Raw genomic sequence first — 72089 nt, 5'->3', positions numbered from 1 at the left:
CACTGGACAATAGGAACCGCCCCAGACCATCGTCGGAAATTGTCATGGCAGTAGGTGGCTGCTACCGTGGCGGACACTGCCATAGGAGAACATTGCTGGGGGAGGAGGTCCTACCTGTGCATGAACAGCTCTATGGTGCACCAGAGGAGCAGGTAAGTGTCCCATGTGCACACTGTTCTCTGTATCTCAACTTATATCATCTTTAGCCATCCTAGACTTGAGACCAGTTTGTATGAGTGTGTCTACAAAGCCCTGTAGGTGTTGTCAGTGTACATCTATGGTTGAGTCAAAGGGCATGTATCTATGTCAGGTGACAATTTTGTGGTCTTAAGACTATATGGTGAGTGTTCATTGAGTGTTCCCTCTAAAAAAAATTATCTGATGAACATAGCTAGCTGAGGTGTTGTGACAGCCATCCCCAGTATAACCTTGCCACAAGATGTTTGTAATGTGTAGTCACATGTGGTTGCATGACAGTTGGAGGATTGAATGTATGTGTTGGTGGGCCACCTTTTGTGCTCTTTCTTTGCCTGTACAGAGATCGCTGGCCATATCTGGCTGTGTTGGACTGTTGTTCAGAAGTCAGGAAATGATTCACTATGCTCCTCAAGTTTGCACATAGCACCCAATGTTTATTGGCTGTGGGCTACATGATGTACTGTGATGCAGGTTCATTTTTGGGACATGGTGTATTGTGTACATTTGTCTTCTCAGCCTGCAGAGAAGGGGGCATGTGTGTTGTCACTCACTCCAGAACTGTACATCTGGGCTGGTATCAATTCCCTTTTCAACTACCAGTGTGACACAGTGCCCACTCCTTGTATCCCTGGACAGCATGTGATGGTGCCAAAACATGCCTCACTGCCAATCTGCAGCTTCTTGATGCCATGTCGACTATTTACTATATGCATTGCATGTGGGCAGGGTTATACTCTGTGTCTGATGTGCTCATAACCTCCCTGACATTGTGTGTTACATAGCCTTGACTGATCCCTTGATCTCACAAACCTGTTATCTACTGATGTGTCCAGTGCAGGTACCTATCATTTTGGACATCGCACATCTGAAGGTAGTGCGATGCTGAATGATGTGCCATGATGTCAGGCTCTGTAGTTATGTTTATGAGGCAAAACATGACAATGCAGGCCCAGGTGTCTCCTTCATTACAATAGGTTTTGTGGATGCACATGTTTGGATGTTTGTAGCTCAATGTTGATGTGACACTCAGACCACCAACACCAGAAGTGTCAGGTGCCTGCATCAGTATCTGCACATGTCCACACATGGAGAGGCATGCCTCTTTGTGTGCTATACATGTCACTCCCTTCAATGTGGTTGAAGCACAATGATCTATGTGTTGGTTTGCTGTGACATGTCAGGACTGCATGCAGCAAGTGACATTTAGAGGAAGTGGATGATTTAGTGCATTGTTTACAGTCTGCAGTACCTGTCAACTGCCACTTTGTGAGATCTGTTCCATCATTTTCCTGGTCAATGTCATGTGATTAGCTTGTCCCACCAAATCCACTGCTTGTCTAACCGATCAGTGCTGGGCTTGAGCTGGGGATTGTGCATTGTGCACCCTAATGGGGAGTGTTTGCAGTCAGGTTTCTGAGTCCAATGTTTGCTACGTGCCACAGGTGGATTGGATAGTCAGGACAGGATGTAATTAAATTGGTGCACTGACATGTATGTGACTCAGCCATTTTGTTTGGGACTGGTGGACATAATATTATGTATTGTCATTTGCATCCATGCAGGTAAACGTCCATCAGAAGAAGTGGATTTCGCATGCCATGGCCATGAAGGTGTAGACCCTAGGTCTCCACAGCCAGCGGAGTGCCTACTGTCGGAAGAGGTGGGATGACCTGAGACACAGGGCCCAGAAGACCACAGATGTCCAGCTGTGGATGTCCTCCCAATGAGGATGGGATGCCAGTCAGACCATGAGCCCCCCAATGGGCAGCATTTTGGTGGTGGCCTATTCGGACTTAGATGGGCGTTTGAGGCCAGCACAGCAGCTGCAAGGGGGTGAGTAAATTTAACATCATGATTGAACCTTTAGCAGGTGAGTGATTTTGGGTCCGACTGCTCTCCCTGACAATGTAGCATGTGTCACATGACCTCTGAGAACAAATTGGTATACACAGGACATGTATTTCCAACTGATGTGCTCATCCTTTTGGAGCTGGGACATAGGACTAAGCTATGCTGAACCCTCAGTCAAAATGTCCAGCATTGATCTGATATGACTGTATTTAGTGTTGAGATATCCTGGTTTGACTGGTCTACTGGTTGTTAGTTTTCCACCAACAGGTCACTCCTGACAAATGTTCCAGTCCAAAGGTAAGTAGGATGTGGGGCACTGTCCTCTGTCATCTGTCTTAGGATATAAGTAGGTTGACATCTGTTAACTATGTGAAATGTTCCTCCATTTCATATTGGGGGCTGCTGCCTCACACCAATCTGTGATGCATGGGTGCCCATCATACATGTGACGTGACTTACAGTGTTAAATCTGGGCAGCTGTATCATACTACTTTCCCTTGGTTTATGGGGAATGTGCATTGTCATGGGTGATGTGTAATCAGTGTAGTAAGCATACCTTGTGCCAACATGTCTGCATATGCTCAATTCCCACAAGGAAACGTATACATGCAGGAGATGTATGGCATGTGCTAACCATGCATATGGGATGATCGTGAATGAAATATTACATATACGTTCATGGGGTCCTGTTGTAATTATGATACATCTACAATGGTTGTCCACTTAATATGATGCCCCAGACAGGACTGTGTCACCAATAATATAGTCAGACAAAAGCATTCATGCCTCATAGTATGTCTTAAGTCGTGTGTACCAGCAGTAGCCATGATGGACATGAAAGGTAGGGGCAGGGTGTAGATTCACTTGATGATGATTTGTACCCTTGATTTGGTATTATGGTTATAGGTCCACCACACATGGGTGTAGTTGTGGGAAATCTGCCCTGACTATAGGGATGCATCATGGATTGACTTGCAGTGATGTTTGCATGACATGTGTTAGAGGTCAGGGATTCATCCACACACAGATGCCATGGCTATTATGTCTGATATGTTGGTAGTGATATTGATTCTCATTGTGCATGATTTGCTATCCTCCTGATAGTGATTGCTAGGTCTGTGCCCCTCCATCTTGCACGGTATAGTTGTCCACAACAACCTGAGACAAATAGGGCAGACATTGTTGGGGGACATCCAGGGCCTAACAAGGCCATTCATGTGTAAATGCTGGAGATTTCCCTCCATGAGGTTTGGGACCTGAGCTCATTGTTGTGCCATGCAAAACCACATGTGGTGCACATCTGGGTGACCTTGCTACTACCTCCTTGATTGTTTTTGGGAAGGTGTACATTGTTGTGAGGTGTCCATTGTGACATGGATTTTTCCATGTCACCTAATCCAGGAATGGCATGTTTGAAACAGTGTTGTCTGACTTTTCTTACCAACATCACTTATTGTGGAGATAGCATGTTAATGCAAGTTAAATGTGTTCATAGGCTTTTATTAGTGTAAATGGTAGGGTATCTTACAATGGTATCCAATTGTTGGCTACTAGTTCCATGTGGTGGGCTGCAAGTAGCACAAGTTTGCTGTGGAGTGGTCAGCTGGTTGGACTATGGTTAGTGTGGTAGCTAGACATCATTCTTGTTATTGTAGTTATCCGAGTACAAGATTTGCTCATGGGTTTCCTTAATGATTCCATATGGCATGCATAGATGTGTATTGGCACACAATGCTGGCACTTTGCTGGCACTATATGCGGTGAGCCACTTTACATAATGGTATTTTTTGTCTCTCAGATTTGGGATTGATGTGTCATCATGTACATATTATGACCTTAATTCACTTTCTGTTTTGCAGCATCAGCACTGACAGGTGAAAGAGATGGGGCTCAACCAAGTGGGGAAGCATCTGGCCACAGGTCATAAGGTCATACGACCACCAACAGCCAGGGATGCAGTGGCCCAGAGGGCTAAGGGAGTGCCACGGGGAGACTGGGTCTGATGTGATATCATTGGATTCCTCCTCCAGTGGCCACTCCCTAGTGGTGTTGGACCCATAGGGGGCCATCCCAGTACCATCTTTGTCCACCACCCTCCATTCTATCACCACCCTCCCTATTGCCCCCCACCCAGTTGGCTGTGCCCACTCACCTGAGAGGGTGGGCATCTCCTTTGCTGCAGGCACCTCTGCCTCAGCCCCTTTTAAACCTGCTGCCCTCAGTAAGGAGGCTATTGACCCCCTGAGGTCTATCCCTGTTGGTCAGACAGCCATTGTGAATGCCATCCAGGGACTGACATGCCAAATGCAGAAAAGCAGTGCATTCCTGGAGGTCATTTATGGTGCAATCTCTGGCCTACAGAGAACATTTCAGGCTCAGGCCTCTACACTGACAGCAGACAGTCACCCCTTGCCTTTCGCCCCACTCCACCTTCCTCTTCCCATTCCAAATGCCCCCTTTCCTGACCCACCCAAAGCACACAGACAGACCAGCATGCATCCACCTCAACAGACAAGGCTAGCGAACACTAACATAAGCATCACGAACCCAAACAACATCCACCTACAAACACTGCAACAGTTACGACTTCCCCTGGAACCCCCCCAGCATCTTACACATGACACCTGGCACAACTACAGAAACCACATCACCAGTCATTAATCCAGCCACCACACCTATCATACCAACAAACACCACCCCAGCAGAGCCTCAGATATTGACTTCAGTCACCACACCCACAGACACCATAACCACAGACACACCTACATGCAGCACATCCACCATACCTGCAGTCACCACCCCAACAGACACCCATCTGCATACCATGGCAGCACACAGCACCTACACCCCCCTCAGCCCCAAAAACATAAATGCCCTTATTCACCCATCCAACAGACACCCACCACACACAATTACACCTCCCACAAACATGAACCCACAACATCCACACCAACACATCAGACAACCACTTCCTCAACCTCCAAATCCCGACCCCCTTTTGATGACCGTCCCCTGTCTAAGAACTTTTACCTTTGTGGTCTTTCCCTCACCAAGGCCCTCCCTTCCACCTCCAGGGCTTCCCATGCCCCCTGCAAGCACCCATGCCCCTCCCCCTTGCCAAGAAGAAGCCAACCCCTCAGAAAAAGGTTTCCCCTACCAAAACCACATCCACCCCTCCCAATCCCAGACACAAACCCTAACCCCCACCCCACACTTAATTCCTGAGATGCCTTCCTCCTCCCTTTATGACCCTACCTGTGGAGGTTATATGGCAGCCAGGACCCAAGTAGGGCCCCAAAACAGTGCCTTTTGGGCAAATCAGTTTGGTCTCGCCTATGGCCTTGGACTGAATATCAGTTTATTCAATAAACCCAACCAGTTGTTGGAGTTTTGGATACACCTTTGTCCAGCATTTTATTCTGTAACTTTCTGTAGTTCCTGAAATTTGTTGTGTGTCTGTAGTTGTGTGTGTTTGGCCTGCTTGCTGCTCCACGTGGTGTTTTTTGAAGTATGTTCCTTTCTGTGTGTTGCTGTTGTCCCCCAAGGGAAGGGTGTGTGTTGTGTGATGAGTATGTGTGTGTTGCAGTAACGTTGGTGTCATCACTTTGTGTTGTGCTGGTAGTGGTATGTGTATTTGTTTGTGTTGGGCGATGTGGGCATGTTTGGTGTATGACCTGTGCCATGCTATGGCTATTGTCTATTATCTGTGGTGTGTGTTCTTTAGTTTACGCAATGCAGAGATGGAGCATGTTGGGTTGTTGTAGTTTGCTCTGTGTGTGCTTTGTTGCCTGGTCTTTCTCCCCATTGTGTTACTATGTATGCCATTAGGTTTTAGTAGTGCTTGTCCCTGATGTTCCTTTGTGTGCATGTTGTTTGATGCCTTGTTCAACAAGATATGTGTCCCAGTGGTGCCTCCTTCCAAGTATGGTCCTGCTGCCCACATCGGAGCTGTATAGGTGTTTTTGTGTGGTACGCTTTGTGTCTTTTTATCGAATTGTCTCTGTACATTGTGCATGGCATTGTTGGTCCAGTGTGCTATGAGTGTGTTTGATGTGTATGTTGATAGCAATGTTGTCTGATTGTGGTTTTGTGTGTGTGGCATAGCAGATGTATGATTTTGGAAAATGGTTTCTGCCAACCTGTTTGTGCCTTCAGAAGTCTGCTGTGCTCTTTACAGTCTGGTGTTGGCGGCAGATCGCTGACGGTATTCTATTTGCTCGACCGCCAAACTCATAGTGCGGTGATCCGCTCGCCAGGCTGTTGGCAGTCGGACCGTCAACATGGCAGTCACAGGACCGCCAAACTCGAAATCAGCCTTGAGGTCTCCTTTCCATATAATAAAAACATCTTCTATAAAGAAGACCCATAGTATGATGTTATCAATCCATTTTTCAAGACTACTGCTAACCTGCTCCTCCCAACAGCCCATCGCAAATTAGCATAGCTGGGGATGAACCAGGTTTCTATGTTGTTGCACAAAGATTTACATTTTGAAGAAAACAATGTTCTTTTTCAAACACCATTCAAACAAATTCAAAATCATCATAGTGTGTTTGTAAAACCTGATAGGTGTTGCGCTTAAAAAGTGGCCCACTGCTCTTAAACCATCACTATGGTGTAGACTAGTATCCAAAGATCTAACATCAAGTGTCATGAGTAGCATATCAATTTCCCAAATTACATAAAAAATTATTTGTAAAAAATCAGTTGTGTCCCTAATGTAAGAGGGTAAACTCAGAACAAATAGCCTCTAATAAGAGTCAATATTTCGGGGTATGTCCGTAAATAACCCTTCTTGCACCGCTATTATAGGTCTGCCTGGAGGTTTCTTGTAATCTTTGGCTATTTTTGGGGGGTAGGTAAATAACTGTGAGTTTAGGACATATCAGCCTAGTGTTAAGAGGGTCTAGCGCCTCTTTGCGCCACATTAGCGGCATTTATTTTTCACTATATGGCCCAGCAAGGCCAAATTTGCGTGCCAGATTTACAAAGTGGTGCAATGAATGCATGGCCACTTTGTAACCTCTTGCACCACATTATGACAGCACAAGGCATAATGTATGCAGGGGGGGCTTTCACCCATTAAGGGACCACAAAAATGGTGCAATAGGATCCAAGAGATTCCAATGCGTCATTTTTGCAGCTACTTTTAATGCCTGAACAGAGCAGGCGCTAAAAGGGCACATACCATTGCTTTCAATGGGCACCCTATGTACTGTGCAGGATTAGCGCCAACATTTTGGTGCTAATCCAACACAGCACACAATAGCATCAAAAATGTTAACGCTATTGCACCTACCCTGCACCATGGTGCTCCATATATTAAATATGGGGCACACATGGTGGCGGTACGGGGGAACCAAGATGCGCAAGAAAAGTGCTGCTGCACTGGATGCAGTGCCACTTTTCTTAAATTCGGGCCTCTCTCTATTTCTCTCTCTCTCCACATAGATGATGCTTTTTTGTTTTGCTAATAACTTTGGCACCATCTGAAAAATCCTTATGAAATTTTCAAAATGACCCTGTGACCTACCCCCATCATGTACGGCCTGGTTGTATTTATATATAGTAATTTTATATTACTATACGGTAAAAAACATATAGAAATTCACTGGAAAAAAACAAAGGTTATAGTAAGTTCACGTTTTACCCACACAAAACCATGCAAATTCAGCAGTTATAGCTATAGTTATACTTATCTGAAGAAACTATAATTTGTGCCATTAAGTAATTTAAGTAACTTTAAGTCACGAATTAGCTGTGCATGGCAAAGGCGTGAGATTAGTTACCTTAGGGAGTGAGTTATAGTTACTTAAAAGAAGTCAAAATATAACTATAACTGCTGAATTTCCATGGTTTTGTACGAGTAAATACAGAACCTAACTATAACAACCCTGTAACTGTTGTTTTTTCTGTGAATTCTATGTTTTTTTAACACAAAGCTATCTTAATCACTATACATTATTCCAATCCTTCGGCCGTATGCCAAGTAGGTTGGTCGCAAGCCCTGTCCTGCAGCCAGTCCTTGCAGCCAAGCCCTTATAACCACCCAACCCCCCGCCAAAGCCCTCCTTTGGCTGTGGGTAGCACAGGTTGGCCACAGGGCTTGTCTCTGTCAGTGGATCTGTGAGTGTGTGTGAGAGTGTTTGAGTGGGTCTGAAAGTGGGTGTGTGAGTCTGAGTGGGAGTGAGTGGGTGCATGAGTCTCTGAGTGGGTGTGAGTGGGTACATGAGTCTCTGAGTGCAAGTATGAGTGAATGAACTAATGTATGAATGAGTCTGAGGTTTTTCTTTCAAACGATTCCATATTCGCCAATAATTCCCAGAAATTCATACATTTTCACAAATATTGTGCATCGTGACGCCTAATTATTTTATACCTATAATATTCCCCTAAAAACCTGGATGAACGCCTCCTCTGCTCCAGACATCGCCACCGCCATCCCCGAAGGCTACAAGATCTCCAGAAAAGACCGCACCAACCAAGTAGGAGGAGGTATCGCCATCGTCTTCAAAGACTCCATCAGCGTCACCACCTCCACCAAAGACACCCCTCTCGCAGCTGAACACCTGCATTTTCAGATTCGCACCGACCCGAGGACCACCCTCAGAGGATCCCTCGTCTACCGTCCTCCCGGACCGCGCGCCCCCTTCAGCAACGCCATCGCCGACTTCATCTCCCCGCACGCCCTCGCCTCACCGGACTACATCCTCCTAGGCGACCTCAACTTCCATCTGGAACAAAACAACGACCCCAACACCACCACCCTGCTTGACAACCTCGCCAACCTTGGCCTCAAACAACTGGTGAACACCGCCACCCACATCGCCGGACACACACTTGACCCTATCTTCTCTGCCAGCAAACACGTCTTCTTCAGCCACACCTCCGCTCTACACTGGACCGACCACAGCTGTGTCCACTTCACATTCCGACGCGAGACCCGCCACCTCCGCACTCAACCCATCCCTCGTCGACAGTGGAACAAGATCCCCGAAGAGCAACTCTTCTCAGCACTCGCCGCCAATCAATCAATCAATCAATAATTTATAAAGCGCGCTATGTACCCGTTAGGGTTTCGAGGTGCTGGGGGGGTGTGGGGGGGGTGCTGCTATCGTTCGAAGAGCCATGTCTTGAGGAGAGGAGTCTCCTGAAGGTGAGGAGGTCCTGGGTCTGGCGCAGTGAGGTCAGGAGTGAGTTCCAGGTCTTGGCGGCGAGGTAGGAGAAGGATATGCCGCCAGAGGTCTTGGGCTGGATTCGGGGGACGATGGCGAGGGCAAGGTTGGCAGAGCGTAGTTGACGTGAGGGAACGTAGAAGTTGAGTTTGGTGTTCAGGTAGGCGGGTCCGGTGTCGTGTAGAGCCTTGTGTGCGTGGGTGAGGAGTTTAAAGGTGATCCTCTTGTCCACGGGGAGCCAGTGGAGGTCCTTCAGGTGAGGGGAGATGTGACATCGGCAGGGTATGTCGAGGATCAGGCGGGCGGATGCGTTCTGGATGCGTTAGAGTCGTTTGATGTCTTTTGTTGGGATGCCTGTGTAGAGTGCGTTGCCGTAGTCGAGTCTGCTACTGACGAGGGCTTGGGTCACTGTCTTTCTGGTTCCTGTTGGAATCCACTTGAAGATCATTCGGAGGGTGTTAAAACAGGAGGATGAGACTGCGTTGACCTGTTTGGACATGGTGAGGGTGGAGTCGAGGATGAAGCCGAGATTTCGTGCGTGGCTGGCTGTGGTGGGTGGGGGGCCCAGGGCGATGGGCCACCACAAGTCGTTCCAGGCCGAGGGGGTGCGCCCGAGGATGAGGACTTCCGTCTTGTCGGAGTTGAGTTTCAGGCGGCTGTTGTTCATCCACTCGGCAATGGATTTCAGTCCCTCGTGGAGGTTGGCTTTGGCGGTGAGAGGATCTTTGGTCAGGGAGAGGACGAGTTGGGTGTCGTCGGCGTAGGTGAGGATGCTGAGGTTGTGCTGGCGGGCCAGTTGTGCGAGGGGGCCATGTAGACGTTGAACAGCGTTGGGCTTAGTGAGGAGCCTTGGGGTACGCCGCAGATGAGGTTCGTGGCATTGGAGCGGAAAGGTGAGAGTCGGACCCTCTGGGTTCTGTCGGAGAGAAAGGAGGAGATCCATTTGAGGGCCTTTTCTTGGATGCCGGCTTCGTGTAAGCGGGTTAGTAGGGTGCGGTGGCAGACTGTATCGAAGGCGGCTGATAGGTCTAGGAGGATCAGGGCTGAGGTTTCGCCGTTGTCCATTTGTAGTCTGATGTCATCTGTGGTGGCGAGGAGTGCAGTCTCTGTGCTGTGGTTTCGTCTGAAGCCAGATTGGGAGGGGTCAAGGATGGAGTTGTCTTCTAGGTAGTGGGCGAGCTGTGCGTTGACGATCTTCTCGATGACTTTCGCTGGGAAAGGGAGGAGGGAGATTGGTCGGAAGTTTTTGAGATCGTTTAGGTCAGCCTTAGGTTTCTTGAGGAGGGGTTGGATTTCTGCGTGCTTCCAGCTGTCCGGGAAGGTAGCGGTGTTGAAGGAGAGGTTGATGATCTTTCGGAGTGCGGGGCGATGGTGATGTCGGCTTTGTTGAACACGTGATGTGGGCAGGGGTCAGAGGGAGATCCTGAGTGGATGGAGTTCATGGTCTTTAGGGTTTCGGCGTCGTCTACTTGGGTCCAGGTGGTGATGTGGTCGGCGTGGGAGGAGTTGTTGGGGGTGGGGTCTGGCGGAGGTGAGGTGTTGAAGCTCTCGTGGATGGCTGCAATTTTCTGGTAGAAGAAGGTGGAGAGATCGTCGCAGAGTTTATGGGATGGAGGGATGTCGTTGACAATGGCGTTGGGGTTGGCGAGTTCCTTCACTACGCCGAAGAGTTCCTTGCAGTCGTGAGCGTTGTTGTTGAGGCGTTCTGTGAAGTGGGAGGGCTTCGCGAGTCGGATCCGTTGGTGGTGTTCACGGTTGGCTTCCTTGAGGGTAGCGAGGTTCTCGGGTGTGCGCTCGAGGATCCAACCCACCCTCACCACCGACCCCAACGACGCAGCCCTCAGCCTCACAAACTGGATCTCCAACTGCGCAGACAACCTTGCTCCCCTCAAACGCACGCATCGACAGACCAACACCAAAAAACCTCTCTGGTTCTCTGACACCCTCAAAAAATCAAAGAAAACTTGTCGCGCCCTCGAGAAGGCCTGCCGCAAGGACCACACCGCTGACAACATGACCGCCCTCAAGAACGCTACCCGCGAACACCACCGCCTGATCCGCGCTGCTAAAAAGAACTTTTTCACCGACAGACTGGACAAAAACAGCCACAACAGCAAAGAACTCTTCAGCATCGTCAAGGAGTTCTCCAACCCCAACGCCAACGCCGTCACGCCCTCACAGGATTTGTGCGAATCCCTCGCCACTTTCTTCCATCGCAAGATCAGCGACCTCCACGACAGCTTCGGACACCAGACCCAACATAACACCACCGAACCCGCACCCCCGGCCATTACCCTCAACAACTGGACCCACATCAACACTGAAGAAACCAAATCCATTATGAACTCTATCCACTCCGGCGCCCCTTCGGACCCCTGCCCTCACTTCTTCTTTAACAAAGCTGACTACATCATCGCCCGCTTCTCCAGACCGTCATCAACTCTTCTTTTTCTTCTGCTACCTTCCCCGAATGCTGGAAACACGCCGAAGTCAACGCCCTACTAAAGAAACCTACGGCTGACCCGAGCGACCTGAAAAACTTCCGCCCCATCTCTCTTCTGCCTTTCCCAGCCAAGGTAATAGAGAAGACCGTCAACAAACAGCTGACCACGTTCCTGGAAAACAACAACCTGCTCGACCCTTCACAAACCGGATTCCGAACCAACCACTGCACGGAAACCGCCCTCATCTCAGTCACTGACGACATCAGAACCCTGATGGACAACGGTGAAACAGTCGCCCTCATTCTCCTCGACCTCTCGGCTGCCTTCGACACCGTCTGTCACCGCACCCTAATCACCCACCTCCGCTCCACCGGGATCCAAGGCCAGGCCCTGGACTGGATCGCCTCCTTCCTCTCAAACCGTTCCCAAAGAGTTTACCTCCCTCCGTTTCGCTCAGAACCCACCGAGATCATCTGCGGCGTACCTCAAGGCTCATCGCTCAGCCCGACACTCTTCAATGTCTACATGAGCCCCCTCGCCAACATTGTTCGCAAGCACGACATCATCATCACCTCCTACGCCGACGACACCCAACTTATACTCTCCCTCACCAAGGACCCCGCCAGCACCAAGACCAACCTACAAGAGGGTATGAAGGACGTCGCAGATTGGATGAGGCTCAGCCGCCTAAAGCTGAACTCTGAAAAAACGGAAGTCCTCATCCTCGGCAACACCCCTTCCACCTGGGACGACTCCTGGTGGCCCACGGCCCTCGGCACCGCACCGACCCCCACAGACCACGCTCGCAACCTCGGCTTCATCTTGGACCCTCTTCTCACCATGACCAAGCAAGTCAACGCCGTGTCCTCCGCCTGCTTCCTCACCCTCCGCAAGATCTTCCGCTGGATCCCCGCCGACACTAGAAAAACCGTGACCCACACCCTTTGCACGAGCCGCTTGGACTACGGCAACACCCTCTACGCCGGGACCACAGCCAAACTCCAAAAACTCCTGCAACGCATTCAAAACGCATCGGCACGCCTCATCCTTGACGTACCCCGCAACAGCCACATCTCCGCACACCTGAGACACCTGCACTGGCTCCCAGTCAGCAAAAGGATCACCTTTCGACTTCTCACCCACGCACACAAAGCCCTCCACAACAAGGGACCGGAATACCTCAACCGACGCCTCAGCTTCTACATCCCCACCCGCCTCCTCCGTTCCTCTGGTCTCGCACTCGCTGCCGTCCCTCACATCCGCCGCTCCACGGCGGGTGGGAGATCTTTCTACTTCCTGGCGGCCAAGACCTGGAACTCCCTCCCCACCAGCCTCAGGACCACCCAGGACCACTCCGCTTTCCGGAGACTCCTAAAAACCTGGCTATTCGAGCAGCAGTAACCCCCCTGTTCCCCTAGCGCCTTGAGACCCGCACGGGTGAGTAGCGCGCTTTATAAATGTTAATGATTTGATTTGATTTGATTTGATTTAAAACACACCTATATCACATATTCACGTGAACAAGACTCTAAATGAGTCAGTTTGGGCATTGGTGGCTGTGCAATTTGGCAATTTGATTCAAGACTGTTAATTGTGGAGTGCGGTGAATTTCTTCATTAGAATATAAATATATATATATATATATATATATATCCAACAAAGAAGAACTGCAGCGCTCTCGGTAAAGGCTTGTACTTCCAATTATTTAATCAATGTTCTGAGTGCAACAAACCAACGCGTTTCGACCAAATGGTCTTTCTCGAAGTTCATGAGTCCTTTCACTCTGTTGACTTTTATACTCACAAATCACAATTACCAATGAAGGGCATTCTGGGATTTGTAGTGCATTTCATTATTCAATAACCCAATAAAAAAAAAAATATATATATGAATAAATGTAATTATTATATTAGCCCCTCAAAAAATATATGAACAAAACAATTAATTGTGAATTAAGAGAAAATATTTTGTGTGTTTAAAATTTTTAAATATACAAAAATTCTCAAGAATGGTCAGCTCACTGTTTATTGTTACCAACACCAATTTAAGATAAACATACCCGATTATTTATTTATAATGGCCATTCTATAATGGCCTCACTTAACTATTTCACAAACTTTCATTAAACATGTATAATTTGGAAGTCCGTTTCAATGATTCAATAGTTATTTCTCAATATTGGTATAGTACCCTTAATATCTCTGACTCAATCTAATTAGACCTTGAATTAATATTGTGTAACAATTTCCATCTAGGCTGTATTTCCTTTTGATTCTAAAATCTGAAAATATTTATAAAAGTACAAAAAGCTCCCCATTGTTATTCAGTCCCCAAGGTGTCTTAGTTTTTAACTGAATAATATATTTAGACTCTATTTGTCTCAGTTTTCTTGGCCTGTCTCCACCTCTTTCATGATCTGGAATGTGATCTGTTCCACAATATCTCAAAGTTTTACAACTGTTCATTTCATATGTTTTAAATTTTTTGCAACTGCATAGGTAAAGTCATTGTGTACATGTTCCAAAATTATTTTCTTAAGCATACAAATGGTATTGACAACATATTTTGAACCACAATGGCATTCAGTTACATATACCGTATATTTTATATTGCAGGTAATCCTATGCTTAATTTGAATTTCAGTATTGTTGTACATTAAGATCATTTTTGTAAATTTACCAATTTTTTCAAGCTTCGCAATTATTACGTCTTGTAAATCCTTTTTTTTGCTCAACTAACCAATTTTGTTCAAATTTCTGTGAAAAATGACTCCTCACCACAAAATCCTTAATAGATGGTGCCTTATGATATGTTATTAGAGGTGCAGAGCCCACTTTTGGACCTAAGTCCGGGTCCTTGCAGATCACATTCCAGTATTTACGTGAGATATTTTTTATTATACCATTTTCTCTGCTATAGTTCATTATCATAGTCAAATTATTCTTTTCTTGTGCCTCTTCTTTTTAGTATTCTTTAGAAATAGGACATCATTACGAGTTACAGTTTTCATCCTCTCCAAATTCTTACTCAAAATTCCTTGTTAATAACCTCTCCTTTTGAATCTTTGAACTGTTTCCTTAAATTTAATTTGTACTTCCTCTTCACTCCGACAATTTCTCTGTATTCATATTAGTTCACCACATGGTATACTTTTTATCAATGGCTTAGGATGAAAACTTTTTCCATTTAATATACTATTTGTTGATGTTTCCTTCTGATATAGTTTTGTCTATATATTGTCATTTTCAACATAAATTGTCAAATCCAGAAAATGTATAGAAGATTTACTCATCTCACATGTAAATTGTAATCCAACATCATTAATGTTCAAAGTTGAAAAGTATGTCATAAATTCATTTTGTGACCCATGGCAGACAATAAATAGGTCATAAATGAACCTCACCCACAATGCAGTCTTCTCTACATACAAATCATTAGTCTTACCCCACGCCATTTCTCTTTCCCACCATCCCATTACTAGGTTGGCATAATTTGGAGAAAGAGAAATGCCTACTGCTGTAACACACATCTGTTGAAATATCTCATGACTAAACATAAATATATTATTTTAAGGCACATCTCAATCATGGAAATGTTTCTCAAACACTTTACCTATACAGTTGCAAAACATTTAAAAACACATGAAATGAACAGTTGGAAAACTTTGAGATATTAAGGAACAGATCACATTCCGAAACATGAAAGAGGTGGAGACAGGCCACGAAAATTGAGACAATTAGAGTCTAAATATATTGTTCAGTTAAAAATTGAGACACCCTGGGGATTAAATAACGATGAGGAGCTTTTTGTACATTTATGAATATTTTGAGATTTTAAAAGCAAATGGAAATACTGTCAGGAAACCCCAAGGTGTCTCCTGTGTTATCTGTCAGCATCCCCAGGGATTAGGGTTAAATCATATCTCTGTTCTTGGTTAAACCTTCATGTGTCTAAGTAAACATAATGTGCTGTGTTACACAATTGGTTTTATCAATGCGTGTTTTACCAATGCTTGTTTGCTAATGTAGACAGGTGTACTTCTAATTGGGTGTTGTGTAGACATGAGCTTATAATTGGGTGTGGTGACTCATCCACATGTGGAAACTCAACTGCTTTCCTGATTGCGCTAAATAGCAGAGTGAAGCATGCCTCCCTGCTTTGCTTTGTTTTGCTTCCTGATCTCAGCATCTGATTTGGCAGTCCAGCCCCTGCTGTCATCCTCGTATTCAGGACTTTTGAAGCAATTCTTTTCTTCATTCCTGTACCAACTGACACCAGGCATTCCTCCAGCACTCCGGAGAAGACTGCAGGTAAGTGACTAGTATTCTCCAGGGAGTTTGTTCTTTGAGTGCCACGCTTTCCTAGACCAGCTGGTGTATTTCAGACCATGTATTTTGGCAGAGTGCTTATCTTGAAGAGACAAATGCAATTCTGAACATTCTACATTATTATTGTAGTTACTTGCCTAAATGTGCTTCAGGAAATCTGATTGAGCTCAAGTACTACAAAAAGTGACAGTGCAATTTTAAAAGAGCATTTACGTAACTTTGCTTTCTATAATAGCATAACTCTTGGATTTAAATTGTGTCATTCATGCCTGTGTTTCAGGTTTGAGGAATTTGCTTTTTAAGGGTTTTTCACACACAGAGTGAAATCAAACCAAACTGTGCCACGCTAACTGTTTAAACCCAGAGTGGACATTTGTGTTTCTTGGATTGTTTTTGTTCCTTTTAGTTTAACCCAATGAATGCAGGGAAGTTATATGTGATATAATAAATGCACTTGTATGTCTTTCTTGTGCATGATAAGTGCAACCACAGTTCTAATTGTAGTGTGCAACAGTGAATCTCTGTGAAGCCAGCCCTAGTGTTGCAGTACTTATTGTAATGGTACTCAGTTTGGGGTTTTGGCAATACAGTGTTAATAATTGTGCAAACAGTTATTATTATCTAAGAAAAGTGCTGAAGCATCCCAGTGATCTTCTACCGCTCCCGCGCCCATCTCAGAAAGAGAGATTCAGTTTCACGGAAGTTGAGTGCACTAACTCTACTATCATTCTGTCAATAACAACCTGCCCCCCGAAGATACAGGGTGCCTAGCTGGACCGACAAGATGTGGCAGTGTTTTGTCTCTTTCTCTTCCACTCCCATTTTCCTTTTGGGACACCTGCCGGGGTTTCTATATCCACCGGGAATTTAAAACTTTTAAACACACAAAAAAATATTGTTTCTTAATTCACAATTAATTGGTTTGTTCTTATATTTTTTGAGGGGATAATATAATATATATATATTTTTTTAAATATTCTGTTATTGAATAATGAAATGCACTACGAATCCCAGAATGACCTTCATTGGTAATAGTGATTTGTGAGTATAAAAGTGAACAGAGTGAAGGGACTCATGAACTTCAAGGAAGACCGTTTGGTCGAAACACGTTGGTTTGTTGCACTGAGAAGAATATTGAATAAATAATTGGAAGTATAAGCCTTTACGGAGTGTGCTGCAGTTCTTCTTTGTTGGATATTATGAATAGAGGGATCAGTCTACCCTCGTGCATCGCACCAGCTATTGAGCGTGTCATTAAATTGACTGCATTGTTTAGGATATATATATATATACATATATATATATATATATATATATATATATATATATATATATATATATATATATGTGTGTGTGTGTGTGTGTGTAAACAATGTGATGTACACATAAATAACAAGATATTTATCATTTTCTTTTATGTAGATGATAAGACAATGATTTTTGTTTTCTTTTAACTGTGCTAGGTGGGAAGTGGGGAATGTTGCTGATCCAGAGAGAATAGTGGGTAGTGACAGGATGACAGGAGTGGTCATCAACTCATGCCCACTGACAGCATTTAAAAAATGTTATATCAGGGGGCGGAGGCCTCCTAAGGTGAGAGCAAGCAATGTGGATGGGAGCCAAGTATGCTCAGGCTTTGGTTGAGTGGCAGGATGTACTAAGGAAAAAGGGAGATCTCAAGAATGTGAACTCTTCAATAACTCCTGTGTTGCTGCTCATTGTTAATCTCTGTGAGGTTTACTTTTATAATTGTGCAGATAGCTTTAGTGTCACAACAGTAACATGTATGTATGAAGGTAAGGGAGAAGGAATGTATTTGCATGGCAAGGAACACTTATTAGGTGGTTTAAGGGTTGACAGGATTGTTTACTAAAACAGTAGAGTTGTTTGCTTGTTCATTTCTACACATGCCTAGTAGTTAATACAGTGCTAACATACTGTTGATCAGTTCATTCTTCTTCTTCTCTCCTTTCGGATCAACCAATGAAGAACAGGGCCAAGTCAAAAGGCAACAATGCCACACCTGCCACTTATGCCATGGCTGAAAGCATACCAGTGCTTCTAAGTGATTTATTTATTTTCTTTAATTTAAAAAGAAGTAATCTCACCTTTTTCCTACACAGCCCAGTCTTTTATAATTTCTTCTTTGTTGTTTGTTTCCTATTTTTTCCCTGTATCACTAGTAGTTTTTGTTAACTCCACATAGCTTCTTGTGTTCTCTTTTACAACCTCTTGTGTTCCTCACCTTATTTCCTCCTACGTGCTTTGTTTTGTTTTTCTTTTCTCCCTTTGTTCTTATTGTAGTAGAAATCTGCACATATTCATTGTTTTCCTTATAGTTTTCTGTCCTTTTCCGACATGCTAAAAAAAATCTTGATTGTGCAAATACTGCAGGTGGTACTGATATTAATAAATAAGTGCCTTTTTCTAGAACCAACCCCAGATGATGATGAGGAAGATGAACACTAGAGTCAGGGAGCCATCAGCAAGTACCTTCTTTGGAGAGTAGTAGGTCAAGTTTCTTTTTTTGTGAAAAAATATTTTTATTGAGCAGAGATGATATACAATATGCAAATCGCACAATGCTGATAGCTTAAAAGATCCCCGGACCCAAATTCAAATTAAACTTTTGATATATTTCATCAGTGGAGCATATTTTGAGAATCAAAAAATGCATCTTGCAACAGAATTTGTGAGCCGAATACTAGAACCTATTAGCATCAAACGTATAAATATTTGCAAAAACCCTGAATCCCAAAGTTGAAAAAATAGTGGACATGTGCTAAAGTGAACAAGTGCTTACAAACCAGTCTATGAATGCTAGATGAAGCAATACTAAAGTGCTAACATGCTGGACAAAAAGCTAGTACCACTTTAAAAAAAAGACAGACAAGGCTCAAAAGAAGCAAGAACCTATAAAGGGCCCACAATAGTCCTGTGCAGCAAGTGCCACAGAGATAAAAAAGAGCAACATCACTTTGCACCAGATATTACCTTTCCAAAACCACTCAAGTATACTACACCATCCCCACAATTTACAAAAGATGGAAATAGTGCCATGATGAATGAAATCTCCTTTGGCCCCAAACCCTTTTATCATATGCCTCCTCAAACCTTCTTGTTCTGGACGTTTTTGTTAACCAGTTTTCATGTGATGAGACCCAATCTGTGCACCAAAGTTTAAGAACGAGCAGTCAGGCCCCCGAAAGTGAGATTGATATAAATATCTGTGCAAATTTGCTCACTTGATAGCCCTGTATTCGCTGAGCAACATCAAATAGAACTAGTGATCGTTCCCACTCTATACCTACTTCCAGAGCCTGGCTCAAGGCCAAAGAAAGTGTCAAAAGGGCACCAGTTTTGGGCAGGAGTAATAAATATGAAGCCATGCACCAGCACCCTCCTGCTGAGACTGAAAGCATTGATCCTCTACAGTGGAAAACTTTCTATGGAGTGCCGCAGGGGTATAATATGCCAACCATGGAGACAAGGATGAGATTGATTTAAAATTGGCCGCCATTAAGGCTTTATGGCCCAATAAAGAAATCACCTGCCAATCATCCACAGAAAGCCACATTGCGTGGCTTCACCAATCTTCTCTATTGTATACCAGTTCCCTATACCATAAAGCCTAGACCTAAAAAGTGCCTGCAACTCAGGGTGTGTTTCTAAATGGGTATAAAAAACAGTGGAAGCTCAAAAAATGAGCAATATGCTGGTAGGTAATAATCAATCGCTTGTATGAATCTGCACATCATGCACAGATCTCCTGTCAGGTCATACATTTAGTATGGAGTAAAATCTGTCCTAATTCCTAAAACCCAGGGTGGTTCCAAAACATGATGTGTGGCAAAGAAAGTTGTATGCCCACATACCTGGCCTCATAAAGATTCATGAGTGTGAATCCTGATAAGATTTGTTTAGAATGGTAAAATAATGTCAACCGGGTACTCCACCCTGTATTAGTTTATATCAGGTTTTTTCTGTAGTTTTGGGATTTTAATGAAAGCCGGAGTCCATGTACCGGCCTTGCGCATGATTATGTCTAGAAAAAATGTGTCAAACAATGCTCCCCCGGACAATGTTCTAACCAGTATATCTAAAAGGGCTGCCTCATAATAAGTCTATATATATGGGAGATCCTCGTATCTAAACAGGGTCCCTGAGCTAGATACAGAGAGTAACACACAGGGAAGCAATACTATGAGTATAACGTAGTTTACTCTCCATTAACATAGCAAACATAGGCATGGAAATCTTAAATTCAAATATACAACATACAATATATTTCAATTTAGATATTTATTATAGCTAATTAAACATTCAGTTCGCACATAATATAATCAACATAGAATCAACCCCAAAAAAAAAATATATAATACAACCCCCTACCCTAAATGAAACATACATATATGAAAACATAAATAACATAACAGTAAATACGCAAAAATAAACAAATAACACAGAACCAACAAAATCACAAAATAGTATACATACAAAATTACAACCGCCTCATACATGAGAGGATATTTAAACAGCACAATAAAGTTACTGCTTTGATGCTACAATTATGCGTTGTAGTTTGGATTGTATAAAATTCAACATAACAGCCAATTCTAGGTTATAATTTCCTGATTCAAATTCTCGTGTTACAGGCCTGATGGTAGCCAATCCTGGTCAGGGCTTCAAATTTGCCAATTTCAAACACTTCATGCCAATGTTCAAGACATGCCAATTTACAAGCCGACGCGCGTTTCGGTGAGTGAAGAAAAATATAAATACACCTTCATCAGGACTTTATGATTCAGTATAATTGGCATACGTACATCTTGTAACCTGCCTATCAAAGAAACATCAAAATTATTCATTACAATTCTTTGCATAGGGGGAAGGCTCGAATCATGTCAGATTTGCAACCAGACTAACTCAAGTGACTTAATTAAGAAAAAACACTGATAAAGTGCCCAAGATCAAAGTCTATAAAACCAATGCTTAATAAAGGTAAATAAATCCTTGGTCAAGCATCATTTGGTAAATCACGGAAAACCAAAATATATAAAAAAAATTAAAAAAATACATAGCAATAGAGAAACATTTCCAATAAGCCCAGAGGCAATATTGGCCAACAGAGAAAGATTTCCTGAAAAGCCAGTTTTTCTGAAGTGTCAAAACAGACTATGATGATCAGTGAAGGTGATGAGACATGATTTCTTTTACATACATATTCTCCACAGGGACTGCAAAGAAAAACAAAAATACAAATTTCAAAATTGCGTGTAACAGAATACAATCACATTAAGTACCAACACCTGTTAAAATGTTAGACTGTTGACATGTGAGCATGCAAATAATGACTTCAAAAGCAAGCATTGGAAAAGTCAATAGATTTCTCCTTTTTAAACAAGCATTGCCAAAGCCATTAATGCTGACTCGTAACTGAAAACACAAACCAGACTTTCTGCTTCGGCAATGCCTAGTCATATTGCATGCTCAGTCACAGTAATAACTGTTTGTACTCTGCACCTGCCAAAGATACCAGACTAAATAGAAAAAAATCATCAAAAAACCCTAAGAGTTTTGACATGTTTACCAACATGAGGGATCTGAAATGTTACCAAACCCAACAGAATAGAGTACGTGGAACATTGACTTGGACAACACTTTTGACCGCACTGTCTAACTAGCAAAGTAAACACCCACAGCACACTGTGTGGTAAATATACCTCAATAAGCAATTTATTTGTGAATAATTGTTCCAGAGGAGGAATGGTTTCAAGCCTATTGAAGCATACTAGGCATATTAACTAATAATGCCCACCTATAAGATTGGGCAGGGTAGGAACTATGGAGCAGCTGTATGTTAGAGGCACTGACACAAACACCATGCCACCAGTAATCAGTTATAGATTACTAGATCTACTGATATTGTTCAGGTACTATAATTATTTAAAAGTCTGCTAAGCACAATTAAGAAGCACAATTGTCTCTATTTTGCATTTGTCTGTCAATTCAAAAAGCATGTTATGAGTGTAGGAGGCTGGCTCTCTATATGCTGTACAAAAATGATGTGCATTTTGCAGAGAGTTCAAGCAACACCACCTTGTTATCTAGAGGTAAAAAGCAGACCACCTAATGCCCTGTTTTTGTGGTACTGTGGGTGAGCAGTTAGGCTTATCTTGGAGATGTGCTAAGCATTTGTTGTACTCACAGTATCAATAAATGTAGACACACACTTGGATGAATAACTTGAGACAAATTTACAAAAAATGCTTTATATTTTCTATACAAGTTTAAGGCCATGATCATCAAAATCATGTAAGTACTTTTGTATTTATGATTTTTCAAAGTTTATGAAATGTTCTATTCTTGTGCGTAATGACGCACCATCGGAATCAAAGGGAAAAACTTTTAAAATGCATATAAAATCAGGCAATGTGCTTAGAGGTGTCACCTTCTATTTTTAGGCTGAGGAAATTAAGATATCCTGTGGGCCAGCTGGAGAAATTTGAGTGGGTCCCAGTTCTGGTGGGCGCAGCGGCCTGAATGGCTTGGAGCTGGTGCCCAACGGAGAACTGGACCACTTGAAAATCACTGCACAGATGGACCTAAAGGTAAGTCCAGTGGTTCCCCTTGGAGTATAGAGGTCACAAAGTAGTAGGCACTCCTAGAGCACAACTAGTTTTCTGATGTAGGGGCCAGCCAGTGAGGCTGCGTGCAGTGCAGTGAGGTCAGCCAAGAGTCATGTGTCAGAGAGTCCTTGGAGCCAGGTGAAGGTCACTTGAAGGCCAGATTGCAGGCCCGCAGGGACACTCTGGGGGGTGGTTCTTGGGAGTTCTGAAGTCCCTTGATTGGTGCTTCCTTCTTCTCCTTTTTGGAATCTGAAAATGGACCTTGCTTCTGGGTGTCTGACATTGGGGGTGCAGTACCAGGGGTATTGGTACATCTCGGGCCCTGAATGTTGCAGTGCCACCAAACCTACCACACTGGTTGGATTTGTCCTTCAGTTCTGTTGGATTGAGTTTGATCAGGCTGCTATGTCTGATTCATTGGTCAATGAACTGGACTTCACTGGTTTCTTGCCTGATGGGTGCAAGGAGTGACGCCTTCATTCAGAGGGAGGTTCTTGGTGGTTTTCAGAAGGCTGGAGGTCTTCTGGGGTTTCTTAGAGTCCTTCCCTGTCCATTTGACCCCTCAGTGGCCATTACAGAGTCCTGGGAGCAACAGGCAGGTTTTGGCACCTTTTTCTTCTTGCAGCAGGGCTTCTATTGTTCTACCTTGGGACTTCTTTGTTGCTGGTCTTCTTGTGTCCATTGAATCTGATCTGCAGGTCCAGGGATGTCCACTAAATACTGCATTTACTAGGCGTTTGAGGGAGTACCTGGTAGTGACCAATGTGCCACCTACCTTAGGATGGCTACACCCACTCTGTGACCACCTCCTGTGGATGGGAAGGGGTCACATCCCTAACACTGATTGGCTTTTTTCCTACCATCCAAGAAGGAGGAAAATGAAGTGGGGTGGCCACCTTGTCTGCCACACCTGAGGGGTGTTGCAGGCTGGGGGGTGGCCACTCCTCCTATTCTGGCTATGTTTTCGCACCGGTTTTCCTACTCACAGTGGGCTGCTAGGAGCAGAGTCAGAGGTCCAATTTCAAAGGCAATAAAGCCTATGAAATGGACCACTGGTGCAGGGTGCCTGCCTGGGGGAGGAGGTGTAACACCTCCACCCAGGAAAGGATTTCTGATCTGGCTCCTGAGAGCAAAGACCCTCACCCCAGAAGTCCAGACCTGTGTCTAGAGGTGGCAGGCTGGTTAAGACCAGTCAGCAGCCACGCCAGGGCTGTTAGGTCTTGCAGGGGGCACCTCTAAGTTGCCCTCTGGGTACAGTTTATAATAAATCCCAAACTGCCATCAGTGTGGGTTTATTATTCTCAGTTGTTCGATAACAAACAACCCAGGGTCCAGAGAGGCCATCATGTAGCTGGGGAACTCATAATGACCTGTGTCCAGCACATGTATTTGCTATGGCTTCCCTGCACACTTACTATACCTTCAGATTTTGCAAAGACACTGTAGGGGCATATTTGTTCATGCAAACATATATCCTGAGATTCATTATAGTGCATTCTGCCTCAGGGCTGGAAGGCCTGCCAATGGGGTGACTTAACTATAGTGCACACGGTGTTAATGGACATGGCACTCTTGGTGAGTGCCAGGTCGAGTTTGCAACTTTTAAATACACTTGTAATGCACTTGCAATGGCAGTCTTCATGAGGCTGGTGTGGGGCCTCTCAGAGTGGCACAACTGGTGCTGCAGCTTTGGGGGGCCCTCTTCAGTACCCATGCCCTAGGTACCAGGGGTGCCATTTTACTAGGGTGGCTGAAGTGCCTAAATGTAATACAGTTTTAGATAAAGAGATCTGGCCCTGGGAACCTGTTTAGGAGGGGCCCAGGCAACATACAGTTTGAAACCACATCATTTTCCAGACAAAAAGTGGAGGGCAACCATGTCAAAAGACGCCCTTTCTCACAATAAGCATCTGCATAGAAAAGAGAGAAAACCTTCCTTGAACAACTTCATGCATGAGATTAGTACAGGATGGCATCTCAAGCTGTTCAGGCATTGCTATATATGTCAATCAATGACAGAAGAAGGGATCTACTCAAATCGAGACAGGACACATCATCACTACTATCCAGCTTCATTCTAGGGAAGAAAAAGCTAAGTCCCACCCTTCAGTCACTTGACTCCTAGACCATCAAAATGAATGCCTTTTGACTCAATGAGTTGCTACTTTTCGAGATAAGCAGAAAGGATATTTCCTTGCAGCATTCAAAGAACAAAAACTCTGCGATTTGCATGCAGGTCTATTGGAGCTGTACAAGTTTATCACCTGGTGATTAACCTTTTTTGTTGTTGTTTTGCTGATAAATTTGCCACCATTTGATGAACATTGAACCTTCACAAAACGTCACCAAAAAATTGTGTTCATCCACATCAGCTCCTTCTTGAAAAGGTTTGAACTGATCCATCAAGCGGGGCCAAAAAACAGGATGTCTCAAAATATTGATTTCCTTTGTTACTTTCCATTGGAAAACTCTGTCACAGCTACAGAAAACAACTGATGAATGGGATTACCTATAATATGGTGTTTATCCATTCAGTCACTTTACAAAAATTGCATTTAAAGAGGTGCTCATGATGTTCATGAAGGGGTTAATAAGCTAAGTATATCTGGACTATTGATTTCTAGATATGCTCTGATTGGTCACTTTAAAGGGACTAGTCTATTCCCTATCCTGATTAGCTGGCCACAACCTAAGCCATACGCTGTGGCAGCCATTAAGGAATTCAAGGACTTGGTTGGTCCCTGTGTCCTGAAAATGAATTAAAACATATAAGTGGTCTAGGTGAGCATACTCTGATCTCAAGTGGCATTTGTCAAGACAGCTGATACTGACCTGTCCAGATTACATTAATTTGCAATATTTGGGCCATATATGACTTTTTGGTAAATTAAGATCCACACATTCATAGTTACCCATGAGTATCATGATTGTTTGAACACTGAGTACTGTGATTTTATAATACTTCACTAGACTTTTTGCAGGATCATGGGTGAAGGAGAAGTAGTGCGGTGTTCACCAGCTATAAGACATCTCTATTTTATCTGTTCTAGTCTCTTGAGACGTGTGTATTTAACTTGCACTGCATTTGATTATGACCCCTATTTTTAAAGATAAATTAATTAATATCACACAGAATCTGTGTTTGTTTTAGCCAGAAATGTTCACTAAAAGACTAAACAGTATTATTTTGTTTTGAGACAATATCAGGGACCGTCCAAATTCTGATGGGCTTTCTCAGGGTTAGAAAAGCCCAAGTAATTCATAACTAAACCTTCTCAAATATATGTGTGGAGGTTTCCGGGAGCATATCATCAATATCCTCAATCTAGTAAGTAAAACGTTTAGCATCAGCAAGAAATATTAGAACTCAAACTTTTACCAATGATTAATTAGTGATCTAGCAGATTTGTGCAGCATTGATCTGAAGGGTGGCCTTTTTCATCATGATGCCACTCAAAACATCTTGGTAAAAGGTACGCAAAGGACCAGTGGCTTAGCCATGACACCTGGGCCCTTATTCCAAACAAAGAATTTGGGCCCCTATCCTATGGTTGACTAGTATGTAAGTACGTATATGGCGTTTCTATAATGCATAACTAGCCAAAAGGCAGCGGAGTGCTGCACAGGGTCAAAGAAAAACATTAAGAGCCTGATTTAGTTCTTGGCCGAGGGAATACGTCACAAACATGATGGCTATCCTATTCCCCATATTACCATCTCCTTAGGAAATAATGGGATCCTAACATGGCAAATAGGATATCCGTCACATTTGTAACAGATTATTCCCCTCTGCCAAGAATTAAATCAGCCCCTAAGTCTGCAAGTATTAGGGGGGAAGCTGAGTTGTGTACATTTAATGCATTGTTATGTAGTGTACTTTAAAAGGTGAATCTTCAACTTTTTCCTAAAGTAGAGCAGCATTAGTGTTCTCCTGGCGAATGCCAGGATGCTGTCCCAGGTCCTCGGTGCTTAGATAGTAAAGGCAGAAAAGTCTTTTTTTTTTCTTTTTACACTTCTTAAGCTGCAGTCTGTGGGTGTTCTGGCTGTGAATGTGCAGTGAACAACAGAGACGGGGAGCTTGTCTGCATTATAAACATGGGTGCTGGTTGTGATGGCTTTGTAAATGATGCATCTGGTTTTTGAAGACAGTCCAAACTGGCAAGGAGAGCTAACGGAGTTCCATCTGGATTGGGGTGATGTGATCATATTTCTTCAGGCTATGGATGACACAAGCAAAAACATGTAGGATGCCATAAGGGGTGTTACTTGAAATATGGGAAGTCATGGAGTACCTCATTATCACTATTTAGATTCAAGAGTAAGAGGACTTTTTGTAAATTGCTTTTTTGAATAAATAGTTTGACTTTCTTTATGAGAGAGCTGGCACCAGGCTGTCTTCGTTTTTTATGGGTCTGTGATCCCTGTAGGTGAGGTTGATGTTGGGGGTGAAACAATGAAATGTGGGTTTCAAAGCTGTAAAATGTCATGTCAACGAGAGAGGTAGTACTATATCTTGTTTGCTGTTAAACACCAATAATAGGAATTCTTTATCTTTGAGTTGATTTTCAGGTAGCCGCTGGACATCCAGTTCTGGCGATGTAGAAGTAGTGTTTGTAAAAAAAGTAAAAATCATAGCCCTAGGATGAAATGGGCCTCTTACACCAATTTGCCATAGTGCCACTGCACCTCCTGCATTAATGAAATCTACCTCCCTGCAAAGGAGGTTGTTGGAAAATGGTGCAAGTGCTTGTTGCTACAGCCAAATATACTAGAAAAATGGTTGGCTACTGTTAAAAGACCTCATGATGATCTCTCATGAATGTGGAGGACTGAGAAAGTTAGCGTTGGCACTGGCTGGTGATTGATGTGGATAGCTTCTTATGCAGCTGTAGTATATGATTTTCTTTCCTCTTTTCATACTCACAGAATTCATGCTCTGTCCATTTATTAAAGAGTCCAGGAGTTTTTGTTGCAAAAGCTGTGCCATGGCAGCAACTGCTGTTTGGCCTTTTAACACACTTTGAATTGAAGCCATATATTTACAAAATGTTGCCATGTCTGCTGGAGTCTCCAAGATATAAAGAAGCTCTTTGTCTTCCCTGCAGCTATGTACCCTATATGCTAGGAAAACTAGATTTAATAAAGTCTGTTGTGTGTTAAGAACAGAGAGCAGATACATATTAGATGTTACAGATTTTCCTCATTTTGATGATATAGTCTGCATGTACCAGCCATGGCCAATGACTTTCTGCTTCCATATAGATCCTTGATTAGGAGGGCCTTGAGTCTTGCATATAGAATACCCTTTAATGTTGTCTTCCGCAGAGCACTATTCAAGTAAGGATGGATGAGTTTTTCTCTGTACGAGTTTATGATTGCCTTGATGTTGGTTTGGACTCTCCTACAATATTTATTTATTTTTGCCTACAAAGGAGCTTGATTAGTTTTTCAATATGGTTTTTAGAACTGTCAGGGGGATTGAGCTGTTTTCACAATCCTCTCATGCCAGGCTTCATTTGGAGCAAGGGACTGACAAATAATCTAACCAAGGATTCCTCCTATCTGCAAATATCACTTTCCAGATTCCTTTCATTGTATCAGCAGTAGAGGCACAGACTTTGTGATGGTATTCAAGAGAATATTTTCAGAGGCCAAAATCTGTGGGTACTATTTCGGGCATGTTAAGGTATGCAAAAGATACGCTTATAGGCTCAGGACTGCACCCTCTACATTCTTGTTCTAAGGCCCCAGGAAAAGTAAATTGCCCATAGCTGATTGTTTGAGGAGTTAAGCTCTAATTAACCTCTGTATTGATTCTGTAGAAGGGCTGTGCATAAATTAGGTCACTGCCTTTCCTTTTGCTTCCATATGAGTGATGTGCAGTTTTGACTTTCAATTACTGACGAGCCACACACCTAGATAATTGTGTTTTTTGTGCTCTTTATCTTCAGTTTGCCTCTTTGATTTAGTACAATTCACTACCAATTTATTTTTTCATTTTATATACTTTAAGAGCGGCCAAGGCTTTCTGCATCCCCATCTTGGTGTGTCCATTAAAATCATATAATCTGCATACTGCATCAGAAATAAGTGTTTCTAGTGATTTTTGTTACAGACAGATTTGCAGCATTTAAGGATTGACCAGGATCGGCAATATACCAGTTAAAGAGAATGGGTGCCACGACACAGTCATGCTTTGAGCCATTGTCAGTATAAACTTGTCAGCATAAACTTTGACAGTTGTCGTACTTTGTGTCAACTTAATTTTCACCCATGTTTGGGAGTAGAGGGAGATTTTTGCATCCAGTAATTGTTTCAAAAATGTTCAGATGCATAGTTTGTTCCAGAACATTTGCTTCTCTGCCCTGTTGAATGTTGTAGTGTAGTCAACAAATCATTGGTTACTGGGTTGGTTGGCCTGATCCATCAAAAATATCAGTTCCAGTGCCATGATGTTATCAATGGTAGATGCCCCTTCCCTGACACCTGACTGGTAGAACAGCAGGATGCCCTTGTCTCTGACCCAACTTTCCTGGTCCTGTAATGCCTCACTAGCATAATCCTTCGCTTAGATGTCTAACAAAGCAATCATTCTGTAATTGGATAGGGCTCTAAAAATCGTCCTTCTTGTGGTTTGGATGTAAAATTGATCCATGCCAGGAGTCTGGAACTGTGGATGTTGCAAAGCAGTGCTAGTATTGTGGAGATACATAGTCCTCCTTAAATAAGGAGCCTGGGAGCCTGTTGGGTCCATGAGCCCTGTCATGTCTTATGATTCTTTTCAAGATTTTAACAATCTGACTATAGTCCACCAGAGTCTGGGTGGTTTGGGACTGCTGTTTTGTAGGTCGTTGAATGTGGAGGATGATTGATTCAATGCTTGGCTTTCCTGTGGCATGGTCCAAATGGAATCATTAGTGTTGAACAAAGAGTTACAATATAGGCCCTCATTACAACATTGGCGGGCGGCAACCGCCAGGGTAATAATGAGGCCCATAGGGGGTCATTACGACCCTGGCGGTCTCCGACCGCCAGGGGTAATGTGGCGTACGTACCGCCAACAGGCTGGCGGTACGGAGACCCGTATTACGACCGCGGCGGTAGCACCGCGGTCGCACCGCCGGGGCCGGCGGTTTCCCGCCGTTTTAGCCGCCAGGAAGAGGCTGGCGGTAAGGGGAGTGCAGGGGCCCCCTAACAGGTGCTACTGCACCCGTCTCACGACCGCAACACTCCCGGCTCCATTAGGAGCCGGCTCCTATGTTGCGGCCGCATCCCCGCTGGGCCGGCGGGCGTAAACTAGGTTTGCGCCCGCCGGCCCAGCAGGGATGTTGTAATGGGGTCTGCGGTAGCCGCCCGCCAAGCTTGTAATGACCCCCATAGTTTCTTAACATAATTCACCCAAGAAGCAACAGATACACTCTTAACTTTGTCTAAGGATGGGCCTTTTAGGCTGTTAGTATACTACCAAAACTCAGCCTGGTTATGATGGCTCAGTAGTTTGAAGACATGGAGCCATTGTGCTTCCTGCTGGGTTTTTTTGGGTTGCCATATAAGCCTATTGTGAAGTGTTCTGGCTGTGGCTAATTTACTGTGGTGCTTCATGTTCTTATTTTGTTTGAAATGCTGAGTGGCTTTCCTAAGCATTCTCTTAGTTTGGTTGGCCCTGAAGTAGGGTTGACGACAGTGCTCCTTTTCATGGTTTTCTTGTTGGATGATCAGCATTCCCCCTTGTAATAATTTATGCAGAACTGCGACTATTCCCAGCCATTGTGAAGAGGCATGGGGCCCTGTGCTGTGGTCTTTCTCCTGTGACTGGATTTCGGGTTTGTAATGTTTACTTTACTCCATTTCACTCTTCTTAATAGTTTGTGGGTTTCTTCCCCATTGGGAGTGCCCAAGATGTTTATTTTATGGCCAAGCAATAGCTGCAAAGATAGGTTAGATTGGTGATTATTGGTAAGTGATTGCTGGTCTGCTGCGTATTGACTGAAAATTCCTCCAGTTCTGAAAAAGCAGATTTACTCAGGAACAAGTAGTTTAATGTTGAGACATTATTCAAGGACTTGTGCAGGTTTGCTTCAATATCCCCATCCTGGGTAGAATTAAGTGATAGGGTTTGAGAAATATATCCAACATAGTCCCTGCTGCATCAACAGCACTATTGCCAACCAGGCTTTCCCCCACATCACGAGTGTTGAAGTATCCAGCAATGATTAGCTCACTGGAGGGATGAGAGTAAATGAGTTCTTCCAAAGTGCCCACCAGTTTACCCATCTTATCTTTTCTTTAGTTGTCTCTACAGTTGAAGTCTACATTTATTAACAATATTGATACATTGTTTCTGTTTACCTTTATGCCTTTGAGTAGGAAAGCCATAGCCAGCTCAGTGATTAATTCACTTTTTTGTGGATGTTATAGCTAGCACCTGATTTCTGTATATTGAGAGGCCTCCAGAAGGTCTGCCAAAAATGTTGAGCTTCTTAGTAGGTGTTGGATTTCTGCAAAACCAGGAATTGATAACAGAGCTGTAGGCCAGGTCTCTTGTGGACATAGCAGACTGTCACTCTGGAGGAATGCTAGTGCATCATTGTTATTTGTGATAGCCTTTAGCCCTGCAATGCTCCATTAAATTACTGAAAAAGGAATCACTGGGGTGAGGTTGTAGAAATCTGCCTTATTCTGTCTAGGGAGGCTTGAAAAAAGTTGTACTCTTCCCTGCCAGATTGGAGGCTAGCCATCCTCAGTCACTTACTGGAACAAATTCTGGCACATCTGCAATAATTCTGAGCACTGCTGTTTGCCTATTTGGGTCAACATTGCACAGAATTTTCAATTTGGGTAGATTTTTGCTAGGGTGTCTGATCGTTGTTCCTCTTAATATGCACCTCCCTTGTGGTTGATCAGGCCGGGAGCTAGTATTTCCCACCAATATGTGTGGATACCTTTCTTGTGGGGGGAGAGGATCTGAACCAGGATCCCCCAGTAGTCAAATTAGGCCCTCTCTACCAGAATATTTTGGGTTTGTTTACTGTTTTTCCAGGTGACCACTGTACATTCTTTGGTTGTGTGGCTATTCAGGCCCTCATTATGACATTGGCGGTAAATCCAACTTACCTCTAGGCTGACTGCCACCAACATACCCCCGCCGCGGTGGATATCCGCTAACCATATTGGACACAAACACACCAATCTGTCACTTTTCAGCCACACACACAAATCTGCCACACCAAAGGTCAGTGATAAACTGGCAGTATCATAACCCACACCGTTATGCCAATAGATCTACGCCCATCACATTATGACACACAAATCACCATGGTGGACATTCAATGGCGGTAAACCAATGCCAGTACATACTGCCATGCTCACAATGGACACACTCAAACAAAACAAAACCACATTGGTCATTTCAAACTACACACACCTGACACACATACACACACCACACCCACACACCCACACCACTATAAAACACCCACCCACATTACCCACAACCCTTTCTGACTGCACATAAATGCCAGCAGAGAGAGACAGCAAAAGCACTCACACAACCAGAGCCACATACCACCATCACCTATACACCACCCACGCACCTTACATCACACACCTCAACACATCGGCCTACACATCCTCACCCAAATCACTCACACATGGCACCACAACAACACCCCAGATTCTCTGAGGAGGAGCTAAGGGTCATGGTGGAGGAAATCATCCGGATAGAGCCACAGCTATTTGGATCACAATTGAAGCAGATATCCATTGCTAGGAAGATGGAGCTATGGCAGAGAATCGTGGACCGGGTCAATGCCGTGGGACAGCACCCCAGAACAAGAGATGACATCAGGAAGAGGAGGAATGACCTATGGGGGAAGGTGCGTTCCATTGCAGCAAGTCACCAACTAGCTGTACAGGGGACTGGTGGTGGACCCCCACCTCCTCCCGCACAATTAACAACATAGGAGGAGCAAGTCTTGGCAATCAATCATCCTGAGGGCCTGGCAGGAGTAGCAGGAGGACTGGACTCTGATAAGTCAACTCTCTATTACTATCAACCCCCCTACCTGCATCCCATCACATGCCCCCACCCTTATCCTCACTCCCATCCCTCCACCACTTTCCACAAACCCCACCATCACAACCCACTCATACCAATGCCAAGCCCTGCATGCCATACCTATGCATGGACACCACTCGGAGAACTGCATGGACACCTATCACTAAAGCATGCACACTGGAGAGAATCAGCTAGCTCACCAAATAACAACTCACACAAGGAAAAGCTGCCAGGGCAATAACAACCATAGAGGGCAACCCACCCATGCACAAGATGTCACACACAGAAACAATAACACTGCATTTAGATCCCAACAGGTATCCCAGCCAACGTCACTGGAGAAGAGGTGCCAGCAACATTCAGTCCCCCCACAGAAGAGACCCACAGTGATGACAGCAACTCCGGTCCCCTGGATCTGAATGACCAACCTGGCCCATCAGGGAGCTCTGGACAGTTGGTTACCCAGGCACAGTTTCACACCACCACAGAGCCTCCCCCCTCAGGAAACAACACCACAGCACCCACCCAGCGGGCCCATACCTCTGTCCCCAGGACACGTCGATCAGCAGTGTGTCCACCACTACAGGGACTCCAGAGCACACCACAAACCCAGGACAATCAGGGACCTGGGGTCAGTGGCAGTGGGCACACGGTTCAGGGGACAGAGGCACAGGACAACAGGGAAGATGGGAGGACTGCTGTGCGGCAGGAGGAGGAATGGTCCAGGGAACCGACTCTCCAGGAGGCACTCAGGGAGATCCTGGGAGCATACCAACATTCCCAAAATACCTAGGCCAGATCCCGGACAAGATGCAGGAGAACATGAGGCTGCAGAAGGGACAGTACCTGGGGATCAGGGAGGCCTTGAAGGCCATTAACACCACTGTGGTCTCCATTGCAGGGGTGCTGGCAGACATGGCCAACAGTATGAGGGAGGCAGTGGCACAACAGCAGGTCCCTGCCACTAGCCGGACTACTGAACAGCCCTCCACCTCTGCTGCCACTAATGGACAGGAGGCCCCGCCACAGGATCAACAGGCCACCAGCACCCCTACCCCTGCAGAAGGAGAACCACCCCGCAAATGTTCCCTGCGATCCAGGCAGAAGCCAGAGACTATTGCCAAGACCCCTGCCAGGAAATAAGACTCTCCCGATTGTCACCCTTGTGTCCCACTCTTTCACCTTGTCCACCCTGAACTGCCATTGCTCCCCTTCCTATGCCCCCTTGGACAATGCACCTGTGCTACAAATAGGTTGGACTCTAACCTGGACTTTCCTCCATCATGACCAAAGACAATTGCATTTCCCCCTTTTCTTCACAGCACTGCAATAAACACACTTTGAAAAAAATACAAGGATGGAGTATGTCAAATGATTTAAAAATGTATTCATTTAACAAGGTTCAAACATTGCAATTCAACTGTAATGTTTACATAGGAAAGACCTGTAGTTGGCTGCACTGAACACACCAGGAGCAATAGTGAGGCACCAACATTTGCAAAAAGAGATGCCAATGGGTACAGTGAGTGGGCATAGAATTAGGAATTCACAGACTGCCAGTGACAATGTCACACATCAAGCTGTCAATGAAATGAGAAATAACACTGTCTTACCTGTGTGTCATTGGAAGTATTGACAAATGACTGCTCTTGTGTTGTCCTCATCCTCACCCTCTGCCTCCTCATCTTCAGTGCCTACAGGGTCCACTGCTGCCACACAGCAACGTCCAGCCTATTCCTCCTGCAGAAAAGGCACATGGCGTTGCAAGGCAAGGTTGTGCAACATACAGCATGCCACGATGATCTGGCAGACCTTCTTGGGTGAGTAGCACAGGGATCCACCTGTTAGATGGAGGCACCACAACCTGGCCTTCAGGAGGCCGATGGTACGTTCAATAATCCTTCTTGTTCCCCATGTGCCTCATTTTAACGTTCCTCTGCCCTTGTCCTGGGATTCCTCATAGGAGTCAGTAGCCATGAGAGGTTGGGGTAACCAGAGTCACCTGCAAATATTGAGGGACACCTGTTAGCCACAGTATCACCCTTAGGGCCCACAACATACCCATACACCAACATCCACTGGGTGGGAACCAGGGCTCACCTATTAGCCGCACCTTGTGCCTCTGGAGTTGGGCCATCACAGTTGGGATGCTGCTATTCCTCAGGATAAAGGCATCATGCACCGAGCCTGGATACATAGCATTGACATGGGAGATGAACTGATCCGCCAAACACACCATCTGCACATTCATCGAGTGATAAATTTTACGATTTCTGAAGACCTGTCATTTTGCCGGGGGAGACAAATGCAATATGTGTCCTATCAATCACACCAATGAAGTTGGGGATATGTCCCATTGCATAGAAGTCAGCCTTCACAGTGGCCAAATCCTCCACCTGGGGGAAAATGATGTAGCTGCACATGTGTTTAATCAGGGTAGACAACACTCTGGTCACCACTATTGAGAACAATGGCTGTGCCATTCCTGCTGCCAAGCCCACTGTCACTTGGAAAGAACCAGTTGCCAAGAAATGGAGCACTGATAGCACTTGCACAAGAGGGGGGATCCCAGTGGGGTGACGGATAGAAGATATGAGGTCAGGCTCCATTTGGGCACACAGCTCAGTGATTGTAGCCCTGTCAAGTGTGTAGGTGAGGATAATGTGCCTGTCCTTCGTTGGTGCCAAGTCTACCAGGGGTCTGTACAGAGGGGGATTTCTCCATCCCCTATTCATCCACAGCGGTTGCAATCTATGGGGCAAAAGAGTGAGGAGCTGGTCATTAACTGTACATTGTAACCACTGCAGTTCAATTCATGGTGTGATTGTTACAATATTTCGGTGGCATATGTGAAATTGTGAACTGTGATGCAGTTAGGATCCATGGCCTCCCTCCCTCCCCCATGAAATGGCGTCCACCTGTCCACTATGGAGGGACAGGTGGAAATTAGGTAATTCCACTGAAGTTGTGCGCTGTTGCGGGAGGCGGTCAGGAACCGCCGTGCAACTCCTCATTGGTTATCATTGGGCCCTATGAGGTACAGTGGCTAATGGTGATGATCCCCCGTCGTGACGGTACGCACTGCCACGGATGTGACCACCATTTTCTATCTGTTCACTCACTTGCTACCTGACCTTCAACAGGAGAGGACCTACCCTGGCCTCCAGACCAACAGGTGAGTACACTGTGAGTACAATATATGGGACATGAATGCATGGAGTGGTGTGTGTGAAGGCCTTGTGTGGGGGGGTTTTGTGGATGGGCCATGAGCAGCGTGCAGCATGTATGCTGGGCCATGTCTGTACTAATGGCGATGTGAAGGGGTATGGTGGGCCATAAGTGTAACAGGCAGGACGGTCTGACTGATACCTTTTCCTGTATGTATTTCTCTGCAGGTCAGCGCCCATCAAAAGAAGGGTATAGGGCGTGCCATCACCAAGGACGTGCGGACCCTGGGGGTCTATGGCAGGCAGAGCACCCACTCTTGGAAATGGTGGGAGGACCGGAGACGCTGGGCACGGAAGATGGCGGTGGCCCAGCTGGGGATGGCCTCACAACGAGGAAGGGGTGCTCGTCAAACCCTGACCCCCCTGATGGCCCATATACTGACGGGGGCCTATCCAGAGCTGGATGGGTGCTTTGGGGCATCACAGCAGCAACAAGTGGGGGTGAGTATAGTGCCCTTCATTACTACTTACGCCTGGTGGGGTGGTATGTGGGCCTGTGGGTGCCCCTAGGCCAGGCTTAACATTGCAGAGTAGGTCCCATGTTGGGCAGGGTTCTGATGTGAAATTCCTCCAACCTAGCTAGTAGGCATCTACTACTGGGCAGGGGTGTGTGGGTCTCAGGTATGTCCTACCCATGGCCTGGTGACTAGCATTGTAACTAGTTGTGCATTACCTAGTGTGTAGGGCTGTTCCCTGTGTGTGAATGCGTTGTGTACACCATCGGTGTTGTTGATGCCACCACTGACCAAGTGTATCCTCTGTCTCTTCCCCCCCCTTTTTGTTTTGTCACCCTGTCCTTATGTGCATTACCATCATCTGGCAGAGGAGCAGAGGCACCGGTGACAGAGGGAGCTGCATCCCACAGAACCCAGCAGGCCAAGTCCACCGACTGTGAGGGCACCAGTGGGACAGGGGGCGAGGTAAGCACCACAGCAGAGAATGGAGGGGACAGTTCGGACACAGATACCTCCTCTGATGGAAGCTCCCTGGTGGTGGCGGACACCTCTGTGCCCACTCTAGCTACAGGTTCAGCCACCCCCGTACCAGCACCGCCCTCCCAGCAGCTCCTCAGTGAGTTGCCCATGCCCACTCACCCAGGAGGGTGGGCATCTCCTTCGCCCCAGGCACCTCAGGCCCTGCTGCCCTGAGGGAGGAGGCTATTGACCTCCTGAGAGCCATCTCTGTTGGGCAGTCAACCATAGTGAATGCCATCCAGGGGCTGGCAGCCCAAATGCAACAGTCCAGTGCATTTCTGGTGGGCATTCACACTGGCTTGGCAGCACAACAGAGGTCAATCCAGGCTCTGGCTTCCTCTCTGATGGCAACGTTTGTCCCAGTTTCCACCGTCCCCCTCCAACTTCTCTACCCAATCCCATTACCCTTAACCCCAACCTATTCCAAGCACACAGCCAGATGAGAATACACACAGGACAACACATAAGAGTCGACATGGCAAACACAAGTACCACAATTCATTCCACAGCTACTCACACAAGCACCATCCAGATGCAGACATACCAACATCCGCTGCCTCCAATGTGGCCCCCTCCTCCTCCTCGTCCACCTCCCTCCCAGTTGTGTCTCCACTCACACCTGCATGCACTACATCCTCATCCACTACCACCATTACCACCACACCTATCAGAACACACACCTCACTGGCAGTCACCACCCCCACCATCCTTGCACACATACCCTGTGTCCTCTCCCACTGTGTCTGCGACCCCTCCTCCCACAGTACACAAACACAAGCACTCAGACACCCAACAGCCATCCACCTCACAACAGCACCCGCCCGTGCATCTGCACCCAAACACAGCAGACTGACACCTCCTACAACCACTCCCCCTTCCTCCACTCTCAAACCATCTCCCTCTTCCTGCCCCAATGTCCCTAAGAAGCTTTTCCTCTCCACCATTGACCTCTTCCCTACCCCTCCCCCATCCTTCACATCTGGCCAGGGTGTTCAAACCTAGGCAAGCACCTCAGCCACCCAGTCCATGGGCACAGTAGTGTCCCCTGCAGTGCTTCAGGAAGGAAGGGCAAGGGAGCAGCCCCAGCTGCTGCAGGAAGGAAGGGCAAGGAGGCAGCCCCAGATGCTGCAGGAAAGAAGGGCAAGGAGGCAGCCCCAGCTGCTGGCAGGAAGGGCAATGGGCCTGCACCAATAGGCAGTAAGGACAAGGGGCCAGGTGCTGGGACTCAGTCGGAGCCACCACCACCAACTATGGTGGTGCAGCCATCCAAGGCTGCAGGGGATGGGCTGGAGCGTCCCCCCACCACAATCACCAGCTAGGCCAGAAGCACTGCCAACAGCACCACCAGCAGCACCAGTGGGCAGTTGTCTGAGGCTGCAGGGGATAGGCTGGAGCTTCCTCCCACCACCACCAGCAGCAGCAGCACCAGTGGGCAGTCATCCGAGGCTGCAGGGGATGGGCTGGAGACTCCACCCTCCAGCAGCAGCTGCACCACTGGGCAGCTATCCGAGGCTTTAGGGGATGGGCTGGAGCTTCCCCCCACCACCACCAGCAGCTCCGCCAGCAGCACCGCCAGCACCACCGCCAGCAGCACCGCCAGCAGCACCAGCACCAGTTGGCAGCCGTCTGAGGCTGCAGGAGATGGGCTGGAGCTTCCCCCCACCACAACCACCAGCTAGGCCAGAAGCACCGCCACCAGCACCACCACCAGCACCAGTGGGCAGTCGTCCGATGCTGCAGGGGATGGGATGGGCTGGAGCTTCCCCCCACCACCACCAGCAGCAGCAGCACCAGTGGGCAGCCATCCGAGGCTGCAGGGGATGGGCTGGAGACTCCACCCACCACCACCAGCAGCAGCAGCTGCACCAGTGGGTAGCCATCCGAGGCTGCAGGGGATGGGGCTGGTGCTTCCCCCCACCATAACCACCAGCTCCGCCAGCAGCACCACAAGCAGCACCAGCACCAGTGGGCAGCCGTCTGAGGCTGCAGGAGATGGGCTGGAGCTTCTCCCCACCACAACCACCAGCTAGGCCAGAAGCACCGCCACCAGCACCACCACCAGCACCAGTAGGCAGTCGACGGAGGCTGCAGGGGATGGGCTGGAGCATCCCCTCCACCACCAGCAGCAGCACCAGTGGGCAGTCATCCGAGGCTGCAGGGGATGGGCTGGCGACTCCACCCACCACCACCAGCAGCAGCTGCGCCAGTGGGCAGCCATCCGAGGCTGCAGGGGATGGAATGGAACTTCCCTCCACCAAAACCACCAGCTCCGCCAGCAGCACTGCCAGCAGCACCACACCAGTGGGCAGCTGTTCAGGGCTGCAGGGGATGGGCTGGAGATTCCCCTCACCACAACCACCAGCTAGGCCAGAAGCACCGCCACCAGCACCAGTGGGCAGCTGTCTGAGGCTGCAAGGGATGGGCTGGAACTTCCGCCCACCACCACCAGCAGCAGCAGCACCAGTGGGTAGCTGTCCGAGGCTGCAGGGGATAGGCTGGAGCTTCCACCCACCACCACCACCACCAGCAGCAGCAGCACCAGTGGGCAGCCGTCCGAGGCTGCAGGGGATGGACTGGAGCTTCTCCCAACACCACCAGCAGCAGCAGAAGCACCACCACCACTAGCAGTAGGCAGCCGTCTGAGGCTGCAGGGGATGGGTAGGAGCTTGACCCCCCACCACCTGCAGCAGCAGCACCACCACCAGAACCTATGGGCAGCCGTCCGAGGCTGCTGGAGATGGGCAGGAGCTTCCCTCCACCACCACCAGCAGCAGCAGCACCACCATCAGCACCAGTGGGCAGCCGTCTGAGGCTGCAGGGGTGGGCAGGAGCTTCCCTCCTCCACCAGCAGCAGCACAACTGCCACCACTAAACAGCCGTCACCACAGGCGGACATTCTATAGACCTACGTCCATGGGCTGTTGTGCGGCCTACGCCCTGCAAATCCTGTGGGTATGACACCCAGCTGAGAGACTGTGACCTTGCACTCCACAAGATCTGCATCACAGGGCACGGTGCCCCCTCCAGAACCAGTGGGTATGGCACCCACTCACCCCATACTCCCCAGGATGAAGCTTACAGGGCACAATGTCCCCTCCAGAACCAGTAGAAAAGCCATTCACTCACCCCATCCTCCCCAGGATGAAGCTCAAAGGGCACGATGCCCCCTCCAGAACCAGTGGAAAAGCCATCCACTCACCCCATCCTCACCAGAATGACGCTCACTGGGCACAATGCCCCTTCCAGAACCGGTGGAGAAGCCATCCACTCACCCACTCCTCCCCAGAATGAAGCTCAGTGGGCACGATGCCCCCTCCAGAGCATGTGGGCAAGTCACCCACTTGAGAGACTGTGGCCTTGCACTCCCCAGGACCAAGCACAGGGCATGTTTCCCCCTCCAGGATCAGTGGCATTGTACCATCTGCCGACTGAGGTGCCCCCCGTTTCCTGTCCCCCTGAGGTGCCTGCCTATTTTCGACCTGATACCCCTGCTGTGTTCTCTCTGTGTTGTTGCAGGAGTAAAGTGGGGCCTTGGACTTTGTACATTGAACATTGAGGACTGGGCAGTGTCCCTACATTTGTAAATATGTATATACTTTTTGATATGGATGCACGTATTGCTACTATTTTATCTTACACTCTTTTTATTCTATTGTAGTTGTCCTTGTATTATTCCTTAGGGGTACGGGGTAAATATGTTAAGTTACTGCATCTGCTTGTGTGTATGATGTTGGGTGTGTGTGTGTGTTGCATGTGTTTGTCACTCTCCTTTTCCTCCCTCCTCCCCTGTGTGGTAAGCAGCTGTACTCACCGTGGTCGTCTTCGCGGTAGTTGGTGTTCGTAGTGGAGCAGGATGTAGAATATCATGGGGAAGATCTGCAGTTCAGGCTCCATGGCGTCGTGGTTCTTCCCTGAGTCTCCACAGTTGAGTCGTTTCCCTTCTGTGCAGTGTTTCCGCCAGGCTTTTGATGTCGTTGATACCACCCCGGAAAAGGTGGTGGATTGGACTGTCTTAATACAGTGGGCGGAACATTTGCTTCCACTTGGCTGTAGGCGGATACTGCCATGGTGCCTGTTGATTACGCCCTGGCGGTCAGTGTGTTAAAGTGGCTTTCTGTCTGAGTTGTTTCTGCCATGGTCATAATTTAGCGGTATTTACCGCCAGCCTGTTGGTGGTATTACCGCCACTTTATCACCAACGGCCAGGGTTGTAATAAGCACCTTAGTGTCCTGAACTGAACTCTGGCCAGGTCATCAGAGGTATAATATGCAAAGACTGGCATATATTCCAAGATTTGGTGAATATTTGCTCCAAATTTAAGGTCTATGCACCTACATGAGAAATATTCTGGCATGAATACCATAACATTGTTTTTAAGTGGTCTCAAATCGGCATCGCTGGGCTAATTTGAGCCTTAATTTGAGGCCTGAGCTGGACTACTTAGAGCTGGTTGATCAGATTGGTCAGCAAGGATCATGTTCCTCTTTGCAAGGTTATTTGGTGGTGTCTTCAACCTAACCTCTATGCTATATGGGAATTTGAGCTGTTAAGATGTCAAGTTAGGCTTAGTGGGTGGTTATCCCCACTCTCAGGGTCTCTGATGTCTTTGAAGGTTGGGCTTCATGAGCAGTTTCTGGCCCAATAACATTATTCCCTAGGAGTTTGTTCTTGAAAATTGGAAACAGCTTTTGGGCGTTTTTTACAGCCAGTCAGGCAGATTGATTTTTTAGCTCAAGTGCTTTCTTTCTTTCTGCATGTGCTTCTGTTGAAGGGCTCAATATCTGTTAAATCCGACTGAGAGTTCCTTGATATTTTGTGCATGCTTTTACAGGTGCTTCTTGGCCCTTCATGCTTGCTGTTTGTCAGTTCCAAGGGCCTCAATAGGAGTGCTCGAAACCTGATGACTGGGTGTATATCTTGAGCTCCTGTTCCTGCTACCAGACTTTAGGTGACTAACCTGCTAGAGTTTTCTTTTTCCATTCCTGAAATAGTGTCAGAGATACTTTGTGGGTTGCCACTCCTCCCTTGTTCGTATACCGGATGACCTGGAATGGAAGTAACTGAGGGAGGCTGGATGCTCTTTATATTAGTGGCTAACAAATAGAACACCTCAGCAGTGAGCTGAGTTTATCGACATGCATTGACAGAGTCGACATTGGTGCCCACCCTTGCATCTATGTTGTTTATTTTTATTGCCATATCAACAATTGCTGTGGCAATGGTTTGAATAGTATTCATTTGATTGATGCCAGTAACACATCTTGATGAGAGTGACTAATTTCCAAAGATGGTTTAATATTACTATGAGGTTGTTCTGCAGATTATCATTACTGCAGTCCGATTGTTCTTTGTTGTGAAGAGGTTGATCCGTTAAGTATAGCTGAGAGGACAGTCTGTTTGAAAATGGGCAACTCCATGCATCCATGCTCGAAGGTTGAGTCTGCTTCAGAGTCTCTTCCAGCCAGAACGTGAAATGCCCCTCTGCCTCTCCTTGGGCACCCGATGGACCTGCTCTGTTGCTTTGAAAACACCTTTATTGTGGGCTGTAATAGTTGGCAAACTGGCATAGTGGTATCTTGGCAGCATTAAACATACTTCCTGATTAACAACCATCTGGTTGCTGGGTTTTGTCATTAAAAGTTAATATGGAAGTGGATGTGGAAAAAAATCTCAATTAACTCAATCGTTGTGGTTTTCTCCCTGAGCCTTAGTGTCATATTGATGCACTGGGTGGAGTATGTTGGTTCTGTGCTGTGCCCCTGCAGGGCTAATGCAGGGGCCATGTCAGACAGCCTGTCCTGGGAAAGGGGTATATGATGTAGTGTGCTCTCCTGAGGAGTTTACTTTTTTAAGCTTGCGGATCTTGTAAAATATTGACTTATTTTGGTTGGCGTTAAAAGCAGGTGCAGATTTTTTTAGGGAGTGAACCCTGCCCTCGGTCATATTCACTGCTGGTCTCATGATAGTCCCAACCCTCCTAACTTCACCCAAGTCCAGCTTTGCAGCTGCCCGTCCCAACTCCTCAGCCCCTTGGACTTCCATCTTCTTTTCATCCTTATCCCCACTCCATTCTATCATGTCTGCCAGCCAGTGCAGACGTGATTCCCCTGGCCTGCCTTGACATACCCTCCTTCCCCTGCCTGTGCTGTGCCTCCTCCCCACTGGGAGCCCACAGATAATTCTCCCCCCTTTTTCTCTCCCCAAGGTCCTCCTGCTGCCCAATGTGACAGGAGCCCCTCTGGGGACCTCTGTAATTACTCCAACTAACCCAGGCATGATTCCTGCTCAACCCCTTTAGCCTGATCCCCTTTCCCAGGCACACCATCATCCAAGGAGGACCCCCCAACACTGTCCACCTGCTGATCCACAATGACCAACCTGCCAGGAGTCTCCTTCCCTCTCCTTGGTCCGGCATCATGGTAACATCATCCTCCCCTCTCGGGAGGCTCCAGGATCACTGTCCACTTTACTTCAGTGTTTAGGGCCAGGACAATACTGGTTCCTGAAGACCTGCCCCTTTTCCTTGCCATTGGTCCTTAGGGGTGGCTCCACATTATGGGCCTTTTGACAGCAGCCTCGTATATTCACCTACTGTGCTGCCCAGCCATGGCCATCTTTCCATTTGCGCTGCCTGCTGTCAGCACAAACGGCTGCATCTTCACTTGTGCCCAAGCCTCCCTTCATTGCCTCCTAGGCCCCACTTCAGCTGTAGGGGCTGCATGGGCTTGTTTGGGCATATTACCCTGGCCCGTCCATCTACCTGACACTCACCTTCTCCTCTCACCATAAGGGGCCGCAAGCTTGGCAACGAATCCGCCCCTCACACTTACTTGTTCTTCTGCCTGTACAACACACGCCATTTTCTCGGTGGCAAACAAGTCACCATGCTGTGGCTACACAGGCGGATTCCCGACACACCTGGCATGCTGTGCTCTCTACTGCCTCAATGAACACCACCAGATCAGGGCACCCAGCCTCCCAAAGGAGCCGCATTGCCTCAGCTACTTTTGCAGCTGAATCTGCCATGTCTACTCGATGGGAGGTGTTAAAATCACTCAATACCAGTTGACAACTACCACTGTTCTCTCCCTGAAATAGCCGCAATAATCTCACTGCTGCCAGTGACCTGTTGCTAAAATGCTGACAGGAAGCCCAAAGTAAACCCATATATGTACTTGGGCTAATTGTGCTCAAATACAGATCAGAGATCATAAGGGAGGAGTGAGTGTAGAGTTGCCCTCCATAAGTTCCTAGGGACAATGCCCTGTGGCTTGGGGTGATTGATGGGCATCTTGCAGTGGGGACATCAATGGAGTGGTTCTCACACACCAGTCTGAGGTGAGGGTTACAGATTTTCAGTTGCTATCAGTCCTGCACAGGGAGCTTATAGCTGTTGGTACTATGGTGGCTAACTATTGTACTTACTCTTTCCACATTGGTGTGACAACTGAAGTCGGCAACAGGGACTGGGCGTGCGAAGACATTATGCATTTGGGACGCTGGTTTTCCAACTGCTTCACATGTTATGCATAGCAGCGATGTGCTGAGGGAAGCACATCAGGGCATGTTTTTTTAATCCTTACTGCTGTTTGCTTGGTTGCAGTTTCTGTTGCTTGCCTAGCAGTGGAGGATGTAGCCACTTGGGTGGCTGGCCACTCATTCAGCAAGTAAGTGGAGAGACAATCTACACAGAGAGGGGTTGGGGAGCATTTGGATTTAGACAAGCGTTTGTTTTCCATAATGTGGCAGGGAAAGAGGGGTATGTGCTGGTGGGAACTGTCTCAATGTTTGAATTGCATGCTGGAAAGCAGTAGATAACTTGTCATATTGGTTCTCCATCTGGGGAAGAATGACCAGGTGAGGGAGAAAGGTGTAGCACTGTTGTAGGCAATGAATGAAGGATTTATTGCAGATTAAGGCTTATTGGGCTGGATGATTTGTATTATGGACTGAGGTTATGCTGAGGAGATGGTGGAAGGGGGCCAGCAACCCAAAAGCAATATACAGGGTGCATAGGAAAGTGACTAGAGAAATGGCCCACTTCTGCAGGGAAATTGGTTTTAGCTGCATTTATCATACAGATATGAAACACGATAACAAGGTGTTCTTTAGAGGTGATGGGTTCATCTGTCAAGGTTGAGGATGGATTAGTATTTGTTGGAGTGGAGGGATGTGCTGGCTAAGACTTTGAACATTAGGATATAAGGTTTTCGCTAGGCAGCTAGAGGTGGAGGGCAGAAAACGCTAGCATGATCCCTTTTTCTTGGTTGCATTGGCCTGGAAATTTCAGCATGAGTTTACAGAAGTTTGCTTGGGATTGCCAGTTATTGAACCATGTGGAAAAGAGGGTTTTCAGGAAATTCAAGGTTAAGGACAAGACGTTTGGTTGCTTAGAGAGTGTTTCATGCAGTTATAGGCTGTAGAGAAAAGTGAAAGCTGAAAACATTTGAAATCCATATATGTGGGTGGGACTGTAGGGGAGGAGGGAGGAGATTGGATAGCTCATTTGACGAGAGTTTTGTAGTTTTGTAAGATGGTTTGCCCAGGTAAAGTTGTGATGTATATCTGTTTCAATAAAACTGCCTTTTTCACACAAGACAAATGGTCATTGGTCTGTGCTGCATCCCGTCCCTCTCAGGGTGAGCAAAAGCTTTAATGACAGTGAAGGTTTCCTTAGGGCTATTGAAAGCAGAGTTCATACAATTAGAATAGGACAAGGAACAAACCATTTTAAAATGTATTAAAAGACTTTGTGAGTCTGAAAGTGAGAGGTTTTAGTAAATGTATTGAGGCCTGCATGCCTGGCAGGGTCTCTAAAAGTGGAATGACCTATGAAATGAAATGTGTTTTACATGACACAACAACTTACACTGAAAACCAGACACAACCATTGGCTTTGGGTGTAGGCTGTATATGTGCTAAATAAATAACAACAATTCTTTTGTTGTAAATAATTTTGAAAATGTTTCAATTCTGAAATTGTGAGAGACCTGTGTGGTCTTCAGTGTGTCTTCATCTCTCCAGTGGTGTTCACTGTGCTAGAAGTATATGCCCTTTTTCTCTTCATTGGATGCATGTTCTCCCATCTCCTTCACATCACAACACCCCAAATACACAATGAACCTGCTCCACCTGCATTTCTGTTTACCTTAGCATTATTAGTAGTTTGACAACTGTGTATCTCCTTTACCAACATTGCACAGAATCACAATTGCAATTGGAATACTTAACCATCGCTCTGTGCGCTCTGCTGAAAGGCCAAAGATTGGATGGCCATGTGTTCTGAACACGCTTTTGACCCGCTGGCCACCATTATGAGAAACTTTCACTTCTTGAACCTCATTTTAGAGCTTTCAATTGTGGTCAGTAATAAAACACCTAGAGGCAATGCAATTTAAAGTATTAATAGAGCATCTCAGGTGTGCTCTAAACAAGGTCAATAGGTATTTTCACCCCAGAGAATGGATGGAGTTGAAGTCAACATTTACAATCAAAATCATACATTTATATGTACAATAGGATGAATGTGACCAGACAAGGAAAATACAATTTGGAAATAAAGTTAAAAAAGGGTTTTCTTACAAGCTTAGACTCAAATTAATGTAGATAATTATCAAGACAAAACTATAAAAATACACGATTACCATTGGATATCCACTTCTAGGGAACAACCGAAACTGAACTAACATCCAATACACTAAGAATTCTATCAATGCAATGCAGTGCATAAGCATCTAAACCTTGTGTTCTGAGAATAAACGTTGACCAGTTCTTCTAAGCAGTTGCATGAATTTCAAATATCCAATGAGTTCTCTAAACAGGTAGGAATCCCTCAAAAATGCAAGGCCCAGTTTCTCCTAGTGCTCAACTACAAGACATGGGGAAAAAACAAAAAGGAAATAAAGGGCAAAAAGAATTTGGAAAAATGACATATGGGGTAGGATGAAGCTGATTAGAGTTGGCAAAGAGCAAGTAAAAAGGGAAGGTGTAAGCAAGCCACAAACTCAGTCAGGAGTCTTCCCATGGGTCAAAAGAAAAATCTAAGTCTTCGCATCTCAGCATGAGGAAAGGTGCAGCACAAGGGAAAATGTCATCGCAGTCCAAGTGATCTGTAAATTGAAGTCCAAAGAGCAAAATGATTTGTCAATACATCACACCATATGAATCGGAAGGTTTAGCTGTCCAATCATAGTCTATCATATGACAGTCATTTGAAACATCAGGAAAGATCCTCATTGCCAACATGGGAAAGGCATCCATCTTCCACTCCTATACGATTTGAAACAACTGTATATTGTCCATTTCCACAGTTCCTCGATGTACCAATTTCATGGGTACTTTTTCAAGCTCTCTAGGCGTAAAACAATAGGACATCGATTTCCAAGCTAACATTCTATGGGAACGAAGTCTGAAAGAAATGTGACGTTAGCAAGTATGACTAAACAGCTTTTTTTCCACACATTTAAAGAAACATAGCCTTGCAAGTCTCACAAAGGCTAATCAAAGTGAATTAAATTGGCACATTCAATTATGCTACTTAGAGAACATATAGCATTCCTAATTACAATTAATCGTCATTAGAAATGGCATTTCTGGCTGGCTAGAGTATGCATTTAAGCAAGGCAGAACCCACCTCTCTAGTCAGGGTAAGGGAGCTAAAGACTCAAGATACCCCCAGCTCACCCCCTTGGTAGCTTGGCAAAAGCAGTCAGACTTATCGCAGAAGCAATATGTAAAGCGTTTGCACAACACACCCACTGCAGTGCAACAATAAATACACCACAAAAAGAGACTCCCCACACTTTTATATGAAAATAACCTGTATTACATATAAAATGTAGACCAATCGTTACTTTGCCAACTAGGCAATTGTCAAACCATGATAATGCAATAAGATACAGTCTTATGGATGTACACATCATGAAGAAACATTATCTCTATGGGTAAAATGCAGCTCCTATAATATACTCATATTCCTAACAAAGGAAACAAAATGACACATAATATATCATCAGGGTGTGGAATGTTGCATAAACAGGGAGGACATCAGATGCAATGACGAAATCAGAACATAGAGAAATCACCCCAAAACACCTTCAACATAATGGCCACAGTACGCCGGCGCTCCTTGTAGAGGTTACACAGTAAGTGAAAACTCCAAACATAAAAGAATCACCAAAAATACCTTCCACATGAAGGCCACAGTGCATCATCTCTTCTTGTATAGGTTGTGCAGGACATAAAAACCCACAATGCCAGGCACTGGAGCTCCTGCGCTCCTACTACTATAATTGTGGTAACTATTTGTACTTTTCCTGGAGGCAACCCTGTGCTTCTCCTGGGAATCGCTGCAGGGAATAAATCCTCAGTAGGTGATGCCCCCAGGCCTTATCCAAAGTACTGAGAAATGGGGGAGGAACACACATGGAAAAGGATGGTGGGGAAACCCTCCATGGGCTCGCAAAGTGTGGAATTCCCAAAACGGCCACTGCCTGCAAACGTGTGGTGCAGCAGCATTAAGGAATACGGTTGTTTCTCCTTAGTCGGGTGGGGCCACCCACAAAGGTAGTGTGGTGACTACCAAACTTCACAAGGGCCTGACTCACCCTCGGTTCTCCTTGGGGCATGGGTCAGGCTGCTGCAGACACATTGACGGGCCTCCTTCAGACCCACACAGTGATGGTCTCTGGAGAGACGGTCACCCGTCCACGAACGTGCGGCACAGCTGGTGTTTCTCTTCTCCCCCCACTGCTCCTTTACAATGCCACAGCGCTTCTCTCGAATGTAGTCCCTCTCTGACTGTGCTCTCTCTCTCCCTTGAGAGGTGGGGCGGGGTAGCGAAGGGCATCCTGAAGATTCTGGGACCACAGAGGGAACAGCACCAAACACTCACCACTGGCACTGTCCTGCAGGATGTGCCAGTCTCCCTCTGGCAAGGCACCCCTCCCCATACACCAGGGAAAACACAGGGCCTCATGCAGCACTTTCTACATGCTGAACTTGGAGCTTTAGGTGGCCGGACTTCAGGCAGATGGCCAGTTCAGGAGTGCCACTGAAATCCTTCCGGACCCCACAGCAGTAGGAGGGGTCAGTCCACAGTTTTGGAGAACACTGGGGATCATGAGGCACAAGCGGGCAGCAAGCAGAACAGAACACTGGTGTAGCAAAGTGTCAGAGTACCCAGCAGCTAGACAGGCAAACAGGTCAGCTCAACAGAGCTGAAACAGTCCAAGTGGTGGTCTTTTTTGGCAGCATAGCAGTCCTCTGGTGGAGCACATAGTGCCAAAAGTGTCTGGTTACAAGTTCCACACACTGTTTAAAAGCATGGGGTTACCACCCCTGTGCATATACTCAGAATATCTTTGATCTAGGGGACACTTCAAAAGAACCTTAGAAGTGCACAACACCCCCTTTAAACCCTAGCCCTGGCTCCAGGCATCAGTATTGGGTGAACAAGCCCTTTGTGTCATGGAAGGACACCACCTACACAAATGGAAGTGTGCCCTGCCTCCCTCTCTACTAGACCAGGAAGAACATTTGGTATGTAGATGTAATTCTGTTACATCTCCACCCTCCCAGTGTGATGGCTGTCTGGAAAGTATACACAAAGCCCAGCTGTCACTCTATCCCAGGTGTGGATTGGAGGCAGGCTGAAAAGAACAAGAGTCATATGCACAGTGAAATGTCCACTTTCTAAACGTGGTATTTCCAATATAGTAATAAAAAATCCACCTACATCTATAAGTAGGATTTCTCATTGTGATTCCAAACATACTAAACATGCCCATGCTACTCTTCACAGGTCAGAAATTACCACATAAGTACCTTCAAGAGAATTCCCAATGCTAGCCTGCTAGTAGGTTTCACAGCAGTGAGAAACCAAATAGGCTGTTTGTCACTACCAGGACAGGCCACACAATGAAGGCACATGCCTTTTACCTATACTGGACCCTATCCATGGGGCTACCTAGAGCCTACCTTGGGGGTGATCTATACATAGTGAAAGGTGAGTTCCAGGCTTGGTAAGTAACTTTAAATGCAAAGTCAATGTGACAGTAAACTGCACATGTAAGCCTTGCAGTGGCAAGCCTTAGACAGGTTGAAAGTTACTTCTGTGGGTGGTGCAAGTAGTGCTTCAGGTCCACTAGTAGCATTTAATTTACAGGCTCTGGGTTTATGGGATACCACTGTACAAGTCACTTACAGGTAAATCAAATGTGCCAAACAGGTGTAAACCAATCATACCAAGTTTAAAGGAGAGAGCACATGCATTTTAGCACTGATCAGCAGTGGTAAAGTGCCCAGAGTCCTAACGCCAACAAAAAGAGGGACAGATAAACAAGAGGAGATAGGCAAAAAGTTTGGGGATAACCGTCCAAAAAGGGCCAGGTCCAATAATCATTAATAAACTTTGTCAGTGTTCATGTTACAGTGGATTTAAAACAAAATAACTTTGTTAATACAATCCAGTAAGCACAATGAAGAACCACTTACTCGACATTTTCATGTAACATTTAAAACATTTCTTTCTAGAAATTCATTATCATTTTAGCCCAAACTGATAATTAACATAATAAAGAAACTCATGGAATTTAATTATTTGATTATACTTGACGTTTTAAGGTTATACCACATCACTTTAACCCCTACGGTGCCTTGGAAGAGGTGATCTCGTCCAAGGCACCGGTTCCCGGTTCCCGAGATCACCTCATCCTGCACCCGGGAGCGGCTAGCTAGCGCTCCCCCCATGGGCCCCACACCCCCCGGTCGTGGATGGAGGGGAATCCCTTCCCCTTCCACCCCGAACCCGTTACCCCCCCTGTGACATCAGTGTGCATCGCGTGCTGATTGTCACTGAGGCCTCCTCCTTCGCGCTTGAGCTTCCAGTGCGCTCGGAAGAGAAATGCAAATTTATTTTTGTTCTTCGTGATTTTCACACAAGGGGAGCGACCCCTTAGGCAAGGGTTGTTCCCCGTGGGGGCAAATTTATTTTAGGCCATTTCTGCCCCCAAGAGGGGCAGAAACCACTAGTCACCGGGGATTTTATTTTTGTTGTTGTTGTTTTACAGATGGTGAGCGACCCCTTAGGCAAGGGTTGCTCCCCTGGAGGGGCAAATTGTATTTAGGCCATTTCTGCCACCTTTGGGGGCAGATCTGCCGATTTTAGGTCAATCTGCCCCCAAAGGGGGCAGAAACCACTAGGCACCGGGGGATCTTTTTTTTGCCCCAATGTCACGCAAGGGGAGCAACCCCGTAGGCAAAGGTCACTCCCGGGCGGGGTTGGGGAGGCAAATTTATTTTAGCCCACTTCTGCCCCCCCGGGGGCAGATCGGCCTATTGTTATCAGGCCAATCTGCCCCCAATCTGCCCCCAGGGGGGGCAGAAACCACTAGGCGCCAGGGCAAATGTCTTTGTGTGTTTTCTTTTGTTTGTTTGTTTTTTTAGAGATGGGGAGCGACCCATTAGGCAAGGGTCGCTCCCCTGGGGGGCAAATTGTATTTAGACCATTTCTGCCCCCCTTGGGGGCAAATCGGCTGTTTTTAGGTCAATCTGCCCCCAAGGGGGTGTAGAAACCACTAGGAACCGGGGATTTTTTTTTTGTGCCAATGTCACGCAAGGGGAGTGACCCCGTAGGCAAGTGTTGCTCCCGGGGGTGGGTGGTGGGGGGGGCAAATTGTATTTAGACCATTTCTGCCCCCCCTGGGGGCAAATCACCTGATTTTAGGTCAATCTGCCCCCAAGGGGGGCAGAAACAACTAGGCACCGGGGATCTTTTTTTTTGCGCCAATGTCACGCAGGGGGAGCGACCCCGTAGGCAACGGTCGCTCCCTTGGGGGTTTGGGGGGGGCATATTTATTTTAGGCCATTTCTGCCCCTCCTGGGGCCGGCTGAGCTAGAGGCCAAAATCCACAGGTAGGCACTGTTTTCTGTGAAAAAATGTGATGTGTCCACGTTGTGTTTTGGGCCATTTCCTTTTGTGGGCGCTAGGCCTACCCACACAATTGAGGTATCATTTTTATCTGGAGACTTGGGGGAACGCTGGGTGGAAGGAAATTTGTGGGTCCTCTCAGATTCCAGAACTTTCTGTCACTGAAATGTGAGGAAAATGTATTTTTTTAGCCAAATTTTGAGGTTTGCAAAGGATTCTGGGTAACAGAACCTGGTCAGATCCCCACAAGTCACCCCACCTTGGATTCCCCTAGGTCTCTAGTTTTTAAAAATGCACAGGTTAGGTAGGTTTTGCTAGGTGCCGGCTGAGCTAGAGGCCAAAATCTAGAGGTAGGCACTTTGCAAAAAAACCCTCTGTTTTCTGTCAAAAAATGGGATGTGTCCACGTTGTGTTTTGGGGCATTTCCTGTTGCGGGCGCAAGGCCTACCCACACAAGTGAGGTATCATTTTTATCGGGAGACTTTGGGGAACATAGAATAGCAAAACAAGTGTTATTGCACCTTGTCTTTCTCTACATTTTTTCCTTCCAAATATAAGAGAGTGTGTAAAAAAGACGTCTGTTTGAGAAATGCCCTGCAATTCACATGCTAGTATTGACACCCCGGAATTCAGAGATGTGCAAATAACCACTGCTCCTCAACACCTTATCTTGTGCCCATTTTGTAAATACAAAGGTTTTCTTGATAGCTATTTTTCACTCTTTATATTTCAGCAAATGAATTGCTGTATACCCGGTATAGAATGAAAACCCACTGCAGGGTGCAGCTCATTTATTGGCTCTGGATACCTAGGTCTCTTGATGAACCTACAAGCCCTATATATCCCCGCAACCAGAAGAGTCCAGCAGACGTAACGGTATATTGCTTTAAAAAATCTGACATTGCAGGAAAAAGTTACAGAATAAAACATAGAGGAAAAATTGCAGTCTTTTTCACCACAATTTCAATATTTTTTTTTTCAGTTTTTATTTTCTGTAGGAAACCCTTGTAGCATCTACACAAATTACCCCTTGCTGAATTCAAAATTGTGTCTACTTTTCAGAAATGTTTAGGTTTCTGGGATCCAGCATTGGTTTCATGCCCATTTCTGTCACTGACTGGAAGGAGGCTGAAAGCACAAAATATCGTAAAAATGCGGTATGACCCAGTAAAATGCCAAAATTGTGATGAAAAATTGTGTTTTCTGATTCAGGTCTGCCTGTTCCTGAAAGCTGGGAAGCTGGTGATTGTAGCACCACAAACCCTTTGTTGATGCCATCTTCAGGGAAAAACCACAAGCCTTCTTCTGCAGCTCCTTTTTCCCATTTTTTTTTTTTTAAAAGAAATCTTCACTGTATTTTGGCTAATTTCTTGGCCTCCTTCGGGGGAACCCACAAAGTCTGGGTACCTCTAGAATCCCTAGGATGTTGGAAAAAAAGGACGCAAATTTGGCTTGGCTAGTTTATGTGGACAAAAAGTTATGAGGGCCTAAGCGCGAACTGTCCCAAATGGCCAAAAAAAGGCCTGGCACAGGAGGGGGAAAAGGCCTGGCAGCGAAGGGGTTAAATCACTATTCTACATTGAATACATTTTATTATAGGCTTTCAGTACACCACTTTACAATAAACATGTTAGAACTCCAAACAACATAAGGCAAATATGGCCAAATTATAGGTGGTCACTGTGATGTCAAAGGTAGCAATAACATTTCAGGTACATCCATGTATGCACTATACAAGGTTAATATGCTGCATGAAAAGAGTACAGAAACAAAACATCCTGGAAATAGCTAACTCTCCTAGAGAAGGTGTAAAACATGTAAAATAGAAACTGGAGCTGAGCTGGTTTACCTTAGCGTTTTTTACATTTATTGTTCAGAAAGGACAAGAATATAGGGTCCAATAGGGAACCGTTTCAATGCCTCTTTTTTAATTACTAAGGGGTCTGAGTCCTGAAGGAATAAATCCACTTAAAGCCCTGACGCCTGATTCGGTCTCCAATTCTGAGTGGCTTTTTATCCAGACCAATGGTTAAAGTCAGCCTTCTGGCAATTTCATAATTTGTTTTTAAATGCAATCTCTAGATGCCGCTCCAGGCAGTGGACAACCTTTCCCAATGACTCAGTGGGCTGCTTAGGGCACTGGGTGGACTGGGGCCACTTGGAAGACATCCATTGCTATGAGGTTCACTGGAGCCCTGCTCCTTTCACCACCCTTTCCAGGAGCATCTCACTGATACTACCACCTGAATTCTTGGCAGTGCATATGGGAATGGTAGCATGTTTGTTTACAGTTGCCTTAGGCAGGATGCCCCACATGCTTGCTAAAGAAGTTGTGAAATGGATGCAAACAGTGTGGCAATGAGGAGGGTGCTTAATATTACACATTTAAATAGCACTTGGGTAGGGGGATATTCAGAATTTACATCTGGTACTTATTGTGAGATTGAAGCTATATGCAATAGGTTGAAATGCTGAAGTGGATATGATCAGTGCCGGTGACTTTCGCTACCAGTATAGCATTATTCATTGGGAGGGTTGTTCATCTGCAAATTACACTCACTCTTATGTCTAATGCATTATACCTGTTTTTACCCGTAGTTAGTCCTTCTGCACACATTGCTTGACTACAGCATATCAAGTGTGGATGATAAACATGGCGAACGAGAGTGTAGTTAGGACTTGGCGTAAGAAGGTTAAAAGGCGACATTTGGCTCTGATCTACCATTGAAGGCGCAGCATTGACATTTTGATGTTTTTATTTTTTCTGCAGAGAAAACTGGATCCATGCTTATCCTTGAAACAACCTTGCTAATCAAGTCGAATTGTGTCAACATCTAGGATTGTGCTCCAGACGTTTGCATGTTCTGTTCCCATTCTGCCCAGAGCAATGCGAATCACCCTGCCATGCTCAGAGCAACCAAACTGCTTCTCAAGGCAAATGGGAAACTAATAATTGCAATGGATGATCTCAAAATGTACCAGGAGCTCAGTTTTCATCCAGTGGTCCAAATTGCCAACTTTCTAGTTTGAAAGTCATGCTCACATTCCTTGGCCAGAGTAATCTGCCAAAAACAACTTAAGCCGAGCTTGTCTTGGCATCCTTTCAAAATCAAGGTCCCTACAGCGTAACTAAAAACATTTACACAGCTGGACCCCAATCACCCGATTTTCTAAGCGTTCGTCAGGAATAAAAGCTGCGGGTCAGTGGGTGATTGCTCTCGATGTTTGTGTGTCCATTTCCATGCGAGCTTCTACCCATCTATTAATAGTAAAAATACAGTTATAATTGGGTGGTCTGTCTGTCGTGATTGTGGAAACAAAGCGCAGCCTCGTGTCGAGGGTTAACCACATCCAATCTGAACTCCGTAGATCAATATACACTGTTCCTTGGGATGCGTACCATGCTGTGTCTAATAGGCAACTGTGGAAACACGTTCTCGACAATGGGACGAGCCTGAAGAAATCACAACAGAAGGCCCAAAACAAGAACCACAACTTCAAAATGAACGTACTGCTGCAGGGAACATTCCTTCCCAGTATTTAATTTGTAAATAAAAAGGTGCCAGTGCCCAAAGCCCTCCTCTTAAAAAAGCGGCCGCTGCAATTAAAAACACGGAATACTGAGGCGGCGTAATCCTGAAGCCTCTTCAGTCCATGTAAAACCACTCCTTGCCCCTTCAGCTCACTCTTACAGCTTGCTACTTTCTCCCTTTGTGACGCTTTTTTGTTTTTCCCTTCGTCCGTCTTTCCCATATGTGTCTTATGCTTGCAGCAAATGCTTGAGGTAGAAGAATAAGCCCAGGCCTCAAAAATAAGTGCCAGTGCTCAGCACTGCAAACAACAATCACAAATTAAGCACTGTTCGATCCATAGGATTGTCTCGGAGTTAACACATCACCCTCTTTTTATATTGAATGGGGAATTATGCTAAATCACGTTAGATAAAAAATATAGCCTCCATGATTTGAACAATCCTCTCCATCTGGCATCAGCTGGTGACCTTTTTGGCTTTCCCAATGATTATTGTGTTTGTGAGTGATTTTGTATCAAGACGTGCACTATAAGAAAACACATATTGTCTAAAAGCCAAAATGTATACATTGTTAATGTAATAGCGCGCATTGCACTGGTAAAGGCTAGAAATTAATGTGGGTACTTATCAGGGTCATAGGAGACAATAAATTTCTGGGGGGGACAGCAACAGCCTCTGGGACTTATCAATTGACCCTACACAAATAGCCCATTGTTTGAGAAATGCAGGCTCCAATAAATGTACACAATGGTATAGTTTGGAGTGAAATAGGGAGAAAAGAAGGCATGCTGTCAGTTTGAAAGCATGTTTTATTGTTATTTACATTCACAAAGTATTTAGACCAAATGTGAAAACCATGTTGATTAACCTTGCATCTTCATGCACCAAGCAAATAAAGGTAAGAGGGAGAAAAGGAAGAACACACCTTTTGTGCCTGCACCGATCATGCCTCTCACCTCATGCACATTGAAACCGCACTAGAGATATCAAAAGCAATCAGGTACAATAATTGGAAACTGTGCTCTGAAACCATAGTTCTAATAACACGTCTGCTCCTCTGTGCGATCTTGGGCAAGTCAGTTCAACATCAGTCAAAACTGGGAGCATTTACACTGAAGAAACTCCTGGTGTTACAGACTATTTAATATGTGGGATTCTGTGATCCCTGCATAAACAGCAGTCATTCATTTCTATATGACTGGCTATTTCTGATGCATCAAGTCACCGATTATAAAGAAAAGACATCAGAACTCGACTATTATAAGGTTATTACAGTCCAGTTTTGACTAGCATTCTGCCAGAGCCAGCAGCCAAGGTGAAAGGCAGGTCAGGACATGGAAATAGTGAAAGCAGCTGTTTAAAGCAACTTTGCTTTTCGTTCTTCTGCTCTATTTTATTAGCTTAAATTACAGAAGCTACGCACTAAGGCAATGATTCCCAACCTCTTGACTCCTGAGGACCGCCACTGAATCACTACTGGAATCTGGAGACCCCCAAGCAATTTGTATAATCTTAATTTCAAACATTAAAACAGTAATTCACAAAAAATACACAAGCAAGTTCACACCAAACACTCAAATTACTAAAGATCTATTTATTTTATATTGAACAAAATATCCAAGAATCTAAAATATTTTATGGTAAGGTTGGCGCTGCGTCTCAGGTGACTAACTTTTCCATGTTTGGTCTTATTTTGGAAAGCTGAATCCTCAGGTTAGATTCTACATTTCCAAAGCAATTTCTGTTTTTATGTTTTTAGGTACGTAAGATCTGAAAAGGCTTTTTTACATAAATATGTGATGGGGAAAGGAAGTAAACCATGAGGGCCTCGCATTTCTCCATAGCCTCTCTGTCACGTATAATTCATTTGTTTAATATCACCTCTCATACCAGTATAAGGTGTTGGAGCACATAAAATACTGTTCTTTGCATGATACACATTCTGTGCAGCAGGCATATTAACCAGCTGCGCTACCTTAGATGAGTCAAAACTGCCACTAGACAAAACCCCTACCTCTCTCCCACAGGTACATTAATCACCAGATTTATCTTGATGCTTTTATTTTTGCCTGAAAGCCTCTGGTGACTGCTAAGAAACAGGGGTTGAGAGGAGAGGGGATGATAAATAAAAAAGAACACTTAATCTGAGTACGGCTGCCTTCTCTCCTCCGTCCTCTTCTCTTCTTGAGTCCCGGCAGCACGGAAGCACAGTGGCTCCCAGACTCCCCTAAGCCAATCACAATGCTGCTGTCACTAGCATGACAGCAGCGTTGTGATTGGTCTGAGCAGCCTGGTTCAGCACTCAGACAGTGAGTGGGAGCCTGTTCATGTTCTCTACCTGGCTGTGTAATACAGCCAGGTGGGAAAATACTAACTGTGCATGTCAGTTTGGCCAGCCCAAGCAGCCGGGTAAACCATCATGCGCACTTATGGTTTACATTCCACTCCTCCTCCATGTGACACAGCCCTGCCTACCCAGCCTGCACTGAAAAATAATATGATAATAACATTGTGTTATTATCATTTTATTTTTCCTTTTATGCACTGCTCAGAGCAGAGGAGCCGCTGCTGCTGGACGTTAAAGGAACTTTGCTGTGCTTTTAAAACTGCTGCACAAAGGAAGTAATACATATAAGAACACATGTGTTTCTAGATGCCCCAGCTGGAGAACTGCCTTCCTGCTGGCACAGGTCTGCGGATTACCTGGGAATGTGCCACAGACCCTTGGGGAGCCTCAGACCACAGGTTGGGAACGGCTGCACTGAGGTTTAAAGTGGCTTGTGGGTACGTTGATGGTGTGATATTATATGGCTATTGTACCCCTTGGCGTAGTTGATAAGGATACTGCAAGTCATGTTGGAGTTCTATACTTTATAGACAAGTATTGGCAAAGCCAATAGGTCTCACCTATGCAGAGCTATTTGCTTTCCAAGCGTGTTTTAGCCATGTTGTAAACTAGCATGGCTGCTGTTCAGCGTGGCTATAAGTTAATGGCATAAAGGAAAATGACATGTCATAAAGTGTTGTTGATTGGGGTGGCATAGAGTGTCGAGGAGTGAGTAGGATGTCGTAGAGTGGAGAAGTGTCAGAGTGGAGTAGAGTGGAGAGGAATAAAGAAGAGTGCAGTGGCATAGAATGGAGTAAAGCAATGTGGAGTGCCATAGAGAGAGTTGAATAGGGTGTCATTGAGCATAGTACATTGTGGTATAGTGCAGTGGCATGGAGTGTCATCGAATGGAGTCGAGTAGAGTATCGTAGATTGAAGTGGAGTAGAATGTCATGGAGTGGCATAGAGTGGAGTAGTATGTCATAGAATAGAGTGGAGTAAAGTGGCATGGAGTGGCATACAGGCAATTGTGTATACAGTCACAGACTTGAGGAAAGCGCTATATAGTGGCATAGAGTGGAGTGAAGTTTAATGGAGTAGAGTGTCGGAACGGAGTATTATGGAGTGTAATGTCGTACAGTGAAGTGTCGTAGAGTGATCTAGAGTGAAGTGGTGCAGAGTACAGTGGTGCAGAGTAGATTGGCATAGAGTACATTGGTTTTTAGTAAAGTGGTGTAGAGCACATTGATGTAGAGTGCACTGGTTTAGAGTAGAGTGCACGTCTCTAGTGGTGAAGAGTAGAGACGCAGAGTGGAGTGGTACAGCATAGATTACAGTGGTACAGGGTGCAGTGGGTCAGAGTGCTGTGTCGTAGGGTGATGTGATGCATGGTATAGTGGAGTGCTGCAAGATAGAGTGGCATAGAGTGCAGTGTTGCAGCATAGAGGGGTGTAGAGTGTAGTGGCATAGAGTGCATTGGTGAAGAGTGCAGTAGTGTGGCGCAGCGTTGAGTGGGGGCGAGTAGAGTGCAGTGGTGCAAAGTACAGTGGTGTAGAGTTCAGTGGCAAAGTGTGCACTGTTGCAGAGTAGAGTGTCATAAAGGGCTGTGGTGTAGAGTAGAGTGGCATAGAGTGCATTGGTGTAGAGTGTAGTCACATAGAGTGGCATAAACTACAGTGGTGCAGATTAATGTAGAGAGCAGTGGTGTTGAGTGCAGCAGTGCAGAGTGGAAAACAGTGGCATAGAGTAGAGTGCTGCAATATAATTCAGTGGTGTATAGTAGAGTGGTGTAGAGTGCATTGACATAGTCTACAGTGGTGCAGAGTAGAGTGGAGTGGCCTAGGCTAGAGTGGGGTACAGTGCATTGGCATATAGTAGAGTGGTACGGAGTAGAGTAGAGCGGTGCAGAATGGATTGGTGCAGAGTAGAATGCAGTGGCATGGAGTGATCCAGAGAAGAGTGGAGTGACATAACGTGGATTATGCATAGTGTGGTAGCACACTGCATTACAGGCAACACATCTTCAACTTAAATGACCATTATATTTGCAAATACATACACTTTTACTGATAAAAACATACCCCACACAACCACACAAATGTTAATGTGTGGGAATGTCATTACCTAGTGTATTGATTTGTTGAGATCATCTTAAAATATTTGTTTCCACCACATTTACCTCAAACATTTGAAGTTTGTTGTGTGGTAGATAAAAATAGCATCCTAAAGCCTTCCTCCACCACACCCCCAGTAGCTAGCATGATTGTCATATAAGTTCTCTCACTATGAAGTCAGAGAAAGAAAGATAAATGCCAAGCTCCATAGGAAGACAGAGCCTGTAATTTGACCTTGGTTTTTGAATGCACAGCAAGTGAGACAAGATAAGAACAATATTCAAAGGCCTGTTTACAGACATCGAACAATGGTGGAAGGATACATTATACAAGAGATGCTCTACTGTAGGGACAAACTCAAGCGAACAGCCTAAATCAAATACAGCTAGCAAATAGAAACCAAGCAAATGTAAGTTGCAAAGCCAAAGGTAAGCAATGGGTGGAATACATTCCCAGTAAAGTTTTCCAAATTTCCTCTAAATGACTCTAGCAAACGAGACAGCTTCGATCTAATGAACTCAGCCTTCAGCCTAATTCCTATATATTTTTATGGAACTCCTCTGTGACTGCGACAGTCAAACTGTATCTTGCTATTTAGGGCCTTTTACACACGCTCGTATGGGCCAGGACTGCTGTATTGTCCTGCAACATTATGAAATGTGTGCAGATTTATGCAAATGCATTGATATGAACACTGTATTTCTGATGCCTGGGTTGGTTATCACCAGGGCTATGGAATTATGCGATTCAGCACTGTAGTGTTTTTCGCAGTCATGGATTTGCTGCATTTGCTACAAAATCTAACATCTGCTACATAATCTGCAGATTTAAACAAAAATGGTTCAAAAGTTACTAAAAGTGCAGCCACTCGTGTTGGTGCACAGTGTAGGGCCCCTTTGCACATGTTGACTGCTAACCTTTCTTTTGCTTGTTGCTATATTTAGGTGTTAAGCTAGTACTAATGAGGTACAACCTAAGCCCAGAGAGTGTTTACAAGTGTAACAATGACAAAATAATGGAATACCATCACAAAATGTGTCATATTATTTCGCATATTTTGCCTCTTCTGCCTGCATAACTTAGTCAACTCTGCCACAATATTTGGCCCTCCCCTGCTGCATAATTCTAGTGGCCCTATCACCAATGTATTTTCATGTAACTGTTATTCTTTATTTGTCATTGTTTTAGTCTCTACTCATAAAAATTGTAAATTAAATAAAAAATATATAATACAAGTCAAACGAGAATGTTAAATACAGAAAAGATAACATACTTCAATAAGCTTAAGTATGTGACAATAACAACAACATAACTAATAACACTAGGCAAATTGCCTAAAATGAAAAGTGGCTTCTCCCTGTTAGCCACGCTGTAATCCAACACTTTATTACTTAGATAAAGAACATTTGGCCCGATCCACAAAGGTAAACTTAGTCATTTGGTCTAAATTTAGACCAAACGTCTAATTTTATGATTTTTGGGAATTCACAAAGGGCATTTACAAGTATTATCTTAATGTCTGCACTTGGGGCAGATCTCCATGACATGTAAATGTCAGAAAGAGATAGCCTTCTAGCACCTTATTTGTATGGTGTGAAAAGATAAAATCTCGCTTCCCTGTTACAGTAAATGGTGTGATCCTAGGCAACTACAAATACTCAGGACACAAGTCATGAAAAAAAAGAAGTGGGGGGAGCAACCACATTAGGCAGTATGCAAGTGACAGCACAACGAAATGACATCATGGTGTGTGACATTGCACTTGGCTTTGCAACCCATGGCCTCAAAGAAGATGGCATCAGATCTTAACACGTGAAGACAATTGTTTAGTAGGTCTATCATGAGAATATTTGAGTGCTTTACTATATTTAGGAAACAAGCTTTTGCTTTGGGGTTGTGGCAAAAAAGTTAGGCAACCTTGATACAAAATCTGGGCCTCAATTTATAAATGTATTTTTTAGAGGTTCTGCCACCAGGAAATTGGCTTAAGGGAGAAATGTGCCAGTAAATCAGTTCTGCTAGTTGGTGCAAAGTATGCATTTTAAAATATCTTGTGGGGGTTAAGGCATCCGCTGAAGAAATACTTGTGTGCCCAGTTAATCTCAGGGAATAATAATAATGTGTATTATGTAAAGCGCTTGGACACCCTGCATAGGATTAAGTTGCGCTATAAAAGAAACAAAAGAAAATCTTGGTATTTAAATTGTTATTTGTGTAAATACTGGGGCAGACCAACACCTCTGACATTCTTACAGTGCATACCAATCTCTTATATGCAGGGAATGAACAAAGTGAAAAACATGTCTCTTTTAGATACCTGTAAAGTAATAGCAAGCTGTGTGCATTTGTTCCCTAAATAACAGCTAGGTGTGAGGCTCCAAATAGCTTCCAGCTAGAATAATCAAACAAGAGGAGTCCTGATGGCCCCTTAATTTCAACCTTTGTCCTGGGCCAGCAGAAATTTACATTTAGAAAGCCCTCTTTCATGCTGCACAGAAGGAATGAAAGTGCTTCTGAAAGTGTGTGCAGATGCTTCTGAAAATGTCAAAATATATCGGGACAAAATGGCCCTGCAAGATAGAAGTGAGTGGGGACATTCTTTTGTCTGCTTGTCCCCCCCACCCTTGTCCCTCCGTGCACCCCACACTCCAAAATGTAGAGGGGATACATACCCCACGTCCCCCACACTTCCTACGCCCATGCCACTTATTGTGTGAATGTGCACACAGCGCAATAGGGTCAGGTAAGCCAATGGCTGACGTAGGCTGACCCCGTGTCCCATGCTCTGTTGAGCAGAAGCAACCAGTGAATGAAACTACAGCAGTCCAAGGCAAGAAGAAAGATGATTGAATGCCCCTGTAAGTAAATAGATATATCATGCATATTTATATTAAAAACTAAAAGTTTTGATTACCCAGACTTAAAAATAAATGGTACACCATGCAACCTAAAGCAGTCACATAAAACCCAATTAGATTGTATATTGAGAATTTTAAAGTGTTTTACCTGTCGGTATAATTTTTGATCAAGAAGGCCGAATTGTGTTCATTCAAATTAGTTCAAGCGTAGATGCATTAATATATACAAATAAATATGGTTTGCATTTTTTTGAACGTGGAACAGAACAACAGTAAAGAATTGGGACATGTTGGCAGAGAGATAGAAATAAAGTTAATTTTTAGACCCAGCGGATCGGAAAAAAATATTTGGAAGACAATGAGAGGGGGAGACTGATAGGTAAACAAAAAGCCATTGGTCGGACTACAAGGTACCTGCAAACGTCTACCTTACCACAATACGTTGTTGCATTCAAGTGTACGTTTAAGAGCTGATTTTGTCTCTTTCTGGACCATATATAGTAGTGCACAGAATCTGAACATGCTAAATTGCAAACTGAGGGCCATATTTATCAATGTTTTGCATCACTTTTGCAGCATGCAAAGGGCTCAAGGGTGCCGCAAAACCTGGTTGAGGTTTACCATGGAAGGCAGTCCACCTTGCGTGGCCCTGTGTGATGTGGTAAATTTGGAGTAACGCAAGGCAGTGCAAGTCACTGTCTTGTGCTACTCTGCCCCAGGGAGGCATTCCATTCATGAAGAGTGGGTGTTCCCACACATCCACCCGTGGATTCTGAGGCATTGCCAGATGTACCAATACTAGTAGACATGGGAATGTGACGGAATGCTACGCCTCTTCCAGGAGAGGCATAACGAGGAGAAATATATTTATTCCTCCTCGTTTTCCTCTTTCTCAGTGTGATACATTCTACAGCACATATAGAAAGAGGAAAAAGCCTGACAGGATTGTTTTTGTACAGGAAGGTGTCCCTTCCTGCACAAAAACAATCCTGCCTGTAGTGCAGACACCCTTGCACGATGGTACAAGGGTACCTACATTGATGCTAGGCAACAGTTTGTGTGCAAGCATAGGCAGAGAGCAGGAATGTGCCATATAGTGTTTAATACAAAGCATTCCTGCCCTCTCCCTTTCACACAGCGCAGAGCAGCAAGGTGGCTTGCTGCATTGTGTGAAATGTTGCTCAATATGGCCTGAGACTTTTTGAATCTTGCATTTCTGCAGACGAGTTGCTATTTTGGTATGGAAATGATAAAATAAGCAGCATCCTTTTGTAGCAATACACCTTTTTAAAGTGACTTATTCTGCTGAAAATTGACTGTTTCATGCTGAACTGCGTCTTGTTACAGGCTATTATTTGGGAGTTTGTTTTTGAAAAACGGCAAATTTTATAGTATTGATATCCTGGGAATCTTCTCCCAGCACATGTGGATAATTCTTATTTTCTTCCTGTTTAGGAACGTCAGTCCAGGGTTGGACTGGGACAGAAAGTAGGCTTAGGCACAAAAGAAAAAAGTGGCCTCAATTAGTGAATTGGAAAGGTAAAAAAGTGACCCATGTTTGAAAATTGGGATAGTTATAAATTCTTTAAGTTGTGTTATAAGTGTTTTGGAAGGTATGCTTACTACATGCAATGTTTGTTTTAATATTGGGAAATCAATATTTAACAAACATTTGCAAATCAATGGGTCTTGCATTTGCTCGAATTAGAGCTATTAGCATTATAAATTCCTAACTGGACTTTTCTTGCCACATAAATTTAAAATATTAAGTAAAATAGTTGACATAAGCAAGTCAGTTCCAATCACCGTGGCCATGGTGAGCGCAAAGGAGAAACACAAAAGGAACAAGAAGTTCACTCGCAGTCAAACATATCAGCAATCGTGCAATTATCCATGTAACATGGTTGGTCCCCAAGGTGGTAACAAAACTGCCCCAAGGAGGGACAAATGTAAAGCATTTACCAAGGTCATTAAAGAATTTTTGAAAGGCAAGCCACGAACGAGTGAAAGTGATGAGTGTGCGTTGGGTGTGGTAAAAAGCCCACATAGATACCAATACGTCAGAAAAGCAGCGCTTTCGAGTTGCCATGCTCGACCTAAAAACCGAAGCAGCAGACCATAAAATAGGCCCATAAACAGCCAAAAAAATGGACCACACAAAGACTGGTCAGGCCAGTCCGTCAAGCAGTGTTTGAGTCCCCTATAAGTCAGTCTGACCCTGCATCAGGCTTATCGTGGTGGTCCTGGACAGGAAAAAATGACACCCTAAATAAGAAGGATAGTCTGACTTCTGTTGACTGATGAATGTACCAATATCCAATAGGCCATTAATCAATCGATTTCACCGTCGGAGGGAGCTCAGGATCTGCCAGCAGAAACTTCCAGTGAACTCAACTCATAATAAATTGACGTAGCAACAGTTTGGTGAACAGTTGGTGGTAGAGTACCCTGCCTCTGAAACCGTAATAAAGCCCTATATCTCTGAAATGGCATGGAGTAAATATTGTACCACAGGTATGGATTTTCCAGACGGATGCTTCCATACCATTGATGAACACCATATAAAATAAGATTCTGTATTGTTAAATGTGTTAGTCAATAGAGAGTGAAATATTTTTAAAGAACGTAACAAGATATGACAAGCAAGTAGGATGTCCTTTTGTAAAATACAACATTACTTATGAGGTCAAATATGTTAAATTATCATATAAAACCTAAAAGTTCTAAACTTCTAAAGGCTACCCTTTAAATTATAAAATCATGTCTTTCGACAAATGAAAACAACTTGCAAAACAAAGTCTAAACCCCTGAAAGGCCAGAGTCAGCATGGTTTATTTTTCTCTTTTCCCTCAGAACTGTTGGTGAGGATGTCATGATGCTATCTGAATGTAGTGGTTATAATGATACCTGGCCTTGCTCATTCTGCTGACCACACTCAGATAAAACACCATGAGATCTAATTGTGCCAAGATCTCAACTAGCTGTTGGAGGCATATCTTTCAGTATTGGAGTGAACAGCCGAGGTAACACGCAATGACTTCATGTTGCCTATATTTACAAGCAGTATGGTAATCCTAAAAAGCCCAGCTAAGAGGTTTTAAATCTTCCTCTAGTGGTTGCTACTTATGTCGTGATTATGGCAGGAGTGCCACCACTGAAGTCAACTCAAATGGAGAGCTGGGAGCAAATCTGAAACAAGGTTATCCATTGGCTTTGGGGTAAAATAAACTTTCATGTGTCTGATGGAAATTACATTCTTAAACCACACAGGGTCAGCTGGATTGGACCTTTACCAAAAGACATACTGGGGATTGAATAGTGATTAATTTTAGATGCCCAAGTTGCATGGGGAGATTATTGAGCTTTTATAAAACAAGAGTACACTTAAGATCTACTATTGTTACACACCCTTTGGGTTATTTTTATAAGCGCTCAAAACCGGTTGTGTGTGCTCCTTCCTATGTCCCTCCTTTTCAAACTCAGCATCAGCCCCCACATATTTGTGGTTTATCTTCTACCAACAGGTTTGACTTGCTTTTTGACTTCAACCAGATTGATTGACTGGGAGGGGATGGGTTGAATTTAGGGGTGGCCTTGTCGCCCAATAATAAATCTGTTTTAGTGAAGTGAGAGATAGTCTTTGTGACTTTTCCTCAGCTACTCTATGTTCCCCTTGTACCTAAATTGACAGCTGTCTCTGAGAGCCCAGGTTCCCATCATCTCTCTGATGCCTGTATACATTTGGTAACAGATCTGGTCTCGTTGCCCAGCTGTCAGTCTGTCTTAGAGAAGCAAGAGATATTTAATGTGACCTTGACTCAGGTATCCCCTGTTCTCCTTGCACCTAAAGTGATGGGTGTTTCGGAGAGCCCAGGTCCTTATCATACAACTGGAGCCTGTACAAATTTGGCCATGGATCTTCAGTCTACCCCTATGTTAGTGGCCAACACAAATGAGGTCTATTTCTGACTCAGCAATCCCTTTGTCGTCTTTTATTATGGAGTGTTGGGGGAGTTCGCTTAAAACTGGATAATATGGATTTGGCCTATTTTATTCAAGGACATTATATTATTTGTTGTCAAAAGACCTGGTCCACTGTTCCTTTCCATGTTAAGTGTTTTAAATCATTTTGCTCCTCTGCAGTTCCATCTCCTGCTAGAAGGGGGAAAGGAGGTTGGCTGTATTGGTTCCTATAGCTATCAGGACCTTGAGGTGTGAGGTTGTAGCATATAATTCTTGTTACCAAATTTTATAACTATTATGGTGTTACTCATTTAATGTGATTTCTTATTACTTTTTATTACAACTTCTTCACAGCCCATCCCATTGATATTATTGAAGAGTTGGAGCAATGGGTTACTAAGTGAACCGCTTCAATGGAAACCCATATACCACTTATTTTGCTGGGATTTTAATATACCTCAATCCATTTTTGTGGAAATTGTATATGTGTAGTTTTTTAAGTGACTTGGTGTGAGAAAAGGCCTCTTTTGACATGGTAGCACCCCGTTGTGTGCATGGAAAATGATGTGGTTTCAAGCTGTAAGTGCTCTGGGCCCCTGCTAAACAGGTTCCCAGGGCCAGATCACTTCCCCAAAAAGTGTTTTATGTAATGGCACTTCAGTCACCCTTGTACGTCCCTAGAAATTGGTACCCCTGGCACCTAGGGCATGGGTACTAAAGAGGGCCCCCCAGAGTTGCAGCACCAGTTATGCCACTCTGAGAGGTCCCACACCTGCCTCATGCAGACTGCCATTGCAAGGGCATGACAAGGTGTATTTAAAAGTTGCAAACTTGACATGGCAGTCACCAAGAGTACCATGTCCACTAACACTGCGTGCACTATACATAAGTCACCCACCTGGCAGGACTTACAGCCCTAAGGCAGGGTGCACTATAATTCATGTGAGGGTATATGTTTGCAGGAGCAAAATATGCCGCTACTGTGTCTTTACAAACCCTTAAGGCATAGTGAGTGTACAGGGAAGCCATGTGTACAGGGAAACCATAGCAGATGCTTGTGCTGTACACTGGTCATTACGAGTTACCCAGCTACATGATGGCCTCCCTGAATACTGGGTTGTTTGGTATCAAACAACTCAGAATAATAAACCCACACTGATACCAGTGGTGAATTTATTATAACATGTACTCAGAGGGCACCTTAGAGGTGCCCCCTGCAAAACCTAAGAGCCCTGGCATGGTTGCTGACTGGTTTATACCATCCTGCCTCCACCAGACACAAATCTGGACTCCTGCTGTGAGAGCCTATGCTCTCAAGGGCAGGAACACAAAGCCTTTCCTGGGTGGAGGTGTTACACCTCCTCTCCCAGGCAGGCACCCAGGCTAAGAGGTCAGCTTCAGAGGCTTTACTGCCTCTGAAATCTAAACTCTGACTCTGCTGCTAGCAGCAGATGGCCAGCCAACATTTTTGAGTGGAAAAACAGGTGGGAACACTTAGCCAGAGTAGGGAAGTGGCAAGCCCCAGTCTGCGCCACCCCTCAGGTGTAGCAAGTGAAGTGACCACTCCATTCCATGTTCCTCCATCTTGGCAGGAAAATAGCCTATCTGGGATAGGGTTGTGATCCCTTCCCACAGGAAGTTGTCCCATGCTGGGTGTTGCCCACTACCAGGTACTCCCCTTAATGCCTACTAAGCACAGTATTTATTGGGCATCCCTAGACCTGAGGATCTTATTCAATGGACACAAGAATACCATTGACAAAGAAGACCCAAGGTTCAAGAACAGTAGTCCTGCTGCAAGAAGCAAAGAGGCTCCAAACCCTGCCTGGTGCACCCAGAACTTGACAATTGCCTCTTAGGGTTCCACTGGACATCAGACAGATTCTAAGAAACCTTAGAGGAATTCCAGCCTTCTAAACATTGCCAAGAACCTCAGAGTGAAGGCATTACTTCCTGCACCCTGCAGGTAGGAAACCAGTGAAGTCCAGTTCACTGACTGGCTGCTGACCAATGAATTGGATGCAGCAGCCTAACCAAAGCCACCCAATGAACTCAGAGGACAAGCCACCAGTGTGCCAACTTTGGTGGCACTGCGACATCCAATGGCTGAGACGTGCCATAGCCCGAGTTACTGGACCCCAACGGCGGTCACCCAGAAGAAAAGTCCACTCCAGACTCTCCAAGGTCCAGAAGCAAGCACCAGTCAAGGAATTTCAGGACACCCAAGAACCACTCCCCAGAATTACCCTGCTGACCTGAAATCAGCTATCAAAAGGACCTGCACCTGGCCCCAAAGATTCCTTAATGCATGATGCTTGGCTGACCTATCTGCACTGCACCCGGCCTCCCTGGTCAATGCATTGTAGAAAGAGCTGTGCTCTAGGGGTCCCTAACCCCATGCAACCTCAACACTCCAAGGGGACTCATGGACTTACCTTTAAGTACACTTATGCAGTGTGTTTCCAAATGCTTCCCTTCTCCGTTCTGCACAAGCTCCCAGACTTTAAGCCGCTGCTCCCACTTGAACCAGGAACCACAGACACTTATCTGGCTGGCTCACAGGACATCTCGACCACCTCAACCTAAAAACAGAAGGTGACACTTGTGAGAGCATTGCCTGATTTTTAATGCATTTTTAAAGATTTCTCCCATTGATTCATATGGTGCGTAATTACGCACAATAACACTATTTTTCCTAAAGTTTGAAAAATCATAACTTAAAAAGTACTTACCTGATTTTGATGATCTTGGTCCTAAAAAATGTGTACACATTTGAAGTATTGGTCTTGAGTTATTCTTTTGAGTGTGTGTCCACATTTATTGATACTGTCAGTACAACAAATGCTTCGCACATCTCCAAGATAAGCCAAACTGCTCACCCACACTACCACAAAAACAGAGCATTAGGTGGTCTGCTTTTTACCTTTGGATAGCAAAGTGTGGTTGCTTGGACTCTCCACACAGTACACGTCTTTTTCGTGTAGTATATAGAGAGCCAGCCTCCTACACCTGGGGGAAAATATCACCCATTTTGTTCACTTGAAATATGGGGAGGCCCTGAATTGGATAGTCCTCACTAATTTTTCTGCTTTTTGCTCCCAACTTTAATAACCCCAAGATTAATCCACATACATTTGCAAATTATTAAATTACAGGGTGCTCCCGCAAATATTTAGCGCTCTAAACCCAATTAGTGTATCTTTTTCTTTTACTTTTCAGCTCAGGAATAAGTCTGAAATAAGGCCACCCTTGCAGTACTCTGTTAAAAAGGGGGTTCGTAATAAATGGAATTCCATAGATCTCCAGATTTTCTTGGATGATTTGGTTAAAGCCACCTATGATGATATCATCTGTTGTCTTTCCCCTAATGTAGCACCATCCAAAATACATGACAGCTTTGTTGTGATTTGTAGTACAGTGTCCAGTACTTTAACCAGGAATTGGAGAAGAATAGAGGGTCCTCTTCACTCATGGTTTAACCAAAAGTGCACTAGTGCTTATAAAATCCTCAAAAAGGCCACTAATTGGATACCCCACATCCTTGTGGATATTAAGGTTGCAAGAGAAAATTATAAGTGAGTCCTTCGTTTAAGGAAAATGGAAATTAGAAAGAAAACATGGGATGATATGGAGGTTGCAGCCCAGACAAGGACAACAGAGCCTTTTGGGAGATTATAAATTAGCCTTTCTTCTCTGGTTGCCAGGCATCTGGCATAGAGTCCTACATTCCTAAAGTTGCTGGTTTGTTAATTTTTCACAAGTTTTTAAACAGAGTCCCCCTCCATTGAGTGAAGTAAACCCCCCAGCAATTTATGATAAAAGGTTTGAGGAGTCAATCACTGGGCGGACGTGTCAAAAGTCATTTTGAGAGCTGCAGCTGGAAAGGCCCCAGGCCCTGATGGAGTTTCATTAGTTCTGTTACAGCAAAATATAGCTTTTTAGGCCCCTCTGTTGACTAATGTTTCGAGAGCAGAGTTTAAGGCAGGTCCACCAGATTCTTGGTGGGAATCCAATGTAGTGTGCATATGTAAGAAAGGGTATAGGAAAGTTCCTGTAAATAACCACCCTATTTCTCTACTAGATTCCTCGAATAAAATCTTAAGGCCTGATTACAACTTTGGAGCAGGGTGTTAATGCGTCCCAAATGTGACGGATATCCTGCCCACCGTATTACGCGTTCCATAGGATATGATAGAATCGTAATACGGCAGGTGGTATATCCGTCACATTTGGGATGGATTAACACCCTCCTCCAAAGTAAGGGCAGTTTTTTTTTATACCCTATCATGAGAGAGAAGGCTCCTCCTCTGAACCAAAAAGAGGGCTTGTGCCTTTTGCAAAGTTTGCGCCTCTCCAAAAATTTCTGTCTATGTTTTAAATTTTATTCCTGCTGTTTTGAAAGTGAGGAACAAATATGCTGCCTAAAGAATGGGTTATTTTGTGGACGGTAACGTTTTACTTATTTTATTTTTTAATCAAGTATTGTCTTTTTGATGTGACTGTGAATTTTATAGTGTGTTTTTGTGGTCAGAATCTAACTGAATAATGTTTATTCAAAGTTGAAGTCGAGTGCACAGTGCTTATAAAACAAGTGCAAATTGAATATGGCATTTAGGCCCTCATTACAACCCTGGTGGTCGGTGTTAAAGCGGCGGTAAGACTGCCAACAGGCCAGCGGTACAAAAAATGGAATTACGACCGTGGCGGAAACCGCCAACAAAGACAGCCACTTTAACACTCTGACCGCCACGGCGGTACAAACAAACAGCGCGGCGGTCACTGCCAACAGACAGGCGGAGGACAATGTACCGCCCACAGTATCACAACCTACCAATCTGCCACCTTTTCCGGGGCAGACTCACCGCAAACAAAAACACAGCAGAAACAGGACTTCGAAGGGAAAACGCTCACCTCTACACACCCCACGAGGAAACAGGACGCCATGGAACCAGAGCTTCACATTTTTCCAGCCTTTATCTTCTTGCTCCTCTACCAGGAGCACGAACGCCGTTGGCGAAGACCACGGTGAGTACTGCACCTACGACACAGGGGAGGGGGGAGGGAAAAAACAGGGGGACACACACGCAACACGCAACACCACCACCCCCACCCTCATCCACGACAACACACACACTAATACATATTGATACATTACAGTTACACCCTCCAACCCCCCCGGAAGAATGCAAAAACAAAAGGAAATGAGTGTAACCATTGTAATCTATTAAAATCCAGTCCACAAAAATATAAATACACTATTAACAATTATATACACCAAGAATAGAAGTCCAGGTATTGCTCCATTTAAGTCCATGGAACACTGGGCCCACACTGCATGGTGGAGGCCCACACAAGGTACCCAAACATGACGGAGAGAACACTGCAGGGGCATCAGATAGAAATAAAACAGGCACCTCAGGGGGAAGGGAAAGGGGGGCACCTCAGCCGGTTGAGTGCACAGCGCCAAATCCACGAGGGGGCCA

The sequence above is a fragment of the Pleurodeles waltl genome, chromosome 11 (genome assembly GCF_031143425.1).
Source record: "Pleurodeles waltl isolate 20211129_DDA chromosome 11, aPleWal1.hap1.20221129, whole genome shotgun sequence".
NCBI classification, from domain to species: domain Eukaryota; kingdom Metazoa; phylum Chordata; class Amphibia; order Caudata; family Salamandridae; genus Pleurodeles; species Pleurodeles waltl.
Note: the sequence above shows the minus strand (reverse complement) of the source record.